At 35.4% G+C, this 72,089-nt stretch overlaps 2 long non-coding RNA genes across 9 annotated transcripts; one reads left to right on the top strand and one right to left on the bottom strand.

Moving 5' to 3' along the window:
• Window positions 1–20,354: 20,354 nt before the first annotated feature.
• On the top strand, window positions 20,355–33,501 carry LOC127963795 (uncharacterized). 3 transcript variants are annotated; one of them, XR_008154903.1, is made up of 4 exons: window positions 20,355–20,501; window positions 31,812–32,021; window positions 32,147–32,230; window positions 32,835–33,501. It is a non-coding gene; the product is annotated as an uncharacterized LOC127963795 (long non-coding RNA). The 3 variants fall into 3 exon arrangements; XR_008154901.1 differs by lacking the exon at window positions 32,835–33,501 and having other exon boundaries at window positions 32,147–32,768; XR_008154902.1 differs by lacking the exon at window positions 32,835–33,501 and having other exon boundaries at window positions 20,357–20,511; window positions 32,147–32,768.
• Window positions 33,502–35,659: 2,158 nt separating this feature from the next.
• On the bottom strand, window positions 35,660–39,925 carry LOC127963790 (uncharacterized). Of its 6 annotated transcripts, none has more exons than XR_008154891.1 (8): window positions 39,686–39,925; window positions 37,986–38,187; window positions 37,777–37,860; window positions 37,004–37,108; window positions 36,821–36,917; window positions 36,623–36,687; window positions 36,308–36,520; window positions 35,660–36,219 (listed from the first exon to the last, which is right to left on the bottom strand). It is a non-coding gene; the product is annotated as an uncharacterized LOC127963790 (long non-coding RNA). The 6 variants fall into 6 exon arrangements; XR_008154892.1 differs by having other exon boundaries at window positions 37,986–38,082; XR_008154890.1 differs by having other exon boundaries at window positions 39,696–39,925.
• Window positions 39,926–72,089: the final 32,164 nt, after the last annotated feature.

The following is a 72,089-nucleotide window of genomic DNA, read 5'->3' as shown; positions in this document are numbered from 1 at the left end:
ATAAGAAGAAGAATGCAAGAAAGAAGTGGCGTTCATGGTCTCAGTGCACAGTGTGCCAATCATGGTCACACACAGCACGTGGCTTTAAAAAGAACAAGTGCGTTCACTGCAAATGTGAAGACACCATGCTAACACCCTGAAGATGTATCTTGTTCCTTGTTTGGGTTGTTTTTACTGTGTTGACGGCCCCCAACCCATCCATACAAACACACACACACAATACATACATATGCTGCAAATTTATTGTAATGACCACACTTCACACGTAAGAAGAAAATTGTGATCTTTTTGTTATTTTCATTCACCCCATTTTTATTTATTATTGTTGTTTGTTGGCACCATCAATGTGTTCTCCTTTATACAGAACTTATGTGGGGACCAATAAAGTTATATTGTACTGAATTGAGTCTACATGTTTATATATATATATATATATATATATACACCTGTTACATCATTGGTTCAGTAGGGCTGGGTTTTAGCAAGGACCTCACCATAATATTCACAACAGTGGGTCAGAGTATGATTTCATGTTATGATTAGATGCTTCACATAACTTTATATTTTTCACAGTTTTGCTGTCAGTAGGAGATGCTTGGCAAAAAAATATATTGAAAAGATGGTTAGTGGTACTTGTAGAAACTTTGATATACAGCTGAACACTACAATTTATTTATTTTAAATTTAAATGGTTTATATGGCATTGCTTACTTCCACTCTGAAGTATTTTCTTCACAATTACTGTTACGCTTTTATTTTAATGATAAACATTTAAGAGAAAATGTGAAGGGTATCATTTTATCTGTGTTAAGGATATCAATTGTTTCTCCTTGGATTCAGATAAATAAAGTTTATTGTCAGTTTATGTGAGGGAGGACCGGTGTGTTCCACTTTTGTTTTCAGTTGTCTGCCGTGGGTAGACTACATTTCAATTAAAAGTGCTGTCGGTCAATTATATTTATATATATATATATATATATATATATATATATATATATATATATATATATATATATATATATATATATATATATATATATATATAATTAATTATACATTTTAAATCTGATTAGTTTATCTGGTTTGCAAATTAGGGTTGTAAAATTATATATTTACTGAACATATAAAATATCTAGTATAGCCAAACTATTAATTACATTGCATCTAGATGAATGCAAAGAAATTAATTGACAAGCTTTCAAACATGCTTTTTAAATGACACATGAGTTTTGGTAACATGGACAGAGAAAACATTTAATGATCTTCTGCTCAGAAACCTTGTAAAAACTTTAACTTTTACCAGCCATTACCAGCAATCTTCAAATTATCTTTTTTTATGTTCAACATAAGAAAGCAACTCATACAGGTTTGGAATGACATGAGGGTGAGTAAATGATGACAGAATTTTCATTTTTGGGGGAACCATCCCATAATTAGATTTGCCACATGTGAACCAAACAGAAATGCAAAATGAGTCTCTCTGTGTCTGTGTGTGTGTGTGTGTGTGTGTGCGGACAGGGTATTTGTCATGTTGTGGGTTCATAAATCTGTTTACAAAGTCAGAAACAAACAAACAAGCAAATAGCTTCTTTTTATATAGGCTATGGCTATTGAGCCTTCAAATAGCTCTCTGAAACTACACCCGAGATGGCTTGTGCATGTGAAATGAGAAAATTAAAACTTTGTCGTAGAGCTAAACCACATACATTGTTAGAAAGGTCTTGACCTGGAGAGTAACATATGTAAGTATGAAGATTCTACATGGCTCCTGTTTTGAAATACTGACCTTTGAAACATCACCTTGGTGCATATTTGAAGGCTTATAATAAAGCAATAAAAAGGGCTACACACATGGGACTAACTGTTATAGAGAGCTCTTGTCCTCATTTATGATGTGAATATAGTCAACAGATTGGGATATTGTCAAATCTGGTTAAAAGTAATTTGAACCCATTTAAAATGTAGACATTTAAAATCTGATTACATAGATATGTTTACAATCCGCCCAAACTCCACACTGTACTCTCAACTCACTATTTGCAATATCCAATTCTAAGAAATACACGAATTTTTTTAAAACTACAATTCCCTATAGCTACTCAGTGCAGCTTGATACAAATCAAGCACTGCAGTTGTAGTATCTGGTTTGCAAATTAGGGTTGGAAATAGGGTTGTAAAAAGATCTACTGAATATATCAAATATTTAGTACAACCAATCTATTAATTACACTGCATCTAGATGATTTACGTTAAGAAAATCTAAATATATTTGTTTATTTAAGACTTTTTAGCCGAAATGTAGAACGCGCAAACCCCGCCCACAACACAATGCACTTCCGTAACCTTCTGCTACCAAAAATGTATTTCTCTGAATCGAAGGAGAAATGTGCAAAAGTTATATTAACATATCTTATTGTTGAGTTATCTGTTTGTTGTTGTTTTTCGTGGACAAATGTTGAATTCATCATTTTTAAAAAAGTGTCTTGTGAATAAAATACTTTTGGGCGGAAGTACGTTATACAAGCCACGTGGTTTCAGCGATAGCAGCGTAACCACCATGGCAACGAACAAACTAAATGTAATATACATTCAATGAAAGAAGAAAGTGAATATAAAACGAAAACAGCCAATGGGAAAAAGAGAAAAAATGTGTTAAATTACATAGGCTTGGATCTGGAGAATTTCAAGCCAATAACAGTTATGTAGGAACCTACTGAATGTGGCACACTGTCACATACGGATTATGACTGTAAATTCATTGTATGTCATTTATTAAGTAAATTACTTTTCATTGACTTTAAATGTGCTGTGAATAAGTGCATAGCACCATGGCTGAAAACATGGCTGTAACTCGTAGATTCAATACACCTCTATGTTCCCTTTTATTTTATGTTTTTACAACTTAAAGTTGCTTCAGAGGATTCAAGATCCAATAATTTATTTTCATTTCAACTCAGTCGAAGGGGATTTTGATGGTGAGCTCACAAAAAAACAAAACACCTCCCACACATTGACCACATTTGTACATCACAGTAAATAACACATTACATTATGGTAAACACATTTTTTTTTTAGATTAGATTAGATTCAACTTTATTGTCATTATGCAGAGTACAGGACAGAGCTAATGAAATGCAGTTAGCATCTAACCAGAAGTGCAAGAATACAGTGTTTTATATACATAAAAGTGCAGATTAAGTAAAGCTATGATATACAGAATGTACAGTGGAGTTGCTATATACAATATTGATCAGAGTATATACAGAATATAAATATGAATGCAATGTAGGGATTGTATGTACATTATGAACAGAGCAATGAAGGATTATATATATATATTATGAACAGCAGGAACGTGAGAACAGTGGTAATAAATACAGTTGGATGAGTGTGCAAAAATATTGTTGAACAATGTATTCTATGCAAAATAACAGTAGTTCAATATTTTTTATATAAATATTTTACTCTGCTTGTACAGTTACACTTATAGAGAGTTTATTTTTTAATTTTGTACTCATACAGACAGACTAGTGGGGATATGTGTGCTTAAATACAGGGCCTAAGCTTTAAAATAGATCAGACCTAGTAAAACAACATGTCTGCACAAGTAATGCAGTAAAGTAATTATATTATATTATATTATAATACCTTGAATGAGAGAAGCTTACTGCAGTCCTAAAGATTTAAGGAAAACATAGATTTATGAGAGGAATAGGGATCTTTTTTCACAAGTTTAATTAATATTTCATGGACTCGAATGAAATTCTGCAACAATGATTAACCTCTTGAGGCTTTGAGCTGTCAAGATGTGATAGCAGGTATTCCTCTAAACACGTGGGTTCTGTGTAATGGATCAACCACACTTGTACCAGAGCTTTACTTCCTCACAAGGCCAAAGTTTGCATTCAATGTGACAATCATATCTCCATCCGCCTGGAAAACAAACACTTACAGTAACACTGGTTTTGTACCCACACCAGGTTTATACATTTATACTATTACTATTCTATTACAATACTACAAATTAACTTTTAAGTTTGATATTAATTCAGATTTTATTTCTATGCCATTAATTTAATCAAACAAGAACCACGCTGGAATTATAACCAACCTTTGGACATGCTGGGCATATTGTTCCATCATTTAATTGTGCAAATATCAACCAAACTTCTTTGTCGGAAGTGGTGATGCCTAAAATGGGATATGGGGTGTTGCTAAAAACCCTCAACAGAAACCTGACACTCCAGTGACAGAGAAACAACAAGCTCTAGCAGAGGGATGGAGAAGGCTGTCTGTCTGGGGCTTGTGGCTGTTGCTGGCCAGAGCCCATATCTCAGCAGAGTACAGGTTTCTGGTTAACACGCACACATGTTGACTGTAACGGTTGGTCCTGCCAAATATAAAGAGGAAAATAACATAAAAACATAACCTAGTACTACTATAGACTACCATATCAGTATAAATTAAATTAAATGTATGAATTTAGCAGACGCTTTTATCCAAAGCGACTTACGGTGGATTCAGGCTATACATTTTTACCCATCATGATAGTATATAAACTATAACTATCATGACTTTTTTTTTTTTATTGCATCACAAATTTGATTAATTCCTTAAAGGAAATCATTACTCCACATGTAATAGGATTGAATTCCTTAACCTGTCAATACAATTAAATACATTAAGATTTTGTATCAGGTAAAATGACAAACCTGTGCTGACAATGATCTTCATGTCCTTTGTGTACACAGCATGGGTGCCATGGGCTTCAGGTAAATATAGGAATAACCCCAGGGAGGATGGCTCATAGTAAACATTCTGTAAGAAAGATGGATAGCTCTAATGTTTTTAAAACAACAAACTTGTGACACTAACAGTTGATACTGCATAGTGCCAAAACAATTTGAAGTATCTAATGAATCTGTTGACATTACTGTGAGTTTGCTGTCTGTATGCAAGTATAGCAATAGCAATGTAAGACTGTATGCTATTGTTCTTACATTCCACTTTTTAGGAAGATGCAGTGAATTTCTGTGAATCCTCTTCAGGCAAACCTCACAGAACACTGCAGTGGAGCTGCACTCAATGCACCTATAATCAGCATGTTCTCGGCAGACAGCACACTGGGTAGTGATCGGTGCTGAACATTCAAACGACACCTTATGCATCTCATCCTTGACTGCATCCCAGGCATGAAGCTCTCTCTTCTTTGCCTTACTGTATGCACTCTCAGAACAGCTTGGTGTCACATCATCAGGTTCAGCAGGTTGAGATGTAATAGAAGCGTCTGAAGGGTGGGTCTGATTGTAGCTGGGCTGGGGAAGACCTTATCTGAGGTAAGAAAACTTTGCAGGGCCAGCGATAGACCTCCTCACCAACTTAATTTTAATGTTCCTGAAACGTGGGGTCATCTTAAGTGCTTTTCCCATATCTGAAATCAAATATTTGACAATTATTACATAAAGCAAAGTGCAACCCGTACCGTACTTCTTATCACAGCCTAAAAGACAGAAACACATGAGTAAAAAAATTGGATGCAGTCAGATGAGGGATATTTGGTGCGATAGTTAGATACAGCTAGCTAGATAACTAGATATATAGATTGCTAGATAGATAGATAGATAGATAAATACACATCGAGCTAGATAGATTATATAAATAGATACACAGCTAGCTAGCTATATATATAAACTGCTCAAAAAAAATAAAGGGAACACTTGTGGGTTATATTGTGTTGTTAAGTATTCCCTTTATTTTTTTGAGTAGGTATATAGATAGAAAGACAGATCCAAAGCTTCCTGATATAGGATCAAATCCAGCCAAGCTTGGTTCAAACCCACAGAACTTTATTTTACACTCTAGTCAAGATCCCAAGGTTTCCAAACAGCCGTAAAATACGTCTTGTGTTTAATATTTCTCTCAAGTCAATATGGGTTACATTAGTCCAATGATCTGTCTTCAGTGAGGCGTTATCGAGCATACACAATATGCAATAAGCCGGTATGAGTGTAAAAAGTAATTTTGACAGTTTAACTAGAAACTTAATTCCCCCATTAGCTTCAGGCGTAAACACACTCATATTAGCAACGTTAATTGTAGCGCCTGCCGCGGCGCAAGTGCAACCCTCCCTCTCAATTAGTAAATAACGGAAATGAGCGGAGAAGGAGTACACCGTTTCTAAATTTGGACCAGCGACCAGAAGATCAGATTCGCTCAAGAGACTGTGTCAGCAACAAGGGTAGAAGGAAATGACAACAACACTGGCTGCATTAGAAACAGGTAAAGTGTATTAAAGGGAATGCAATAATAAAAGGGAAAATATATATAATAATAATAAAAGTCAGAGTTTCAATACATCATCAAAATCAACAAACAAAATGATTAAATAAATAAAAACAGAATATTGTAACCCAAAAAAAAGGGGTAATAGAGAATGAAATAAATTAAAAGAATGAAATAGTAAATGTATCCTTCTTATAACCCTTATATATTTAAATGTCTATTTTTCTATTTATTTATTCTTCTATTTTATTGTTTGTCTATTTATTTTTTGACTATTTAAACTCAACGTAATAAAGTTAAATGACCCTTATTTTGCTAATATGGAATATAGATACATAAAATAGTATAAAAATGTATATTTCACCTATTTATTTGTGTTCTAATTGGCTTATTTAATATAGATAATAACTTTGAATTTGACTGTAAATACAATTCTTCCAAATTACCCTTTTCACTCTTGTTCTTCAGAAAAACAAAACAACAAAATTAAAAATAAAAACAAACAAATCATTTCACAGTGGAATGAGTAAAAATAGAAAGGAGGAAAAAAAACAATGGATCAACCTTGCTTACAATAACAGTCCCAATGTGGATTAGGGTTTTCACCAAACTTTAGCTCTAGTTCAGTGCTGCTTACACGAGATCCGTCTTCCGCAATTGAGTTCTGAGCAACACAGTTCAGTCAGAAAAAAAAACGAAGGAAAGCGTGTGCACAATCCTACCAATCTCTCAATTCACGTAGTTCGATCCTTATTTGGGCATGGCTCGCCAGTTCCTGCTCACAGGCTCTTTTTAGTGCAATGCAGGAACAGTTCAAGTTCAAAGTCTTCTTCGACGATCGTCTGGTTCCAGAAAATGTGCTGCACCCGACTCAAAAGATGATTGAAGATAGAAGATAGCAGGAAGACAGATAGAAGGACAGGAAAAAAAAACCCAACCAAGAGAAATCTTATTTTCTAAATATGAAGGTTTCAGATAGGCGACACTCCAACCTCTGCGAGTTTCTCTCTCCTGGTAACAGTTTGCACCAGCATCAATAGTGATAAACGGCTGATGGTGTTCAATTCACATCTCTTCCCTCAAAATCTGTTATTTTTCTTAACACGAATGCACAATTATATATTCTAATTTTTGTTTTCTTCTTTTTTTTTTCAGGACCGTGTCGCAGCTGCTGTTTCTCACTCTCGCATCGCGCGTTCTCTCTCGCACTCCCGCGCACAGCTCCTATCATAGGGCGGGGCTCACTCTTCGCTCTCCTCATTGGACCAATTTTAACTTGGTTTTATTTGAATAATAATAAAAAAAAAAATATGTTTCTAAAATGGTTTTCTCTTTTTTTTTTATGCATTTCCTATTTTAAAATGTTATGAAAATAAAGTGCTGATTTACATATTTACGAGAGTTATGGTATTTTTTTCCTTTAATATTTTACATTAACAGGGCTCTTAGTAACCTGGGTTACATCCTCCCCTCCTGAATTCATGCACGTCCCGCTGCATCCGCAAATTTTTGGGGTTGAGTTAAAACTACAGGCGCAGTATCAGCAGAAGCCACATTCGCCTCTAAAGAAGTGCTGAATGCGGCACTTAGACCTTGCAACAGAGATTGAATCACCACGGTAAGTGGATTTCCCAATTGGGGATACTCAAGTCTTTTTGCAGGCTGTCTTTCTCTTTGTGAACGCCTGGGAATCACTCCGTGCTCAAACTCAGTGTCATTCACTTGTTCACTCTGGTCACCTTCAGCATCCATAATTTCACTCGGAACTGGACTCTCTCTACTCCTGTTCTCACCTTCACAATCTGCTTCCATTACTGTCTCCTGGGCAGGCAACTCATCCACCGACTTGGAACAGAGATCCAACCCTGTATCGATGGGACCTAACTCTAGCTCATCAGAAGACATTCCTACTTTTCCTGATTCAGGTAAACTTCCCTCTACAGGTTCCTCTAAGATCTCCCTTGATAACCTACAGGTAGGTACATTCTCTCCAACAGGTTCACCAACAGGTAAGTCAATTTGGACGTTCTGGGGTCTTGGGCAAGGTAATGACTCAGGATTCACTAAAACTCGAGTTTCAAAATTCAGCCTATCACTAAACAGAGGACTAAGAAACTGATCATCCTCCGACCCAGAGTTCTCACACACAGACTCTGACTCTGGTAACTCATTATTTGCACAAGCTCTAGTCCTAGGCCTGCAAACTCTTTGCTTAGGCTGCCGCTCATGTTGATCAGGCTGCAAAAATCCACAGGGCAATAACAAATCACGATGTAACGTCCTGAGAGGACCACTCTGCCCCACCGGCCGGACAGTGTACACCGGTAATTCTCCTGCTCTTTTGACTACTACCTGGACACCTTGCTCCCACTTGTCAGCGAGCTTATGCTTCCCTCGCAACCTAACGTTGCGCACAAGAACTCTGTCACCCTCCTCTAAAGTAGAAGCAACTACGCGTTCATCAAACCTTCTTTTGTTACGCTCTGCTAATTTAGCAGCATTTTTTCTAGCTATCTCGTAGCTCTCTCGTAACCGGTCTTTCAGGTCTTTCACGTACTGAGAGTGGGACTTCGCAGGAGATTCTATTGGCAAGCCGAAAGCCAAATCCACTGGCAAGCGAGGCAGCCGCCCAAACATGAGCTCATAAGGAGCATACCCAGTTGTATCATTGCGTGTACAATTGTATGCATGCACTAAGGGCTTTACAAACTCCTTCCACTTATACTTTTTCTCGTTCTCCAAAGTTCCCAGCATTTGGAGAAGCGTCCGGTTAAAACGTTCTACCGGGTTACCTCTAGGATGATAGGGCGTGGTACGAATCTTATGTATACCCGCAACATGACACAATTCCTTAATTGTGTGGGATTCGAAATCGGGACCTTGGTCACTATGTAGCTTCTCAGGAAACCCATAGTGTACCAAGAAATTTTCCCACAGACACTTTGCGACCGTGCGAGCTGTTTGGTTCTGAGTCGGTATCGCCACAGCGTACTTCGTGAAATGGTCAGTGATAACCAATATGTTTTTGGTATTGCTATGGTCTGGCTCTAATGACAAAAAGTCCATACAGACCAACTCCAAAGGCCTACTGGTTTGAATATTGACCAGTGGAGCAGCTCTGTCTGGAGGCGTTTTTCTGCGCACGCAGCGTTCACAGGTTTTGATCTTTTTTTCAACCGCTTGGGACATTTTGGGCCAGAAGAACCTGGACCTCACTAAGTCCAGGGTCCTCTCAATACCCAAGTGCCCCATGTCATCGTGGAGGCTGCGCAACACTATCTCCCTAAGCCTGGCTGGTAGCACTAACTGATAACGAAGAGCCCCTTGTTCTTGCTTCCTCCTATACAGCACCCCATTCCTAAGTTTAAGACGACTCCACTCCCTCAACCACAATACCATATCAGGTGGTTGATCCCTCAGGGTACCTGGCCTAGACCCATTCTTCATCCATTCCATTACAACCTCAAGCTCTGGATCTTTCCCTTGCCATTCTGCTAACGTGGCCTCTGAGATGTTAGAGAGATCAGGAAGACCATGCTCAACCTCGTGTTGAAATTCATTCGGCAAAGCATCAACGCTATGAGTGAGGGACTCGACCAACGTAACTGGAGAGTGTGCCAAGTCAGGGCTTTTGGGCAAACCAATCACCTGATGCCTCTCACAAATGGCATTCACCACATCCGCCATGAGAACCTCAGACCCAGTTTCAGGCTCCGCCAGGTGGTGGAGTGTAAACTGCTTGATCCTCTCTCTTTCCTTCTGAGAGACGAGATCATCCAAAGGCTCACCATGCGGACGCCGGGAAAGCCCGTCCGCGTCTTGGTTTTGACTCCCTGCCCTGTATTGGAGCTTAAAAGTGTACGTTGACAAACTAGACAACCAGCGGTAACTGGTAGCATCAAGCTTTGCAGAAGTCAAAACATACGTCAGAGGGTTACTGTCGGTTACAACAGTGAAATCTACACCATACAAATAGTCGCTGAATTTGGCTGTGACTGCCCACTTTAATGCCAAAAATTCAAGCTTATGTGCGGGGTATCTCGCTTCACTCTTTGTCAGTCCCCTACTGGCGAATGCTATTACCCGCATCTGCCCGTCCTGCTCCTGGTACAATGCTGCACCGAGCCCCGTAGTACTGGCATCGGTGTGAAGCATATACGGAAGCTTGGGGTCAGCAAAACCAAGGACAGGAGCGGATGTCAACTTAGAAATGATGTCATCAAAAGCATTCTGACATGCAATGGTCCACCTGTCACCGAACTGCTCTTTGGTATTGAAGTACTCACCCCCTTCTCGTTTCCCACTGCGGCCCCTACGAAGTGGAGGGTACCCCTCAGTGAGTCCCGTGAGAGGTTTGACTATCTTCGAGTAGTCACACACAAACCTTCTGTAGTACCCTGCAAATCCTAAGAACGCTCTCAGTTCTTTCAAATTTGTGGGCCTCGGCCAAGTCTTAAGAGCTTCAATCTTAGCCGGGTCAGTCTTTACCCCATCTCTCGAGACAACATGCCCTAAATACTTGACTGATGTCTGAAAGAAACGACATTTTTCAGGCGACAACTTCAACCCGAATTCTTTAAGCCGATTTAGGACTTGTACTAACCGCGACTCGTGTTCTTCCAAGGTCTCTGAAAACACTATCAGGTCGTCAATAAAGACCAGTACCTGTTTCCGGTGAAGATCACCCATGCACCGCTCCATTAATCTTTGGAACGTACTTGGCGCATTCGTGATTCCTTGGGGCATTCTATTGAATTCCCAGAATCCAAGAGGGCATACGAAAGCAGTCTTGCACTTATCAGCCTCATCCATCTCAATCTGGTAAAATCCAGACTTTAAATCAAGCACAGAGAACCACTTTGAGCCTGTAAGTACAGAAAAGACTTCTTCCAGATTGGGCAGAGCGTATGCGTCTTTGATCGTCTGGGAATTCAACCTCCGAAAGTCGATACAGAGCCGTACCGAGCCATCTTTCTTTCGGACTACCACTATGGGCGAAGAAAAGGGGGACTCAGACTCACGAATAACTCCAGCAGTCATTAGTTCCTGAAGATGCTTTCGAACAGCATCAATGTCCTGTGGGTGAATCGGACGTGCCCTATGCTTGAAGGGTGTCTCATCAGTTAGTCTGATTTGATGTTTCACTTGACTTGTACGGCCATAATCAAGATCATGTAAAGAAAAGACTGCAGGCATGGAATTTAACAGGTTTGTTATCCGTTCCCTCCAGTTTGAAGACAAGGGAGAGTCTCCAAAATCAAAGGTAAGATTGGCATGGGTAGGTGCTGGTGACTCAATCTTGCTTGAATTCTGAGCTGGTTTCTCTACGACCCTCTGTATAGCATGGATCTCAGCCAAGACGGCTTTAGGGGGGATAGTTAAGTCTGTCTGAGTACTATTCTTAAGCAGAACTGACAGCTGAGAGGAGCGTTTAGAAGGCAATGTGTGCACACAGCTCGCGACCATGAGGCCACTTGGAAATGGAGCTGATGGTGGCTCAAGAATTACCCACTTCTCCATACAGGGTTCCCGAAGCTGGACATATCCATTCAGAACTATTGTGCTCCCGGCAGGCACAACTTCATGGAGATTGCCTACCAGCTTCACTTGTCCTAATGCTCCACTGCTAGTTTGCTTCCACCTTGCCTCAAGGACTTTAAGCACGGCCTGATATCCGTGGAGACTCGAACAAGGGTTACTCTCACTTTCCTTAATGCAATGGCTGTAAAGCACATCCAGGGAGTTGGTCCCAACAAGAACTTGCGACAGACTCTTTAGATCTGGAACTATTAAAGCTAACGTGGGGACCTCGACTTCAACACCAATGAACTCTCTAGGAAACTTTAAAGTCAGTTCAGTGTACCCCAAGTATGGGACAACTTGCCCATTGGCTCCCTCCACTTCCAACAAATTTTCTAATGACTTCAGCGGGTAATCAGACAAATGTGCCTCATAGAATGACTGGGGAACTGTAGTGACCTGAGACCCTGTGTCTAGGAGACAATCTACTTCCTTTCCATCAATAATGATCTGCGCAGTGCACTTAACCCCTACTAACCCCTTCGGCAGGCTTTTTGGCGGTGGCTTATGATGACTGTTCATAACAGGCTCTTGCCTGTAACATTTAGGGCGGATACTTTTACAACTCGCCTCTGTATGCCCTGCTACAGAGACTTCTCTTAGTTTAAAGGCGAAGGGGAATGATCATGCAGCGAGTCCCAATGAGCCTGCTGCTCCCTCAACTTACGCCTCTTTTCCTCAACCCTTGCAGGGTTCGCAGCTTTATCACAAGCAACGGCTAAATGCCCATCTTCGCCGCATCTGAAACAATATCCAGGGCGAGGCCGATTGGTCATTGGTTGGAACCTTCTGGCACTTCTACCAATGTCTGTCTCAAACGAATTATGAGTCGGGAAAGCTCGAGGACTAGCATTCTCACGGGAGTAGTCTCTATAACTCTTTTGAGTAATATTCTGAGCCTGCAGTTCAGCAACTTGTTGTCGCAGCTTAACGATTTCAGAGTCATCTGAATTTTCGCGCCTTACTTCTTGGGCCATGGATGCTTTAAGAGTGGTTACCTGAGTGCGCAAATCTTCCACTACCCTCCTCAAAGTGCTCAGCTCCATCTTCTCAGAAGACCCACTCGGCTGCTTATGGCCGGTTGTTTGACCTAAATTAGCAACTTGAGCCTGGACCTCTGCAAGCTGTTTCTTTATGAGGTCCGTTTCAGAAGCACCAGAATTTGGTGTTTCATGGGAATAAGCTGATACTTGCTGAGTGGCAGCTCGTGGTCTCGGGTAGGTATTAGGAGCTTTTGACAGCCCAAGATAATTTCTCATCCGCTCTTCTTTGGAGGCATGCTTACCCTCCTCTGTTCGGATTAATACAACCAACTCAGCAAAGGTGGGTGGGTGAACTTCCCTCCTTCCTAACTGAAGGCTGGCTATGAGACCATTGTCCCAGCACCCTCTCATGAACTGTTTCAAGAGGCAACGATCGTGATCTCTCTCCGCAATGCCTCCCCTCCTAATCGTTGTACTCAAAATAACTTGTAACCGATGCAAAAAATCTGATGACTTTTCTCCCTGATTCTGTAAGGTGCCCATGAACTTGGCTAACAGTTCATCACCATCCTCCACAGAACCATAGACTGACTCCAGCAGCTCAAGATATACTGCTGGCAAAGCTGGAGGTCACACGTGCTTCACCACGTCTGCGGCTGGAGGCAACAAGCTATCTAAGATCCTCCGCGCTCTATGTAAGTCTGAAACCGACGGGTCACTTAACAGGAGATCTACACTTGCTCGCCAAGTATCAAAATCGGGCTCGTTCGGAGGGCGCGGGCTCCTCCCTGAGAAAACCCTAAGTCGAACTGAGGCCTGTTGTGCCATTGCGGCATCAGCAGTCTTCACTATGTGCTCTACTACCATTCTTTGAATAGCCGGTGGGTCAGCAATGCTCGCAGGAAAAGTAGGGTTAGTAGTCACGGTAACACAATCAACATTTTCTGGATTTGGGAAGGCCATAGGGGCCTCCCGTCTCTTGGTTGGGTCTTTTGATTCTGGGGTTCGCATTTCTAATGTTTCAGCAGAGGTAGACAAGGGCATCGGAGAACAACACACAGGTTCTGGAACGATTGCTTCCACACTCTGAGAATCAAAGCTTGCATTCTGTGCTCTTACTGGAGTACGGTTAGCGGAGTGGGCTTCCTGAAGCTTTTCCAACTCCCCCTGAAGCACATCTAAGAAAGGTTTCCCACTTCCCCTAGCAAGGGCCTTCAACGTTTCAAGATACTCTTCAGTGACCGTACCACTAGCTGTCTGCTTACAGACGCTAGCCAGAGCTCGTACTTGGAATGTAACACTCGGGTTTGAGAGACTTCCCAGGGTTAAGGGTAACAATGGTGTTAAGTTAAACATGGAAGTGCTGTGAGCATATTCCACAATACCATGGTGATGGAACTCAGAAGTTTGGTCATCGATTATCAAATTACGTCTAATTGACCCATACTTTTGCAAGAACGTCTCTAGCTCGCTATCTGTCTCAGTTAACGTGAGGCCTTTGACTATGACTGCACTTTCCACGTTCACGTTTTCTCTCTCTATGATTTCCATTATAAAGTCAGCACTTTTTTCGTAATAAATGTTCTCGTTTTCTGCCTTTCCTACTATTGTCCTTGTTGCTAAACAACAGTCTCCTGGCTGGCTCGCCAACTTTCTGTAGCGCCTGCCGCGGCGCAAGTGCAACCCTCCCTCTCAATTAGTAAATAACGGAAATGAGCGGAGAAGGAGTACACCGTTTCTAAATTTGGACCAGCGACCAGAAGATCAGATTCGCTCAAGAGACTGTGTCAGCAACAAGGGTAGAAGGAAATGACAACAACACTGGCTGCATTAGAAACAGGTAAAGTGTATTAAAGGGAATGCAATAATAAAAGGGAAAATATATATAATAATAATAAAAGTCAGAGTTTCAATACATCATCAAAATCAACAAACAAAATGATTAAATAAATAAAAACAGAATATTGTAACCCAAAAAAAAGGGGTAATAGAGAATGAAATAAATTAAAAGAATGAAATAGTAAATGTATCCTTCTTATAACCCTTATATATTTAAATGTCTATTTTTCTATTTATTTATTCTTCTATTTTATTGTTTGTCTATTTATTTTTTGACTATTTAAACTCAACGTAATAAAGTTAAATGACCCTTATTTTGCTAATATGGAATATAGATACATAAAATAGTATAAAAATGTATATTTCACCTATTTATTTGTGTTCTAATTGGCTTATTTAATATAGATAATAACTTTGAATTTGACTGTAAATACAATTCTTCCAAATTACCCTTTTCACTCTTGTTCTTCAGAAAAACAAAACAACAAAATTAAAAATAAAAACAAACAAATCATTTCACAGTGGAATGAGTAAAAATAGAAAGGAGGAAAAAAAACAATGGATCAACCTTGCTTACAATAACAGTCCCAATGTGGATTAGGGTTTTCACCAAACTTTAGCTCTAGTTCAGTGCTGCTTACACGAGATCCGTCTTCCGCAATTGAGTTCTGAGCAACACAGTTCAGTCAGAAAAAAAAACGAAGGAAAGCGTGTGCACAATCCTACCAATCTCTCAATTCACGTAGTTCGATCCTTATTTGGGCATGGCTCGCCAGTTCCTGCTCACAGGCTCTTTTTAGTGCAATGCAGGAACAGTTCAAGTTCAAAGTCTTCTTCGACGATCGTCTGGTTCCAGAAAATGTGCTGCACCCGACTCAAAAGATGATTGAAGATAGAAGATAGCAGGAAGACAGATAGAAGGACAGGAAAAAAAAACCCAACCAAGAGAAATCTTATTTTCTAAATATGAAGGTTTCAGATAGGCGACACTCCAACCTCTGCGAGTTTCTCTCTCCTGGTAACAGTTTGCACCAGCATCAATAGTGATAAACGGCTGATGGTGTTCAATTCACATCTCTTCCCTCAAAATCTGTTATTTTTCTTAACACGAATGCACAATTATATATTCTAATTTTTGTTTTCTTCTTTTTTTTTTCAGGACCGTGTCGCAGCTGCTGTTTCTCACTCTCGCATCGCGCGTTCTCTCTCGCACTCCCGCGCACAGCTCCTATCATAGGGCGGGGCTCACTCTTCGCTCTCCTCATTGGACCAATTTTAACTTGGTTTTATTTGAATAATAATAAAAAAAAAAATATGTTTCTAAAATGGTTTTCTCTTTTTTTTTTTATGCATTTCCTATTTTAAAATGTTATGAAAATAAAGTGCTGATTTACATATTTACGAGAGTTATGGTATTTTTTTCCTTTAATATTTTACATTAACAGGGCTCTTAGTAACCTGGGTTACATAATGCTCACATAATAAAGCATGCAACGTTAACGTAACGACACGCTAATAACGTAATATTGTCTAGCGATAACGTTTGCAGATGCATCGCAATACGGTTATCTCATGTCAACAATCATGACACGCAATACGAGTGTATGTATTGTTTTCCATTACAGTTTAAATGCTCATTTTTATAATTTGAATAGTCTTACCTGAAAATATTAAGCAGGAAATATCGCAACGTTGCCGCTTTCGTCCAGTAGACTTCCGATTACCGGTGAGCAGGAATTCTGGGATTGGATCTGGAGTCTTCTCTTGTATATTTGTGGGTGATCAACCATTTGGATGGATGATCACGGCCTTCTGAGCCTACTAGTAGGCGCAGGAGGCCCCTCCTGGCCCATAGCTATGGGCTGATAACCGCTGATAACGCCCCATTCAATCGAGTGATAACGTTCGAATCGGGTGCGGCGGAGCATCAGACGCGAGTGAGGACCAAACACAGCAGAACGGTAGGAAACTTCACTCCTCTTATTATTTCTCTTTTATGATAGCGATTTATTTTTAGATACGTGATCTGAGTCTTTCATAGAGTTGTAGAGATATTAGAGAAATAGAGTTATTTTTTACATTCTTTGGTCGAAGTTTTCAGATCGGGACTTCGGAGCCTGTTCGTTACTCTGTTGTTTCAGATCGGCACTTCGGAGCATGTTCGCGACTCGGTTGATTCAGATCGGCACTTCGGAGCATGTTCGCGACTCGGTTGATTCAGATCGGCACTTCGGAGCCTGTTCGCGACTCGGTTGTTTCAGATCGTTACTTCGGAGCATGTTCGCGACTCGGTTGATTCAGATCGGCACTTCGGAGCATGTTCGCGACTCGGTTGATTCAGATCGGCACTTCGGAGCCTGTTCGCGACTCGGTTGATTTAGATCGGCACTTCGGAGCATGTTCGCGACTCGGTTGAATCAGATCTGGACTTTGGAGCATGTTTGAGATTTTTTTTTATGTTTTATTCAGTATGTACATGGACCTACACACAAAGGTGGACACACTCTAGACTTGATCATCAGTAGGGCTCTAAACTTTTCATCCATTGGTATTAAGGACGTAGTGTCACAGATCGCAAGAGGCGAAGACTCAAGTGCAGGCAGATGGGAAGACTTTATTTATACATCACCAAAATAAACAAAAACACAACTGAAACCAGAGGAGCGTTCAAAGTTACGAGACATAGACTGAAGTCAGATTCCCAGTGAAATGCTTTCAGACAGCAAATGCAATGAGTTTGCATCCTTCTTTTCTGAGAAGATCATCCATATCAGGAAGGCGATTAGCACATCCTCAAGTAATGCAGTTAGAAGTACCAAGGGTTCACACAAAACAAGGGGAATCTGCTTTTAGTTTCTATGCCGCTCGCAGTTGGAATCAGCTTCCAGAGAGGTCAGATGTGCTAAAACACTAGTCACATTTAAATCTAGACATAAAACTCATCTGTTTAGCTGTGCATTTATTGAATGAGCACTGTGCAATGTCCGAACTCAATGCACTATATTTTCACTGTTTTTTATTTTATGTAAAATAATTTTGTAGCTGTTTTTAAATTCATTTTAATTAAGTACATTTTTTAATCATTATAAAAGTTTTAAAACTGCTTGTTTTATTTTTGTTATAATTTTTCTTTATGATTATTTTACTTTCTTTTATGTAAAGCACTTTGAATTACCATTGTGTATGAAATGTGCTATATAAATAAACTTGCCTTGCCTAGTGTGTTAGTGGGTTATATATATATATATATATATATATATATATATATATATATATATATATATATATATATATATATATATATATATATATATATATATAACACACACACACACACACACATACACACACTACCGGTCAGAGTTTGGGATCAGAATGATTTTTAATGTTTTAAAATACTGTAAAACATGTAATATTGTGAAATATTATTAACATTTTTCTATTTTAATATACATGAAGGTGTAATTTATTCATTTGATGTGCAGCTGTATTTTCAGCATCATTTCTCCAGTCTTCAGTGTCACATGATCTTCAGAAATCAGAACAATATGATGATTTATTATTAGAATTATCAACAGCTTTGCTAATAAATATTATTTTGGAATCTGTGATACTTCTTTCAGGATTCTTTGATGAATGAAAAGTTAAAAAGAAGAGCATTTATTTAAAATAGAAGACTTTTCTAACAATATTCACTACAGTTTAATAGTTTGGGGTCAGTAAATTTTTATCCTTTATTTAATAAGAAATTTTATTCTTTATTACATTTTAGAATCTTTTATTCAGGATGTGTTAAATTGATAAGAAGTGATATCAAAGATTAATATTGTTAGAAGAGATTTATATTTTGAATAAACGTTGTTCTTTAAAAAAAGATTATACATCGAAGAATCCTTAAAAAAGTATCGCAGATTCCAAAATAATATTTGGTAGCACACCTATTAATAGTTCTAATAATAAATCATCATATTTTCATGATTTCTAAAGATCATGTGACACTGAAGACTGGAGGAATGATGCTAAAAATACAGCTGCACATCACAGAAATAAATTATATTTGAAAGGATATTAAAATATAAACCATAATTTTATATATTTTATTTTGATAATTTTGAATTATTACTGAGATACAACCTTTTTTTTTAAACAGTTCATTGAACAATAATAAATGAAGTACCTGAAGCTGACAATGACGTAAATGTATAATAATTAGCAAAGATGGTTAATTTAGCGCTGTAAATGCGCGTATGAGGGGCGGAGACGCCTGCGGAGCGTCAGACGCGAGTGAGGACCAAACACAGCAGAACGGTAGGAAACTTCACTCCTCTTATTATTTCTCTTTTATGATAGCGATTTATTTTTAGATACGTGATCTGAGTCTTTCATAGAGTTGTAGAGTTATTAGAGAAATAGAGTTATTTTTTACATTCTTTGGTCGAAGTTTTCAGATCGGGACTTCGGAGCCTGTTCGCGACTCGGTTGATTCAGATCGGCACTTCGGAGCATGTTCGCGACTCGGTTGATTCAGATCGGCACTTCGGAGCCTGTTCGCGACTCGGTTGATTTAGATCGGCACTTCGGAGCATGTTCGCGACTCGGTTGATTCAGATCGGCACTTCGGAGCCTGTTCGCGACTCGGTTGTTTCAGATCGTTACTTCGGAGCATGTTCGCGACTCGGTTGATTCAGATCGGCACTTCGGAGACTGTTCGCGACTCGGTTGATTCAGATCGGCACTTCGGAGCCTGTTCGCGACTCGGTTGATTTAGATCGGCACTTCGGAGCATGTTCGCGACTCGGTTGAATCAGATCTGGACTTTGGAGCATGTTTGAGATTTTTTTTTATGTTTTATTCAGTATGTACATGGACCTACACACAAAGGTGGACACACTCTAGACTTGATCATCAGTAGGGCTCTAAACTTTTCATCCATTGGTATTAAGGACGTAGTGTCACAGATCGCAAGAGGCGAAGACTCAAGTGCAGGCAGATGGGAAGACTTTATTTATACATCACCAAAATAAACAAAAACACAACTGAAACCAGAGGAGCGTTCAAAGTTACGAGACATAGACTGAAGTCAGATTCCCAGTGAAATGCTTTCAGACAGCAAATGCAATGAGTTTGCATCCTTCTTTTCTGAGAAGATCATCCATATCAGGAAGGCGATTAGCACATCCTCAAGTAATGCAGTTAGAAGTACCAAGGGTTCACACAAAACAAGGGGAATCTGCTTTTAGTTTCTATGCCGCTCGCAGTTGGAATCAGCTTCCAGAGAGGTCAGATGTGCTAAAACACTAGTCACATTTAAATCTAGACATAAAACTCATCTGTTTAGCTGTGCATTTATTGAATGAGCACTGTGCAATGTCCGAACTCAATGCACTATATTTTCACTGTTTTTTATTTTATGTAAAATAATTTTGTAGCTGTTTTTAAATTCATTTTAATTAAGTACATTTTTTTAATCATTATAAAAGTTTTAAAACTGCTTGTTTTATTTTTGTTATAATTTTTCTTTATGATTATTTTACTTTCTTTTATGTAAAGCACTTTGAATTACCATTGTGTATGAAATGTGCTATATAAATAAACCCGTTCTCATCAGTCTGCGTATAAATAACACGACTTTACACTTTCTATTTGCGTGTAATGCATACGCCAAATGCCATTTTTGCGTGCATATGACACGCCAATCCTTCCCATTAATTTCGGTGGAGAGCAGATGCGTCCAAATAACACGCATCATCTTCAGCGGCAGTGACGTCACCAGCGAGGCTCGTTCAGTTCACCTGATGCGCGTACACCTTCAAACAGGTAAGCAAGGGTAAATATATTTTTTTCCTTCTTCTTTTTGTAATGATATCACGTGGTTAAGCGTATTGTTTTAATTATTTCAGTATTTCTGCATCACGTTAGACAGGGTCGTGTTTTTAAAGGGCAGTTTATGCTCAAATTATGGGTCAGTGGGCTGCTCAGCTAGCCTACCATTGTCATTAGCCTAAGCTAACCTGTACTGTTTATAGACCTGTTGCAGTTTTACATAAATAATGATGTGACATATGGGTCTTCAGCTTTTAGACATGACTAATACAAGCACAACAAAGCACCCAACCCAATATCGCGTGATAATCGTGATCGTGTAAAAAGTCCACACATTTAGCATATTTTTACAATACTAGCCTAACTTTTGCTTGACCACGTCATGTGTAGCCAATACACACACAGTAACTACAGCATATTTACCATGCTTCTCCTACTGTAACCGTAGTTTTACTCTGGACTTTGTAACGCACATAACCACGACATTTACTATGGGTTTACCATAGTAACCATAGTTTTACTCTGGTATTTGTATTTACTAACACACATAACCACGACACTTACTATGGGTTTACCATAGTAACCATAGTTTTACTCTGGTATTTGTATTTACTAACACACATAACCACGACACTTACTATGGGTTTACCATAGTAACCATAGTTTTACTCTGGTATTTGTAGTTACTAACACACAATAACCACGACATTTACTATGGGTTTACCATAGTAACCATAGTTTTACTCTGGTATTTGTATTTACTAACACACATAACCACGACACTTACTATGGGTTTACCATAGTAACCATAGTTTTACTCTGGTATTTGTATTTACTAACACACAATAACCACGACACTTACTATGGGTTTACCATAGTAACCATAGTTTTACTCTGGTATTTGTATTTACTAACACACATAACCACGACATTTACTATGGGTTTACCATAGTAACCATAGTTTTACTCTGGTATTTGTATTTACTAACACACATAACCACGACACTTACTATGGGTTTACCATAGTAACCATAGTTTTACTCTGGTATTTGTATTTACTAACACACATAACCACGACACTTACTATGGGTTTACCATAGTAACCATAGTTTTACTCTGGTATTTGTATTTACTAACACACATAACCACGACACTTACTATGGGTTTACCATAGTAACCATAGTTTTACTCTGGTATTTGTATTTACTAACACACATAACCACGACACTTACTATGGGTTTACCATAGTAACCATAGTTTTACTCTGGTATTTGTATTTACTAACACACAATAACCACGACATTTACTATGGGTTTACCATAGTAACCATAGTTTTACTCTGGTATTTGTATTTACTAACACACATAACCACGACATTTACTATGGGTTTACCATAGTAACCATAGTTTTACTCTGGTATTTGTATTTACTAACACACAATAACCACGACATTTACTATGGGTTTACCATAGTAACCATAGTTTTACTCTGGTATTTGTATTTACTAACACACATAACCACGACATTTACTATGGGTTTACCATAGTAACCATAGTTTTACTCTGGTATTTGTATTTACTAACACACATAACCACGACACTTACTATGGGTTTACCATAGTAACCATAGTTTTACTCTGGTATTTGTATTTACTAACACACATAACCACGACACTTACTATGGGTTTACCATAGTAACCATAGTTTTACTCTGGTATTTGTATTTACTAACACACATAACCACGACACTTACTATGGGTTTACCATAGTAACCATAGTTTTACTCTGGTATTTGTATTTACTAACACACATAACCACGACACTTACTATGGGTTTACCATAGTAACCATAGTTTTACTCTGGTATTTGTATTTACTAACACACATAACCACGACACTTACTATGGGTTTACCATAGTAACCATAGTTTTACTCTGGTATTTGTATTTACTAACACACATAACCACGACATTTACTATGGGTTTACCATAGTAACCATAGTTTTACTCTGGTATTTGTATTTACTAACACACATAACCACGACATTTACTATGGGTTTACCATAGTAACCATAGTTTTACTCTGGTATTTGTATTTACTAACACACAATAACCACGACATTTACTATGGGTTTACCATAGTAACCATAGTTTTACTCTGGTATTTGTATTTACTAACACACATAACCACGACACTTACTATGGGTTTACCATAGTAACCATAGTTTTACTCTGGTATTTGTATTTACTAACACACATAACCACGACACTTACTATGGGTTTACCATAGTAACCATAGTTTTACTCTGGTATTTGTATTTACTAACACACATAACCACGACATTTACTATGGGTTTACCATAGTAACCATAGTTTTACTCTGGTATTTGTAGTTACTAACACACAATAACCACGACATTTACTATGGGTTTACCATAGTAACCATAGTTTTACTCTGGTATTTGTATTTACTAACACACATAACCACGACATTTACTATGGGTTTACCATAGTAACCATAGTTTTACTCTGGTATTTGTATTTACTAACACACAATAACCACGACATTTACTATGGGTTTACCATAGTAACCATAGTTTTACTCTGGTATTTGTATTTACTAACACACAATAACCACGACACTTACTATGGGTTTACCATAGTAACCATAGTTTTACTCTGGTATTTGTATTTACTAACACACATAACCACGACATTTACTATGGGTTTACCATAGTAACCATAGTTTTACTCTGGTATTTGTATTTACTAACACACATAACCACGACATTTACTATGGGTTTACCATAGTAACCATAGTTTTACTCTGGTATTTGTATTTACTAACACACATAACCACGACATTTACTATGGGTTTACCATAGTAACCATAGTTTTACTCTGGTATTTGTATTTACTAACACACATAACCACGACATTTACTATGGGTTTACCATAGTAACCATAGTTTTACTCTGGTATTTGTATTTACTAACACACATAACCACGACATTTACTATGGGTTTACCATAGTAACCATAGTTTTACTCTGGTATTTGTATTTACTAACACACATAACCACGACATTTACTATGGGTTTACCATAGTAACCATAGTTTTACTCTGGTATTTGTATTTACTAACACACATAACCACGACATTTACTATGGGTTTACCATAGTAACCATAGTTTTACTCTGGTATTTGTATTTACTAACACACATAACCACGACATTTACTATGGGTTTACCATAGTAACCATAGTTTTACTCTGGTATTTGTATTTACTAACACACAATAACCACGACATTTACTATGGGTTTACCATAGTAACCATAGTTTTACTCTGGTATTTGTATTTACTAACACACATAACCACGACATTTACTATGGGTTTACCATAGTAACCATAGTTTTACTCTGGTATTTGTATTTACTAACACACATAACCACGACATTTACTATGGGTTTACCATAGTAACCATAGTTTTACTCTGGTATTTGTATTTACTAACACACAATAACCACGACACTTACTATGGGTTTACCATAGTAACCATAGTTTTACTCTGGTATTTGTATTTACTAACACACATAACCACGACATTTACTATGGGTTTACCATAGTAACCATAGTTTTACTCTGGTATTTGTATTTACTAACACACATAACCACGACATTTACTATGGGTTTACCATAGTAACCATAGTTTTACTCTGGTATTTGTATTTACTAACACACAATAACCACGACACTTACTATGGGTTTACCATAGTAACCATAGTTTTACTCTGGTATTTGTATTTACTAACACACATAACCACGACACTTACTATGGGTTTACCATAGTAACCATAGTTTTACTCTGGTATTTGTATTTACTAACACACAATAACCACGACATTTACTATGGGTTTACCATAGTAACCATAGTTTTACTCTGGTATTTGTATTTACTAACACACAATAACCACGACATTTACTATGGGTTTACCATAGTAACCATAGTTTTACTCTGGTATTTGTATTTACTAACACACAATAACCACGACATTTACTATGGGTTTACCATAGTAACCATAGTTTTACTCTGGTATTTGTATTTACTAACACACAATAACCACGACATTTACTATGGGTTTACCATAGTAACCATAGTTTTACTCTGGTATTTGTATTTACTAACACACATAACCACGACATTTACTATGGGTTTACCATAGTAACCATAGTTTTACTCTGGTATTTGTATTTACTAACACACATAACCACGACATTTACTATGGGTTTACCATAGTAACCATAGTTTTACTCTGGTATTTGTAGTTACTAACACACAATAACCACGACATTTACTATGGGTTTACCATAGTAACCATAGTTTTACTCTGGTATTTGTATTTACTAACACACAATAACCACGACATTTACTATGGGTTTACCATAGTAACCATAGTTTTACTCTGGTATTTGTATTTACTAACACACAATAACCACGACATTTACTATGGGTTTACCATAGTAACCATAGTTTTACTCTGGTATTTGTATTTACTAACACACATAACCACGACATTTACTATGGGTTTACCATAGTAACCATAGTTTTACTCTGGTATTTGTATTTACTAACACACATAACCACGACATTTACTATGGGTTTACCATAGTAACCATAGTTTTACTCTGGTATTTGTATTTACTAACACACAATAAACACGACACTTACTATGGGTTTACCATAGTAACCATAGTTTTACTCTGGTATTTGTATTTACTAACACACAATAACCACGACATTTACTATGGGTTTACCATAGTAACCATAGTTTTACTCTGGTATTTGTATTTACTAACACACATAACCACGACATTTACTATGGGTTTACCATAGTAACCATAGTTTTACTCTGGTATTTGTATTTACTAACACACATAACCACGACATTTACTATGGGTTTACCATAGTAACCATAGTTTTACTCTGGTATTTGTATTTACTAACACACATAACCACGACACTTACTATGGGTTTACCATAGTAACCATAGTTTTACTCTGGTATTTGTATTTACTAACACACAATAACCACGACATTTACTATGGGTTTACCATAGTAACCATAGTTTTACTCTGGTATTTGTATTTACTAACAATAACCATGACATTTACTATGGGTTTACCATAGTAACCATAGTTTTACTCTGGTATTTGTATTTACTAACACACATAACCACGACATTTACTATGGGTTTACCATAGTAACCATAGTTTTACTCTGGTATTTGTATTTACTAACACACATAACCACGACACTTACTATGGGTTTACCATAGTAACCATAGTTTTACTCTGGTATTTGTATTTACTAACACACATAACCACGACATTTACTATGGGTTTACCATAGTAACCATAGTTTTACTCTGGTATTTGTATTTACTAACACACAATAACCACGACATTTACTATGGGTTTACCATAGTAACCATAGTTTTACTCTGGTATTTGTATTTACTAACACACATAACCACGACACTTACTATGGGTTTACCATAGTAACCATAGTTTTACTCTGGTATTTGTATTTACTAACACACAATAACCACGACATTTACTATGGGTTTACCATAGTAACCATAGTTTTACTCTGGTATTTGTATTTACTAACACACATAACCACGACACTTACTATGGGTTTACCATAGTAACCATAGTTTTACTCTGGTATTTGTATTTACTAACACACATAACCACGACACTTACTATGGGTTTACCATAGTAACCATAGTTTTACTCTGGTATTTGTATTTACTAACACACAATAACCACGACATTTACTATGGGTTTACCATAGTAACCATAGTTTTACTCTGGTATTTGTATTTACTAACACACATAACCACGACACTTACTATGGGTTTACCATAGTAACCATAGTTTTACTCTGGTATTTGTATTTACTAACACACATAACCACGACATTTACTATGGGTTTACCATAGTAACCATAGTTTTACTCTGGTATTTGTATTTACTAACACACAATAACCACGACATTTACTATGGGTTTACCATAGTAACCATAGTTTTACTCTGGTATTTGTATTTACTAACACACAATAACCACGACATTTACTATGGGTTTACCATAGTAACCATAGTTTTACTCTGGTATTTGTATTTACTAACACACATAACCACGACACTTACTATGGGTTTACCATAGTAACCCTAGTTTTACTCTGGTATTTGTAGTTAATAACACACAATAACCACGACACTTACTATGGGTTTACCATAGTAACCATAGTTTTACTCTGGTATTTGTATTTACTAACAATAACCATGACATTTACTATGGGTTTACCATAGTAACCCTAGTTTTACTCTGGTATTTGTATTTACTAACACACAATAACCACGACACTTACTATGGGTTTACCATAGTAACCATAGTTTTACTCTGGTATTTGTATTTACTAACACACATAACCACGACATTTACTATGGGTTTACCATAGTAACCATAGTTTTACTCTGGTATTTGTATTTACTAACACACAATAACCACGACATTTACTATGGGTTTACCATAGTAACCATAGTTTTACTCTGGTATTTGTATTTACTAACAATAACCATGACATTTACTATGGGTTTACCATAGTAACCATAGTTTTACTCTGGTATTTGTATTTACTAACACACATAACCACGACATTTACTATGGGTTTACCATAGTAACCATAGTTTTACTCTGGTATTTGTATTTACTAACACACAATAACCACGACATTTACTATGGGTTTACCATAGTAACCATAGTTTTACTCTGGTATTTGTATTTACTAACACACATAACCACGACACTTACTATGGGTTTACCATAGTAACCATAGTTTTACTCTGGTATTTGTATTTACTAACACACATAACCACGACATTTACTATGGGTTTACCATAGTAACCATAGTTTTACTCTGGTATTTGTATTTACTAACACACAATAACCACGACATTTACTATGGGTTTACCATAGTAACCATAGTTTTACTCTGGTATTTGTATTTACTAACACACAATAACCACGACATTTACTATGGGTTTACCATAGTAACCATAGTTTTACTCTGGTATTTGTATTTACTAACACACATAACCACGACATTTACTATGGGTTTACCATAGTAACCATAGTTTTACTCTGGTATTTGTATTTACTAACACACAATAACCACGACATTTACTATGGGTTTACCATAGTAACCATAGTTTTACTCTGGTATTTGTATTTACTAACACACAATAACCACGACATTTACTATGGGTTTACCATAGTAACCATAGTTTTACTCTGGTATTTGTATTTACTAACACACATAACCACGACATTTACTATGGGTTTACCATAGTAACCATAGTTTTACTCTGGTATTTGTATTTACTAACACACATAACCACGACATTTACTATGGGTTTACCATAGTAACCATAGTTTTACTCTGGTATTTGTATTTACTAACACACATAACCACGACATTTACTATGGGTTTACCATAGTAACCATAGTTTTACTCTGGTATTTGTATTTACTAACACACATAACCACGACATTTACTATGGGTTTACCATAGTAACCATAGTTTTACTCTGGTATTTGTATTTACTAACACACATAACCACGACATTTACTATGGGTTTACCATAGTAACCATAGTTTTACTCTGGTATTTGTATTTACTAACACACATAACCACGACATTTACTATGGGTTTACCATAGTAACCATAGTTTTACTCTGGTATTTGTATTTACTAACACACAATAACCACGACATTTACTATGGGTTTACCATAGTAACCATAGTTTTACTCTGGTATTTGTATTTACTAACACACAATAACCACGACATTTACTATGGGTTTACCATAGTAACCATAGTTTTACTCTGGTATTTGTATTTACTAACACACAATAACCACGACATTTACTATGGGTTTACCATAGTAACCATAGTTTTACTCTGGTATTTGTATTTACTAACACACATAACCACGACACTTACTATGGGTTTACCATAGTAACCATAGTTTTACTCTGGTATTTGTATTTACTAACACACATAACCACGACATTTACTATGGGTTTACCATAGTAACCATAGTTTTACTCTGGTATTTGTATTTACTAACACACAATAACCACGACATTTACTATGGGTTTACCATAGTAACCATAGTTTTACTCTGGTATTTGTATTTACTAACACACATAACCACGACACTTACTATGGGTTTACCATAGTAACCATAGTTTTACTCTGGTATTTGTATTTACTAACACACATAACCACGACATTTACTATGGGTTTACCATAGTAACCATAGTTTTACTCTGGTATTTGTATTTACTAACACACAATAACCACGACATTTACTATGGGTTTACCATAGTAACCATAGTTTTACTCTGGTATTTGTATTTACTAACACACATAACCACGACACTTACTATGGGTTTACCATAGTAACCATAGTTTTACTCTGGTATTTGTATTTACTAACACACATAACCACGACATTTACTATGGGTTTACCATAGTAACCATAGTTTTACTCTGGTATTTGTATTTACTAACACACATAACCACGACACTTACTATGGGTTTACCATAGTAACCATAGTTTTACTCTGGTATTTGTATTTACTAACACACAATAACCACGACATTTACTATGGGTTTACCATAGTAACCATAGTTTTACTCTGGTATTTGTATTTACTAACACACATAACCACGACATTTACTATGGGTTTACCATAGTAACCCTAGTTTTACTCTGGTATTTGTAGTTAATAACACACAATAACCACGACACTTACTATGGGTTTACCATAGTAACCATAGTTTTACTCTGGTATTTGTATTTACTAACACACAATAACCACGACATTTACTATGGGTTTACCATAGTAACCATAGTTTTACTCTGGTATTTGTATTTACTAACACACATAACCACGACATTTACTATGGGTTTACCATAGTAACCATAGTTTTACTCTGGTATTTGTATTTACTAACACACATAACCACGACACTTACTATGGGTTTACCATAGTAACCATAGTTTTACTCTGGTATTTGTATTTACTAACACACATAACCACGACATTTACTATGGGTTTACCATAGTAACCATAGTTTTACTCTGGTATTTGTATTTACTAACAATAACCATGACATTTACTATGGGTTTACCATAGTAACCATAGTTTTACTCTGGTATTTGTAGTTAATAACACACAATAACCACGACATTTACCATGGGTTTACCATAGTAACCATAGTTTTACTCTGGTATTTGTATTTACTAACAATAACCATGACATTTACTATGGGTTTACCATAGTAACCATAGTTTTACTCTGGTATTTGTAGTTAATAACACACATAACCACGACATTTACTATGGGTTTACCATAGTAACCATAGTTTTACTCTGGTATTTGTATTTACTAACACACATAACCACGACATTTACTATGGGTTTACCATAGTAACCATAGTTTTACTCTGGTATTTGTATTTACTAACACACATAACCACGACACTTACTATGGGTTTACCATAGTAACCATAGTTTTACTCTGGTATTTGTATTTACTAACACACATAACCACGACATTTACTATGGGTTTACCATAGTAACCATAGTTTTACTCTGGTATTTGTATTTACTAACACACATAACCACGACACTTACTATGGGTTTACCATAGTAACCATAGTTTTACTCTGGTATTTGTATTTACTAACACACATAACCACGACACTTACTATGGGTTTACCATAGTAACCATAGTTTTACTCTGGTATTTGTATTTACTAACACACATAACCACGACATTTACTATGGGTTTACCATAGTAACCATAGTTTTACTCTGGTATTTGTATTTACTAACACACAATAACCACGACATTTACTATGGGTTTACCATAGTAACCATAGTTTTACTCTGGTATTTGTATTTACTAACACACATAACCACGACACTTACTATGGGTTTACCATAGTAACCATAGTTTTACTCTGGTATTTGTATTTACTAACACACATAACCACGACATTTACTATGGGTTTACCATAGTAACCATAGTTTTACTCTGGTATTTGTATTTACTAACACACATAACCACGACACTTACTATGGGTTTACCATAGTAACCATAGTTTTACTCTGGTATTTGTATTTACTAACACACAATAACCACGACATTTACTATGGGTTTACCATAGTAACCATAGTTTTACTCTGGTATTTGTATTTACTAACACACATAACCACGACATTTACTATGGGTTTACCATAGTAACCCTAGTTTTACTCTGGTATTTGTAGTTAATAACACACAATAACCACGACACTTACTATGGGTTTACCATAGTAACCATAGTTTTACTCTGGTATTTGTATTTACTAACACACAATAACCACGACATTTACTATGGGTTTACCATAGTAACCATAGTTTTACTCTGGTATTTGTATTTACTAACACACATAACCACGACATTTACTATGGGTTTACCATAGTAACCATAGTTTTACTCTGGTATTTGTATTTACTAACACACATAACCACGACACTTACTATGGGTTTACCATAGTAACCATAGTTTTACTCTGGTATTTGTATTTACTAACACACATAACCACGACATTTACTATGGGTTTACCATAGTAACCATAGTTTTACTCTGGTATTTGTATTTACTAACAATAACCATGACATTTACTATGGGTTTACCATAGTAACCATAGTTTTACTCTGGTATTTGTAGTTAATAACACACAATAACCACGACATTTACCATGGGTTTACCATAGTAACCATAGTTTTACTCTGGTATTTGTATTTACTAACAATAACCATGACATTTACTATGGGTTTACCATAGTAACCATAGTTTTACTCTGGTATTTGTAGTTAATAACACACATAACCACGACATTTACTATGGGTTTACCATAGTAACCATAGTTTTACTCTGGTATTTGTATTTACTAACACACATAACCACGACATTTACTATGGGTTTACCATAGTAACCATAGTTTTACTCTGGTATTTGTATTTACTAACACACAATAACCACAACACTTACCAGGATTTTACCACAGTAACTGTGTTTTTACTCTACACTATTTGTAAAGCACAGTAACCACTAAGTTTGCCATGCCTTTAATATCTTTTTGTGATGTAATTGTAATTCAGTGTTTTTTTCTGTCTTGCAGTTACGTCGGATTACATACTCCACAACAACCTGTAATCCAGCAGATCTTTAAAGAAGCCATCTCTTGTAAAATCTCTCTCTCTCTCTCTCTCTCTCTCTCTCTCGCTCTGCTAGAATTAACAGGGAACTTCAGCTCCACGCTCCCAATGCTGATATTGAAGAAGCTGTCAAGGGGGCTGAACAAGTCCTTCAAAGGATCAACCCTTCACAGGTAATGTTGAAGACTCTTAGTTATAACTGATTTGCTTTAATGAACGCATCCTTATATTATGTGTTAATCAAATATTTTGGTCACAGATCATTTTAACACACTGTCTCAACATGTTTATATTTCAGGAAGGCCTGTCATGAGATTTGAATTTGACCATCTTGTGCATTTATGAAGAAGACCAAAAGCTGCAAAGGCAAACACTTCCAATGGTACGTCAGATACATTTTTCTCAGCATTTGATGTTTCTTAAATTTTGGTTCACTTAGCCCATCAGGAAGAACACTCAACAAAGAGCATGTTGTAGTAGTAATAATTCATCCAATAATCATATTATATTGCACAAGCGTACTTGTACAAAATTCTACAACTTTTACTCCTACTGCTGTTATTGGCCATTACCACAGCTCCCATCAGATTGTGCCCATTGTAAGAGTGTTTATATCATGAAGTTTAAATGAAGTCCATTGTATTCTTTATTAATCTTTACAAATTGGTGCCGCCTCTTCCTGTTTCAACAGTACATGATATCTGTCCACACCTCATAGTCTGCCTTTCTTTCTATGGTGATGTTACTGAACACATCTGTCTTAGAAGCAAGAGAATGGAAATCCTAGTTTAACTTTTCAAGTGCTACAAATCAGATCTTCAATGAATTTGGGCAATCAGATCACTTAAAGTTGTTCACACAAAGACCAATAACTATAATGAGAAGTATTTTAGCATCCACACCAACAGACAGTACTGTACAATTTTGTTGTTGTCAGTGTTTTTGTTGTTCATAATGTGATAAATTATCTTTGTTTCTTCTTGCAGGATTTCTCACAGATTACTTAACCATTCTTCATCAGCTCTTCACAATATCAGCCCATTCAAAAGCTTCCAGATCTTCCTCTCTTGTGTGACACATCTGCTCTCAGTCCTTTACTGCCAACCTCCAGTCTTAGCATTTCTGCTTGTATTCATTTTTGCTCTACATTCATCACTCCAATCTCTACTATAAGCTCTCCTGTATATATATATATATATACACATAATAATAATTATTATTATTAACCATTTATTTGTTTTGCATTTATTCACAATAGAAGCAAACAATGATTACAGGATATATGTTTTTAAAGGTGATAATTGTAAAATATTGGAGCATTGTTCTTAATCAGTTTTGCCTATTTGGTTGATAAAGGGAAGAAAACAATATATTTTCAACTGTAGCCTTGATTATTCTTTGGCATCTTTTGTCAGGATTTCTGTAAACAAATTCCCTTTTTATTTTTGAATATTAAACTTATGTTTTTTGAAGGGAGTTTCTGTTGCAATTTTGTTTGTTTGTTTTCACTTAGTTACCTCTATGCATTTTTTTTTATCAACTTTTCTTTTTTTTTCATAGTGGAATAAACTGGAGAGAGACTGTTCTGGGCACTATGTTTATCTGCGAAAAGTTTGACATATCAATAAACACTGTAAAATGACTAGACAATGAGTGATTGATGTCATGATGTTTGTTTGTTTGTTTTCTATTCCTATAGTTCAACTGGTGGATCTAAGAATGGCAAGTTTTTAGGGTCCATTTCCATGAAACGTAGATGTGATAAATTATTTACCTTTAATACACTATAAATACATTGTAAATATTACAGAAGGAAAATTGAGTAGTAGAAAAATATTGTGTTTAAATAATCTTCAGAGGTGTTTTTTTTAAGCAAATGAAACATTTTGACATTTATTTTTCACACAGTATATGCAAACTTTTGAGTTTAAGTACTGTACACTAATATTAGTGTAAACAATGTAGCCTATTCAATACAATGGGAATCATTATACCTTCGTTAAAACACAAAACAAAAAAACACCTTTAATCAACGTATTTCTTGCTGCATCAGGGTAACTGCAGCTTCTGTCCATTCACTACAGGAACCCGGAAGCTCCCGGCATAAATGACCATATATGTACAAGTTAGTGTGACGCCTCTGCTCAACTGGGTTGCCATTGGCTTTGACGTTCCCTTGGCTCTCGCAGAACTCGCTGTGATTGGACTATCTTTTAACCCAAATTATAAACGGCTTAATGTTGCAAAGTCCGTTTGACTGTAATTATTACGTCAGTAACACCTTCAGTTAACAATGCAGTGTTGCTATGTCGTGAGAAATTACCTCTTTACCGAAATCGTAACCCTAACCCTAAGCACAACTCCAATAAACTCCAAATACCAGCGCTAATATTACTCGCGTTCAAACGATAGAATGGCAGAGGCTTATGGGTAATGTAGTTTAAAATGTTTAATAATTAAAAAAATGGGAAAATGCAATCTTTTTTAACAAAGGGTAATCTAAACATTTTCATTGTGTAAACATTAATGACATATTTAAGAGGCAGGCTGAAATTCGATATTTTACTAAGTGCACTTTTTTAAACACCTTTATACCACCTTTCCATATATGTTTGAAAACTCTGTCCAACATTATTTAATTAGCATAGCATAAGTAGTTGTCCTGCCAATTTTTTCTTTGACACTATAATCAGACTTTGATTTACAGCCATTTGAAATTTAAATTTTTTTGCTCTTCTAGGGGACTCTACTGGGCCCTTGAAGATGGAAGGGCAGTAAAACATACACATGCCTTTCTCATCATGGACAACAGACTGTGCTGAGTCATAATTTTTAAGTTTTTCTTTTCAACAAATTGCCAATATGTAAGTTGTAAGTCATGTTTATCTTAGAATAAGAATAGAACCATAAAAATATACATCAGTGCCTATTTGGAATAGGCACCAAATATTGAATTACATCAGGTGCAAGGATACAGTATTGAAAGTAAACAAAGACACCAAATTTAAACAACCAATACATACTGTGACACTTCATTGTACTTTCACAGTGTCAATGTGTCATTCAGTAAGACAAGGTACAGAGAGTGTGTCGTTTATAGTGCAAAGCCATACAATTCATGCAATGCAAAGAATCATAATATTAAGAGCTAATTTGTGTCTCTGTGTAAAATACTCCTCATATTTGTCCTCCTCGGGTACTAAACATCAGTAATGTGCATGCTCATCTTGCTTATTATACAGTACTGGATTCATGTTGATCTTTCCCTTGTCCATCACCTTCAGTTGTGCATGAAATTCCTGCAGCATTATAGTCCATGCAGTATCTTCTAATGCAGCTTTCAGCCTGCCCTTCATCTAACTGAATGTCATTAATGTAACCAAATGTTCATTTTTTAATTAAAACACATTTATCTATTGTTTACAAAATTAAATGGTGTATTTACCAAACACCATTCTTAATATAGAATATTCACCCTACTTTATTATCCAACACCATGTGCAGTACTTTACTGGAGGATACAACATAAAGACAACTAAAGTAGTGTATTAAGACAAATGATATACAATTTTTAACAATATTAAAAATGTTAAAACCATGTTTTTCTAATCAGATGAAGCCATGCAAATGCATGCATGGTGAAATGTCTTGAGCCCCAAAGAATCACATCAAGTTTTTAGAGCTCTCCTGCTTTTCTTCCTCTTCTTGCTTGTCCATGTCCTGGACATATCATAATCTTCCATGTCATACATTTTTTTTGCAGTTGTTATGCAGCACCCTACAGCACAACTGATGAACAAAAGACATGTAACTAATTTAAATCAAATATCTTTATTGTCACAATACAATGAACACAAGTATACAGGTGATGAAAGTCTTGGGTGCAGACTGCAGCGTGACAGTATGGATGACAAATGAATTAAAATCATGAATATATGTAATACAAATTCTGAATATATATATGCAACACACATATATAAGGGACTCAATTCAGGTAGAGAACAATATATGTTAAAAATTATGCTATACAGAGAGCATGAATTGAAAACAATAATAATCACAGTACACATACATCTCTGCAGTAAAGCACGGTATGAATTAGTGCAAACAGAATGTCAGGGTGCATAATAATATTGAGTCCAGTCAGCATAACTGATAAGAGTGCAGGGCATATGAGGTTGGTGGGGTGTGTATGGTTTTACTGGTATGAGTTCAGTTCAGTCTGATTGCCTGTGAAAGGAACTTGTCTCACTGTCTGCTGGTGTAGGTTCTGTGATAACGCATGCCTGATGGTAACAGTGAGAGCAATCCATGGCTCGGCTGGCTGGAGTCTCTGACGGTCCTCCTCACACTCCACCTGGTCTAGATGTCCTGGAGGGCCAAAACATGTATTTAGGTTATGGTAAATCAATAAACAATATATAGTATTTTTATTTATAATTGTTGCACTGGACTTAACATTGATTCTTGTTGGGGATATTGGCCAAAAGAATCCCACCACAACTAGCTCTCGTTGTTTAGCTGTGATGTTTACTTTTACAGGCCGTAACATCTGAGCTGTCGCAGTAGAGCGGTTTGTGAATGCAGTCTTCACAGCAGATAACTGATGGGTTCAGGTAGCAGTGATGCACTCGGTGGCCATTCAATTGATATCTTCATCAACTGGCTTCATCTTAATTCAAACAAACAGACAAAACAATAAGTCAGCAATAACAGCAATAACCATTCTAGAGTAATAGTGTTGGTGAATACAGTTGCAGGTGTCAGTACTCACCATATTCAGTCATTTCCTTTCCAAATCACAGAGATGATGCACAGCTTATTTGCTCATTTTAGGAGCTATAAAAAAGATGTATATGTGAAAAACTATAACTGCGGACTTGAAAAGTCTTTTGAGAGATCAACATCAATGTTGTACCACACATAACTGCATTGAATTCAGACATACAAATGGAAATGTGAAACTTTTCACCTTTCTGTCTTTTCTTTTGGGGCACAAGAAGTCCATGTTCATTCCTCATTTCTTTAGGACTGGTTTGACTGATTTTCTTTGCGTTTCTGGTCTTCAGCTGTAAAACAAGAAAATATTTATTGACCCCATGTTTAATCATTATTGTTGTTTAAAAATATAAATAAAGCAGATATAATTATATACTTCAAGCACAAGTTCCTTGGCAACTCTAGTAGGCTCCTGAGTTCATCTGTACACATCAGATTCAGCGTCTGAGAAAATGCCATCATGCAAACTCTCAGTTTCTGCCTTACAACAGAGCATAAAAGAATGTGTGAGTGAGGGAGTACAGCATGAAGATGAAGTGAAAAAGGCAGAGAAAGGCAGAATTTTGTGTATAAATTTAACAGAATGAGGGGAACATTTAAGAGATTTGAGAGAACAGTACTGTCTGTTGGTGTGGATGCTAAAATACTTCTCATTATAGTTATTGGTCTTTGTGTGAACAACTTTAAGTGATCTGATTGCCCAAATTCACTGAAGATCTGATTTGTAGCACTTGAAAAGTTAAACTAGGATTTCCATTCTCTTGCTTCTAAGACAGATGTGTTCAGTAACATCACCATAGAAAGAAAGGCAGACTATGAGGTGTGGACAGATATCATGTACTGTTGAAACAGGAAGAGGCGGCACCAATTTGTAAAGATTAATAAAGAATACAATGGACTTCATTTAAACTTCATGATATAAACACTCTTACAATGGGCACAATCTGATGGGAGCTGTGGTAATGGCCAATAACAGCAGTAGGAGTAAAAGTTGTAGAATTTTGTACAAGTACGCTTGTGCAATATAATATGATTATTGGATGAATTATTACTACTACAACATGCTCTTTGTTGAGTGTTCTTCCTGATGGGCTAAGTGAACCAAAATTTAAGAAACATCAAATGCTGAGAAAAATGTATCTGACGTACCATTGGAAGTGTTTGCCTTTGCAGCTTTTGGTCTTCTTCATAAATGCACAAGATGGTCAAATTCAAATCTCATGACAGGCCTTCCTGAAATATAAACATGTTGAGACAGTGTGTTAAAATGATCTGTGACCAAAATATTTGATTAACACATAATATAAGGATGCGTTCATTAAAGCAAATCAGTTATAACTAAGAGTCTTCAACATTACCTGTGAAGGGTTGATCCTTTGAAGGACTTGTTCAGCCCCCTTGACAGCTTCTTCAGTATCAGCATTGGGAGCGTGGAGTTGAAGTTCCCTGTTAATTCTAGCAGAGCGAGAGAGAGAGAGAGAGAGAGAGATTTTACAAGAGATGGCTTCTTTAAAGATCTGCTGGATTACAGGTTGTTGTGGAGTATGTAATCCGACGTAACTGCAAGACAGAAAAAACACTGAATTACAATTACATCACAAAAAGATATTAAAGGCATGGCAAACTTAGTGGTTACTGTGCTTTACAAATAGTGTAGAGTAAAAACACAGTTACTGTGGTAAAATCCTAGTAAATGTCGTGGTTATGTGTGTTAGTAAATACAAATACCAGAGTAAAACTATGGTTACTATGGTAAACCCATAGTAAATGTCGTGGTTACGTGTGTTAGTAAATACAAATACCAGAGTAAAACTATGGTTACTATGGTAAACCCATAGTAAGTGTCGTGGTTATTGTGTGTTATTAACTACAAATACCAGAGTAAAACTATGGTTACTATGGTAAACCCATAGTAAATGTCGTGGTTACGTGTGTTAGTAAATACAAATACCAGAGTAAAACTATGGTTACTATGGTAAACCCATAGTAAATGTCATGGTTACGTGTGTTAGTAAATACAAATACCAGAGTAAAACTATGGTTACTATGGTAAACCCATAGTAAATGTCGTGGTTACGTGTGTTAGTAAATACAAATACCAGAGTAAAACTATGGTTACTATGGTAAACCCATAGTAAGTGTCGTGGTTATGTGTGTTAGTAAATACAAATACCAGAGTAAAACTATGGTTACTATGGTAAACCCATAGTAAATGTCATGGTTATTGTTATTAACTACAAATACCAGAGTAAAACTATGGTTACTATGGTAAACCCATAGTAAATGTCGTGGTTATGTGTGTTAGTAAATACAAATACCAGAGTAAAACTATGGTTACTATGGTAAACCCATAGTAAATGTCATGGTTATTGTTAGTAACTACAAATACCAGAGTAAAACTATGGTTACTATGGTAAACCCATAGTAAATGTCGTGGTTATGTGTGTTAGTAAATACAAATACCAGAGTAAAACTATGGTTACTATGGTAAACCCATAGTAAATGTCGTGGTTATGTGTGTTAGTAAATACAAATACCAGAGTAAAACTATGGTTACTATGGTAAACCCATAGTAAATGTCGTGGTTATGTGCGTTACAAAGTCCAGAGTAAAACTACGGTTACAGTAGGAGAAGCATGGTAAATATGCTGTAGTTACTGTGTGTGTATTGGCTACACATGACGTGGTCAAGCAAACGTTAGGCTAGTATTGTAAAAATATGCTAAATGTGTGGACTTTTTACACGATCACGATTATCACGCGATATTGGGTTGGGTGCTTTGTTGTGCTTGTATTAGTCATGTCTAAAAGCTGAAGACCCATATGTCACATCATTATTTATGTAAAACTGCAACAGGTCTATAAACAGTACAGGTTAGCTTAGGCTAATGACAATGGTAGGCTAGCTGAGCAGCCCACTGACCCATAATTTGAGCATAAACTGCCCTTTAAAAACACGACCCTGTCTAACGTGATGCAGAAATACTGAAATAATTAAAACAATACGCTTAACCACGTGATATCATTACAAAAAGAAGAAGAAAAAAAATATATTTACCCTTGCTTACCTGTTTGAAGGTGTACGCGCATCAGGTGAACTGAACGAGCCTCGCTGGTGACGTCACTGCCGCTGAAGATGATGCGTGTTATTTGGACGCATCTGCTCTCCACCGAAATTAATGGGAAGGATTGGCGTATCATATGCACGCAAAAATGGCATTTGGCGTATGCATTACACGCAAATAGAAAGTGTAAAGTCGTGTTATTTATACGCAGACTGATGAGAACGGGTTGATAAATAAACTTGCCTTGCCTAGTGTGTTAGTGGGTTATATATATATATATATATATATATATATATATATATATATATATATATATATATATATATATATATATATATATATATATATATAACACACACACACACACACATACACACACTACCGGTCAGAGTTTGGGATCAGAATGATTTTTAATGTTTTAAAATACTGTAAAACATGTAATATTGTGAAATATTATTAACATTTTTCTATTTTAATATACATGAAGGTGTAATTTATTCATTTGATGTGCAGCTGTATTTTCAGCATCATTTCTCCAGTCTTCAGTGTCACATGATCTTCAGAAATCAGAACAATATGATGATTTATTATTAGAATTATCAACAGCTTTGCTAATAAATATTATTTTGGAATCTGTGATACTTCTTTCAGGATTCTTTGATGAATGAAAAGTTAAAAAGAAGAGCATTTATTTAAAATAGAAGACTTTTCTAACAATATTCACTACAGTTTAATAGTTTGGGGTCAGTAAATTTTTATCCTTTATTTAATAAGAAATTTTATTCTTTATTACATTTTAGAATCTTTTATTCAGGATGTGTTAAATTGATAAGAAGTGATATCAAAGATTAATATTGTTAGAAGAGATTTATATTTTGAATAAACGTTGTTCTTTAAAAAAAGATTATACATCGAAGAATCCTTAAAAAAGTATCGCAGATTCCAAAATAATATTTGGTAGCACACCTATTAATAGTTCTAATAATAAATCATCATATTTTCATGATTTCTAAAGATCATGTGACACTGAAGACTGGAGGAATGATGCTAAAAATACAGCTGCACATCACAGAAATAAATTATATTTGAAAGGATATTAAAATATAAACCATAATTTTATATATTTTATTTTGATAATTTTGAATTATTACTGAGATACAACCTTTTTTTTTAAACAGTTCATTGAACAATAATAAATGAAGTACCTGAAGCTGACAATGACGTAAATGTATAATAATTAGCAAAGATGGTTAATTTAGCGCTGTAAATGCGCGTATGAGGGGCGGAGACGCCTGCGGAGCGTCAGACGCGAGTGAGGACCAAACACAGCAGAACGGTAGGAAACTTCACTCCTCTTATTATTTCTCTTTTATGATAGCGATTTATTTTTAGATACGTGATCTGAGTCTTTCATAGAGTTGTAGAGTTATTAGAGAAATAGAGTTATTTTTTACATCCTTTGGTCGAAGTTTTCAGATCGGGACTTCGGAGCCTGTTCGTTACTCTGTTGTTTCAGATCGGGACTTCGGAGCATGTTCGCGACTCGGTTGATTCAGATCGGCACTTCGGAGCATGTTCGCGACTCGGTTGATTCAGATCGGCACTTCGGAGCCTGTTCGCGACTCGGTTGTTTCAGATCGTTACTTCGGAGCATGTTCGCGACTCGGTTGATTCAGATCGGCACTTCGGAGCATGTTCGCGACTCGGTTGATTCAGATCGGCACTTCGTAGCCTGTTCGCGACTCGGTTGATTTAGATCGGCACTTCGGAGCATGTTCGCGACTCGGTTGAATCAGATCTGGACTTTGGAGCATGTTTGAGATTTTTTTTTATGTTTTATTCAGTATGTACATGGACCTACACACAAAGGTGGACACACTCTAGACTTGATCATCAGTAGGGCTCTAAACTTTTCATCCATTGGTATTAAGGACGTAGTGTCACAGATCGCAAGAGGCGAAGACTCAAGTGCAGGCAGATGGGAAGACTTTATTTATACATCACCAAAATAAACAAAAACACAACTGAAACCAGAGGAGCGTTCAAAGTTACGAGACATAGACTGAAGTCAGATTCCCAGTGAAATGCTTTCAGACAGCAAATGCAATGAGTTTGCATCCTTCTTTTCTGAGAAGATCATCCATATCAGGAAGGCGATTAGCACATCCTCAAGTAATGCAGTTAGAAGTACCAAGGGTTCACACAAAACAAGGGGAATCTGCTTTTAGTTTCTATGCCGCTCGCAGTTGGAATCAGCTTCCAGAGAGGTCAGATGTGCTAAAACACTAGTCACATTTAAATCTAGACATAAAACTCATCTGTTTAGCTGTGCATTTATTGAATGAGCACTGTGCAATGTCCGAACTCAATGCACTATATTTTCACTGTTTTTTATTTTATGTAAAATAATTTTGTAGCTGTTTTTAAATTCATTTTAATTAAGTACATTTTTTAATCATTATAAAAGTTTTAAAACTGCTTGTTTTATTTTTGTTATAATTTTTCTTTATGATTATTTTACTTTCTTTTATGTAAAGCACTTTGAATTACCATTGTGTATGAAATGTGCTATACAAATAAACTTGCCTTGCCTAGTGTGTTAGTGGGTTATATATATATATATATATATATATATATATATATATATATATATATATATATATATATATATATATATATATATATATATATATATATATATATATATATATATATATATATATATATATAACACACACACACACACATACACACACTACCGGTCAGAGTTTGGGATCAGAATGATTTGTAATGTTTTAAAATACTGTAAAACATGTAATATTGTGAAATATTATTAACATTTTTCTATTTTAATATACATGAAGGTGTAATTTATTCATTTGATGTGCAGCTGTATTTTCAGCATCATTTCTCCAGTCTTCAGTGTCACATGATCTTCAGAAATCAGAACAATATGATGATTTATTATTAGAATTATCAACAGCTTTGCTAATAAATATTATTTTGGAATCTGTGATACTTCTTTCAGGATTCTTTGATGAATGAAAAGTTAAAAAGAAGAGCATTTATTTAAAATAGAAGACTTTTCTAACAATATTCACTACAGTTTAATAGTTTGGGGTCAGTAAAGTGGGGAAGTCGTGGCCTAATGGTTAGAGGGTTGGACTCCCGATCAAAGGGTTGTGGGTTCTAGTCTCGGGCCGGACGGAATTGTGGGTGGGGGGAGTGCATGTACAGTTCTCTCTCCACCTTCAATACCACGACTTAGGTGCCCTTGAGCAAGGCATCGAACCCCCAACTGCTCCCCGGGCGCCGCAGCATAAATGGCTGCCCACTGCTCCGGGTGTGTGCTCACAGTGTGTGTGTGTGTTCACTGCTCTGTGTGTGTGCATTTCGGATGGGTTAAATGCAGAGCACAAATTCTGAGTATGGGTCACCATACTTGGCTGAATGTCACTTCACTTTTAAATTTTTATCCTTTATTTAATAAGAAATTTTATTCTTTATTACATTTTAGAATCTTTTATTCAGGATGTGTTAAATTGATAAGAAGTGATATCAAAGATTAATATTGTTAGAAGAGATTTATATTTTGAATAAACGTTGTTCTTTAAAAAAAGATTATACATCGAAGAATCCTTAAAAAAGTATCGCAGATTCCAAAATAATATTTGGTAGCACACCTATTATTAGTTCTAATAATAAATCATCATATTTTCATGATTTCTAAAGATCATGTGACACTGAAGACTGGAGGAATGATGCTAAAAATACAGCTGCACATCACAGAAATAAATTATATTTGAAAGGATATTAAAATATAAACCATAATTTTATATATTTTATTTTGATAATTTTGAATTATTACTGAGATACAACCTTTTTTTTTAAACAGTTCATTGAACAATAATAAATGAAGTACCTGAAGCTGACAATGACGTAAATGTATAATAATTAGCAAAGATGGTTAATTTAGCGCTGTAAATGCGCGTATGAGGGGCGGAGACGCCTGCGGAGCGTCAGACGCGAGTGAGGACCAAACACAGCAGAACGGTAGGAAACTTCACTCCTCTTATTATTTCTCTTTTATGATAGCGATTTATTTTTAGATACGTGATCTGAGTCTTTCATAGAGTTGTAGAGATATTAGAGAAATAGAGTTATTTTTTACATTCTTTGGTCGAAGTTTTCAGATCGGGACTTCGGAGCCTGTTCGTTACTCTGTTGTTTCAGATCGGCACTTCGGAGCATGTTCGCGACTCGGTTGATTCAGATCGGCACTTCGGAGCATGTTCGCGACTCGGTTGATTCAGATCGGCACTTCGGAGCCTGTTCGCGACTCGGTTGTTTCAGATCGTTACTTCGGAGCATGTTCGCGACTCGGTTGATTCAGATCGGCACTTCGGAGACTGTTCGCGACTCGGTTGATTCAGATCGGCACTTCGGAGCCTGTTCGCGACTCGGTTGATTTAGATCGGCACTTCGGAGCATGTTCGCGACTCGGTTGAATCAGATCTGGACTTTGGAGCATGTTTGAGATTTTTTTTTATGTTTTATTCAGTATGTACATGGACCTACACACAAAGGTGGACACACTCTAGACTTGATCATCAGTAGGGCTCTAAACTTTTCATCCATTGGTATTAAGGACGTAGTGTCACAGATCGCAAGAGGCGAAGACTCAAGTGCAGGCAGATGGGAAGACTTTATTTATACATCACCAAAATAAACAAAAACACAACTGAAACCAGAGGAGCGTTCAAAGTTACGAGACATAGACTGAAGTCAGATTCCCAGTGAAATGCTTTCAGACAGCAAATGCAATGAGTTTGCATCCTTCTTTTCTGAGAAGATCATCCATATCAGGAAGGCGATTAGCACATCCTCAAGTAATGCAGTTAGAAGTACCAAGGGTTCACACAAAACAAGGGGAATCTGCTTTTAGTTTCTATGCCGCTCGCAGTTGGAATCAGCTTCCAGAGAGGTCAGATGTGCTAAAACACTAGTCACATTTAAATCTAGACATAAAACTCATCTGTTTAGCTGTGCATTTATTGAATGAGCACTGTGCAATGTCCGAACTCAATGCACTATATTTTCACTGTTTTTTATTTTATGTAAAATAATTTTGTAGCTGTTTTTAAATTCATTTTAATTAAGTACATTTTTTAATCATTATAAAAGTTTTAAAACTGCTTGTTTTATTTTTGTTATAATTTTTCTTTATGATTATTTTACTTTCTTTTATGTAAAGCACTTTGAATTACCATTGTGTATGAAATGTGCTATATAAATAAACTTGCCTTGCCTAGTGTGTTAGTGGGTTATATATATATATATATATATATATATATATATATATATATCCTTTATTTAGATCGTTACTTCGGAGCATGTTCGCGACTCGGTTGATTCAGATCGGCACTTCGGAGCCTGTTCGCGACTCGGTTGATTTAGATCGGCACTTCGGAGCATGTTCGCGACTCGGTTGAATCAGATCTGGACTTTGGAGCATGTTTGAGATTTTTTTTTATGTTTTATTCAGTATGTACATGGACCTACACACAAAGGTGGACACACTCTAGACTTGATCATCAGTAGGGCTCTAAACTTTTCATCCATTGGTATTAAGGACGTAGTGTCACAGATCGCAAGAGGCGAAGACTCAAGTGCAGGCAGATGGGAAGACTTTATTTATACATCACCAAAATAAACAAAAACACAACTGAAACCAGAGGAGCGTTCAAAGTTACGAGACATAGACTGAAGTCAGATTCCCAGTGAAATGCTTTCAGACAGCAAATGCAATGAGTTTGCATCCTTCTTTTCTGAGAAGATCATCCATATCAGGAAGGCGATTAGCACATCCTCAAGTAATGCAGTTAGAAGTACCAAGGGTTCACACAAAACAAGGGGAATCTGCTTTTAGTTTCTATGCCGCTCGCAGTTGGAATCAGCTTCCAGAGAGGTCAGATGTGCTAAAACACTAGTCACATTTAAATCTAGACATAAAACTCATCTGTTTAGCTGTGCATTTATTGAATGAGCACTGTGCAATGTCCGAACTCAATGCACTATATTTTCACTGTTTTTTATTTTATGTAAAATAATTTTGTAGCTGTTTTTAAATTCATTTAAATTAAGTAAATTTTTTAATCATTATAAAAGTTTTAAAACTGCTTGTTTTATTTTTGTTATAATTTTTCTTTATGATTATTTTACTTTCTTTTATGTAAAGCACTTTGAATTACCATTGTGTATGAAATGTGCTATATAAATAAACTTGCCTTGCCTAGTGTGTTAGTGGGTTATATATATATATATATATATATATATATATATATATATATATATATATATATATATATATATATATATATATATATATATATATATATATATAACACACACACACACACATACACACACTACCGGTCAGAGTTTGGGATCAGAATGATTTTTAATGTTTTAAAATACTGTAAAACATGTAATATTGTGAAATATTATTAACATTTTTCTATTTTAATATACATGAAGGTGTAATTTATTCATTTGATGTGCAGCTGTATTTTCAGCATCATTTCTCCAGTCTTCAGTGTCACATGATCTTCAGAAATCAGAACAATATGATGATTTATTATTAGAATTATCAACAGCTTTGCTCATAAATATTATTTTGGAATCTGTGATACTTCTTTCAGGATTCTTTGATGAATGAAAAGTTAAAAAGAAGAGCATTTATTTAAAATAGAAGACTTTTCTAACAATATTCACTACAGTTTAATAGTTTGGGGTCAGTAAATTTTTATCCTTTATTTAATAAGAAATTTTATTCTTTATTACATTTTAGAATCTTTTATTCAGGATGTGTTAAATTGATAAGAAGTGATATCAAAGATTAATATTGTTAGAAGAGATTTATATTTTGAATAAACGTTGTTCTTTAAAAAAAGATTATACATCGAAGAATCCTTAAAAAAGTATCGCAGATTCCAAAATAATATTTGGTAGCACACCTATTAATAGTTCTAATAATAAATCATCATATTTTCATGATTTCTAAAGATCATGTGACACTGAAGACTGGAGGAATGATGCTAAAAATACAGCTGCACATCACAGAAATAAATTATATTTGAAAGGATATTAAAATATAAACCATAATTTTATATATTTTATTTTGATAATTTTGAATTATTACTGAGATACAACCTTTTTTTTTAAACAGTTCATTGAACAATAATAAATGAAGTACCTGAAGCTGACAATGACGTAAATGTATAATAATTAGCAAAGATGGTTAATTTAGCGCTGTAAATGCGCGTATGAGGGGCGGAGACACCTGCGGAGCGTCAGACGCGAGTGAGGACCAAACACAGCAGAACGGTAGGAAACTTCACTCCTCTTATTATTTCTCTTTTATGATAGCGATTTATTTTTAGATACGTGATCTGAGTCTTTCATAGAGTTGTAGAGTTATTAGAGAAATAGAGTTATTTTTTACATTCTTTGGTCGAAGTTTTCAGATCGGGACTTCGGAGCCTGTTCGTTACTCTGTTGTTTCAGATCGGGACTTCGGAGCCTGTTCGCGACTCGGTTGTTTCAGATCGTTACTTCGGAGCATGTTCGCGACTCGGTTGATTCAGATCGGGACTTCGGAGCCTGTTCGTTACTCTGTTGTTTCAGATCGGCACTTCGGAGCATGTTCGCGACTCGGTTGATTCAGATCGGCACTTCGGAGCATGTTCGCGACTCGGTTGATTCAGATCGGAACTTCGGAGCCTGTTCGCGACTCGGTTGTTTCAGATCGTTACTTCGGAGCATGTTCGCGACTCGGTTGATTCAGATCGGCACTTCGGAGACTGTTCGCGACTCGGTTGATTCAGATCGGCACTTCGGAGCCTGTTCGCGACTCGGTTGATTTAGATCGGCACTTCGGAGCATGTTCGCGACTCGGTTGAATCAGATCTGGACTTTGGAGCATGTTTGAGATTTTGTTTTATGTTTTATTCAGTATGTACATGGACCTACACACAAAGGTGGACACACTCTAGACTTGATCATCAGTAGGGCTCTAAACTTTTCATCCATTGGTATTAAGGACGTAGTGTCACAGATCGCAAGAGGCGAAGACTCAAGTGCAGGCAGATGGGAAGACTTTATTTATACATCACCAAAATAAACAAAAACACAACTGAAACCAGAGGAGCGTTCAAAGTTACGAGACATAGACTGAAGTCAGATTCCCAGTGAAATGCTTTCAGACAGCAAATGCAATGAGTTTGCATCCTTCTTTTCTGAGAAGATCATCCATATCAGGAAGGCGATTAGCACATCCTCAAGTAATGCAGTTAGAAGTACCAAGGGTTCACACAAAACAAGGGGAATCTGCTTTTAGTTTCTATGCCGCTCGCAGTTGGAATCAGCTTCCAGAGAGGTCAGATGTGCTAAAACACTAGTCACATTTAAATCTAGACATAAAACTCATCTGTTTAGCTGTGCATTTATTGAATGAGCACTGTGCAATGTCCGAACTCAATGCACTATATTTTCACTGTTTTTTATTTTATGTAAAATAATTTTGTAGCTGTTTTTAAATTCATTTTAATTAAGTACATTTTTTAATCATTATAAAAGTTTTAAAACTGCTTGTTTTATTTTTGTTATAATTTTTCTTTATGATTATTTTACTTTCTTTTATGTAAAGCACTTTGAATTACCATTGTGTATGAAATGTGCTATATAAATAAACTTGCCTTGCCTAGTGTGTTAGTGGGTTATATATATATATATATATATATATATATATATATATATATATATATATATATATATATATATATATATATATATATATATATAACACACACACACACACACACACACATACACACACTACCGGTCAGAGTTTGGGATCAGAATGATTTTTAATGTTTTAAAATACTGTAAAACATGTAATATTGTGAAATATTATTAACATTTTTCTATTTTAATATACATGAAGGTGTAATTTATTCATTTGATGTGCAGCTGTATTTTCAGCATCATTTCTCCAGTCTTCAGTGTCACATGATCTTCAGAAATCAGAACAATATGATGATTTATTATTAGAATTATCAACAGCTTTGCTAATAAATATTATTTTGGAATCTGTGATACTTCTTTCAGGATTCTTTGATGAATGAAAAGTTAAAAAGAAGAGCATTTATTTAAAATAGAAGACTTTTCTAACAATATTCACTACAGTTTAATAGTTTGGGGTCAGTAAATTTTTATCCTTTAGTTAATAAGAAATTTTATTCTTTATTACATTTTAGAATCTTTTATTCAGGATGTGTTAAATTGATAAGAAGTGATATCAAAGATTAATATTGTTAGAAGAGATTTATATTTTGAATAAACGTTGTTCTTTAAAAAAAGATTATACATCGAAGAATCCTTAAAAATGTATCGCAGATTCCAAAATAATATTTGGTAGCACACCTATTAATAGTTCTAATAATAAATCATCATATTTTCATGATTTCTAAAGATCATGTGACACTGAAGACTGGAGGAATGATGCTAAAAATACAGCTGCACATCACAGAAATAAATTATATTTGAAAGGATATTAAAATATAAACCATAATTTTATATATTTTATTTTGATAATTTTGAATTATTACTGAGATACAACCTTTTTTTTTAAACAGTTCATTGAACAATAATAAATGAAGTACCTGAAGCTGACAATGACGTAAATGTATAATAATTAGCAAAGATGGTTAATTTAGCGCTGTAAATGCGCGTATGAGGGGCGGAGACGCCTGCGGAGCGTCAGACGCGAGTGAGGACCAAACACAGCAGAACGGTAGGAAACTTCACTCCTCTTATTATTTCTCTTTTATGATAGCGATTTATTTTAGATACGTGATCTGAGTCTTTCATAGAGTTGTAGAGTTATTAGAGAAATAGAGTTATTTTTTACATTCTTTGGTCGAAGTTTTCAGATCGGGACTTCGGAGCCTGTTCGTTACTCTGTTGTTTCAGATCTGCACTTCGGAGCATGTTCGCGACTCGGTTGATTCAGATCGGCACTTCGGAGCCTGCTCGCGACTCGGTTGTTTCAGATCGTTACTTCGGAGCATGTTCGCGACTCGGTTGATTCAGATCGGCACTTCGGAGACTGTTCGCGACTCGGTTGATTCAGATCGGCACTTCGGAGCCTGTTCGCGACTCGGTTGATTTAGATCGGCACTTCGGAGCATGTTCGCGACTCGGTTGAATCAGATCTGGACTTTGGAGCATGTTTGAGATTTTTTTTATGTTTTATTCAGTATGTACATGGACCTACACACAAAGGTGGACACACTCTAGACTTGATCATCAGTAGGGCTCTAAACTTTTCATCCATTGGTATTAAGGACGTAGTGTCACAGATCGCAAGAGGCGAAGACTCAAGTGCAGGCAGATGGGAAGACTTTATTTATACATCACCAAAATAAACAAAAACACAACTGAAACCAGAGGAGCGTTCAAAGTTACGAGACATAGACTGAAGTCAGATTCCCAGTGAAATGCTTTCAGACAGCAAATGCAATGAGTTTGCATCCTTCTTTTCTGAGAAGATCATCCATATCAGGAAGGCGATTAGCACATCCTCAAGTAATGCAGTTAGAAGTACCAAGGGTTCACACAAAACAAGGGGAATCTGCTTTTAGTTTCTATGCCGCTCGCAGTTGGAATCAGCTTCCAGAGAGGTCAGATGTGCTAAAACACTAGTCACATTTAAATCTAGACATAAAACTCATCTGTTTAGCTGTGCATTTATTGAATGAGCACTGTGCAATGTCCGAACTCAATGCACTATATTTTCACTGTTTTTTATTTTATGTAAAATAATTTTGTAGCTGTTTTTAAATTCATTTTAATTAAGTACATTTTTTAATCATTATAAAAGTTTTAAAACTGCTTGTTTTATTTTTGTTATAATTTTTCTTTATGATTATTTTACTTTCTTTTATGTAAAGCACTTTGAATTACCATTGTGTATGAAATGTGCTATATAAATAAACTTGCCTTGCCTAGTGTGTTAGTGGGTTATATATATATATATATATATATATATATATATATATATATATATATATATATATATATATATATATATATATATATATATATATATATATATATAACACACACACACACACACACACACACATACACACACTACCGGTCAGAGTTTGGGATCAGAATGATTTTTAATGTTTTAAAATACTGTAAAACATGTAATATTGTGAAATATTATTAACATTTTTCTATTTTAATATACATGAAGGTGTAATTTATTCATTTGATGTGCAGCTGTATTTTCAGCATCATTTCTCCAGTCTTCAGTGTCACATGATCTTCAGAAATCAGAACAATATGATGATTTATTATTAGAATTATCAACAGCTTTGCTAATAAATATTATTTTGGAATCTGTGATACTTCTTTCAGGATTCTTTGATGAATGAAAAGTTAAAAAGAAGAGCATTTATTTAAAATAGAAGACTTTTCTAACAATATTCACTACAGTTTAATAGTTTGGGGTCAGTAAATTTTTATCCTTTATTTAATAAGAAATTTTATTCTTTATTACATTTTAGAATCTTTTATTCAGGATGTGTTAAATTGATAAGAAGTGATATCAAAGATTAATATTGTTAGAAGAGATTTATATTTTGAATAAACGTTGTTCTTTAAAAAAAGATTATACATCGAAGAATCCTTAAAAATGTATCGCAGATTCCAAAATAATATTTGGTAGCACACCTATTAATAGTTCTAATAATAAATCATCATATTTTCATGATTTCTAAAGATCATGTGACACTGAAGACTGGAGGAATGATGCTAAAAATACAGCTGCACATCACAGAAATAAATTATATTTGAAAGGATATTAAAATATAAACCATAATTTTATATATTTTATTTTGATAATTTTGAATTATTACTGAGATACAACCTTTTTTTTTAAACAGTTCATTGAACAATAATAAATGAAGTACCTGAAGCTGACAATGACGTAAATGTATAATAATTAGCAAAGATGGTTAATTTAGCGCTGTAAATGCGCGTATGAGGGGCGGAGACGCCTGCGGAGCGTCAGACGCGAGTGAGGACCAAACACAGCAGAACGGTAGGAAACTTCACTCCTCTTATTATTTCTCTTTTATGATAGCGATTTATTTTTAGATACGTGATCTGAGTCTTTCATAGAGTTGTAGAGTTATTAGAGAAATAGAGTTATTTTTTACATTCTTTGGTCGAAGTTTTCAGATCGGGACTTCGGAGCCTGTTCGTTACTCTGTTGTTTCAGATCTGCACTTCGGAGCATGTTCGCGACTCGGTTGATTCAGATCGGCACTTCGGAGCATGTTCGCGACTCGGTTGATTCAGATCGGCACTTCGGAGCCTGCTCGCGACTCGGTTGTTTCAGATCGTTACTTCGGAGCATGTTCGTGACTCGGTTGATTCAGATCGGCACTTCGGAGACTGTTCGCGACTCGGTTGATTCAGATCGGCACTTCGGAGCCTGTTCGCGACTCGGTTGATTTAGATCGGCACTTCGGAGCATGTTCGCGACTCGGTTGAATCAGATCTGGACTTTGGAGCATGTTTGAGATTTTGTTTTATGTTTTATTCAGTATGTACATGGACCTACACACAAAGGTGGACACACTCTAGACTTGATCATCAGTAGGGCTCTAAACTTTTCATCCATTGGTATTAAGGACGTAGTGTCACAGATCGCAAGAGGCGAAGACTCAAGTGCAGGCAGATGGGAAGACTTTATTTATACATCACCAAAATAAACAAAAACACAACTGAAACCAGAGGAGCGTTCAAAGTTACGAGACATAGACTGAAGTCAGATTCCCAGTGAAATGCTTTCAGACAGCAAATGCAATGAGTTTGCATCCTTCTTTTCTGAGAAGATCATCCATATCAGGAAGGCGATTAGCACATCCTCAAGTAATGCAGTTAGAAGTACCAAGGGTTCACACAAAACAAGGGGAATCTGCTTTTAGTTTCTATGCCGCTCGCAGTTGGAATCAGCTTCCAGAGAGGTCAGATGTGCTAAAACACTAGTCACATTTAAATCTAGACATAAAACTCATCTGTTTAGCTGTGCATTTATTGAATGAGCACTGTGCAATGTCCGAACTCAATGCACTATATTTTCACTGTTTTTTATTTTATGTAAAATAATTTTGTAGCTGTTTTTAAATTCATTTTAATTAAGTACATTTTTTAATCATTATAAAAGTTTTAAAACTGCTTGTTTTATTTTTGTTATAATTTTTCTTTATGATTATTTTACTTTCTTTTATGTAAAGCACTTTGAATTACCATTGTGTATGAAATGTGCTATATAAATAAACTTGCCTTGCCTAGTGTGTTAGTGGGTTATATATATATATATATATATATATATATATATATATATATATATATATATATATATATATATATATATATATATATATATATATATATATATATATAACACACACACACACACACACACACATACACACACTACCGGTCAGAGTTTGGGATCAGAATGATTTTTAATGTTTTAAAATACTGTAAAACATGTAATATTGTGAAATATTATTAACATTTTTCTATTTTAATATACATGAAGGTGTAATTTATTCATTTGATGTGCAGCTGTATTTTCAGCATCATTTCTCCAGTCTTCAGTGTCACATGATCTTCAGAAATCAGAACAATATGATGATTTATTATTAGAATTATCAACAGCTTTGCTAATAAATATTATTTTGGAATCTGTGATACTTCTTTCAGGATTCTTTGATGAATGAAAAGTTAAAAAGAAGAGCATTTATTTAAAATAGAAGACTTTTCTAACAATATTCACTACAGTTTAATAGTTTGGGGTCAGTAAATTTTTATCCTTTATTTAATAAGAAATTTTATTCTTTATTACATTTTAGAATCTTTTATTCAGGATGTGTTAAATTGATAAGAAGTGATATCAAAGATTAATATTGTTAGAAGAGATTTATATTTTGAATAAACGTTGTTCTTTAAAAAAAGATTATACATCGAAGAATCCTTAAAAATGTATCGCAGATTCCAAAATAATATTTGGTAGCACACCTATTAATAGTTCTAATAATAAATCATCATATTTTCATGATTTCTAAAGATCATGTGACACTGAAGACTGGAGGAATGATGCTAAAAATACAGCTGCACATCACAGAAATAAATTATATTTGAAAGGATATTAAAATATAAACCATAATTTTATATATTTTATTTTGATAATTTTGAATTATTACTGAGATACAACCTTTTTTTTTAAACAGTTCATTGAACAATAATAAATGAAGTACCTGAATCTGACAATGACGTAAATGTATAATAATTAGCAAAGATGGTTAATTTAGCGCTGTAAATGCGCGTATGAGGGGCGGAGACGCCTGCGGAGCGTCAGACGCGAGTGAGGACCAAACACAGCAGAACGGTAGGAAACTTCACTCCTCTTATTATTTCTCTTTTATGATAGCGATTTATTTTTAGATACGTGATCTGAGTCTTTCATAGAGTTGTAGAGTTATTAGAGAAATAGAGTTATTTTTTACATTCTTTGGTCGAAGTTTTCAGATCGGGACTTCGGAGCCTGTTCGTTACTCTGTTGTTTCAGATCTGCACTTCGGAGCATGTTCGCGACTCGGTTGATTCAGATCGGCACTTCGGAGCATGTTCGCGACTCGGTTGATTCAGATCGGCACTTCGGAGCCTGTTCGCGACTCGGTTGATTTAGATCGGCACTTCGGAGCATGTTCGCGACTCGGTTGAATCAGATCTGGACTTTGGAGCATGTTTGAGATTTTGTTTTATGTTTTATTCAGTATGTACATGGACCTACACACAAAGGTGGACACACTCTAGACTTGATCATCAGTAGGGCTCTAAACTTTTCATCCATTGGTATTAAGGACGTAGTGTCACAGATCGCAAGAGGCGAAGACTCAAGTGCAGGCAGATGGGAAGACTTTATTTATACATCACCAAAATAAACAAAAACACAACTGAAACCAGAGGAGCGTTCAAAGTTACGAGACATAGACTGAAGTCAGATTCCCAGTGAAATGCTTTCAGACAGCAAATGCAATGAGTTTGCATCCTTCTTTTCTGAGAAGATCATCCATATCAGGAAGGCGATTAGCACATCCTCAAGTAATGCAGTTAGAAGTACCAAGGGTTCACACAAAACAAGGGGAATCTGCTTTTAGTTTCTATGCCGCTCGCAGTTGGAATCAGCTTCCAGAGAGGTCAGATGTGCTAAAACACTAGTCACATTTAAATCTAGACATAAAACTCATCTGTTTAGCTGTGCATTTATTGAATGAGCACTGTGCAATGTCCGAACTCAATGCACTATATTTTCACTGTTTTTTATTTTATGTAAAATAATTTTGTAGCTGTTTTTAAATTCATTTTAATTAAGTACATTTTTTAATCATTATAAAAGTTTTAAAACTGCTTGTTTTATTTTTGTTATAATTTTTCTTTATGATTATTTTACTTTCTTTTATGTAAAGCACAATAAACTTGCCTTGCCTAGTGTGTTAGTGGGTTATATATATATATATATATATATATATATATATATATATATATATATATATATATATATATATATATATATATATATATATATATATATATATAACACACACACACACACATACACACACTACCGGTCAGAGTTTGGGATCAGAATGATTTTTAATGTTTTAAAATACTGTAAAACATGTAATATTGTGAAATATTATTAACATTTTTCTATTTTAATATACATGAAGGTGTAATTTATTCATTTGATGTGCAGCTGTATTTTCAGCATCATTTCTCCAGTCTTCAGTGTCACATGATCTTCAGAAATCAGAACAATATGATGATTTATTATTAGAATTATCAACAGCTTTGCTAATAAATATTATTTTGGAATCTGTGATACTTCTTTCAGGATTCTTTGATGAATGAAAAGTTAAAAAGAAGAGCATTTATTTAAAATAGAAGACTTTTCTAACAATATTCACTACAGTTTAATAGTTTGGGGTCAGTAAATTTTTATCCTTTATTTAATAAGAAATTTTATTCTTTATTACATTTTAGAATCTTTTATTCAGGATGTGTTAAATTGATAAGAAGTGATATCAAAGATTAATATTGTTAGAAGAGATTTATATTTTGAATAAACGTTGTTCTTTAAAAAAAGATTATACATCGAAGAATCCTTAAAAAAGTATCGCAGATTCCAAAATAATATTTGGTAGCACACCTATTAATAGTTCTAATAATAAATCATCATATTTTCATGATTTCTAAAGATCATGTGACACTGAAGACTGGAGGAATGATGCTAAAAATACAGCTGCACATCACAGAAATAAATTATATTTGAAAGGATATTAAAATATAAACCATAATTTTATATATTTTATTTTGATAATTTTGAATTATTACTGAGATACAACCTTTTTTTTTAAACAGTTCATTGAACAATAATAAATGAAGTACCTGAAGCTGACAAGACGTAAATGTATAATAATTAGCAAAGATGGTTAATTTAGCGCTGTAAATGCGCGTATGAGGGGCGGAGACGCCTGCGGAGCGTCAGACGCGAGTGAGGACCAAACACAGCAGAACGGTAGGAAACTTCACTCCTCTTATTATTTCTCTTTTATGATAGCGATTTATTTTTAGATACGTGATCTGAGTCTTTCATAGAGTTGTAGAGTTATTAGAGAAATAGAGTTATTTTTTACATTCTTTGGTCGAAGTTTTCAGATCGGGACTTCGGAGACTGTTCGTTACTCTGTTGTTTCAGATCGGGACTTCGGAGCATGTTCGCGACTCGGTTGATTCAGATCGGCACTTCGGAGCATGTTCGCGACTCGGTTGATTCAGATCGGCACTTCGGAGCCTGTTCGCGACTCGGTTGTTTCAGATCGTTACTTCGGAGCATGTTCGCGACTCGGTTGATTCAGATCGGGACTTCGGAGCCTGTTCGTTACTCTGTTGTTTCAGATCGGCACTTCGGAGCATGTTCGCGACTCGGTTGATTCAGATCGGCACTTCGGAGCATGTTCGCGACTCGGTTGATTCAGATCGGCACTTCGGAGCCTGTTCGCGACTCGGTTGTTTCAGATCGTTACTTCGGAGCATGTTCGCGACTCGGTTGATTCAGATCGGCACTTCGGAGACTGTTCGCGACTCGGTTGATTCAGATCGGCACTTCGGAGCCTGTTCGCGACTCGGTTGATTTAGATCGGCACTTCGGAGCATGTTCGCGACTCGGTTGAATCAGATCTGGACTTTGGAGCATGTTTGAGATTTTTTTTTATGTTTTATTCAGTATGTACATGGACCTACACACAAAGGTGGACACACTCTAGACTTGATCATCAGTAGGGCTCTAAACTTTTCATCCATTGGTATTAAGGACGTAGTGTCACAGATCGCAAGAGGCGAAGACTCAAGTGCAGGCAGATGGGAAGACTTTATTTATACATCACCAAAATAAACAAAAACACAACTGAAACCAGAGGAGCGTTCAAAGTTACGAGACATAGACTGAAGTCAGATTCCCAGTGAAATGCTTTCAGACAGCAAATGCAATGAGTTTGCATCCTTCTTTTCTGAGAAGATCATCCATATCAGGAAGGCGATTAGCACATCCTCAAGTAATGCAGTTAGAAGTACCAAGGGTTCACACAAAACAAGGGGAATCTGCTTTTAGTTTCTATGCCGCTCGCAGTTGGAATCAGCTTCCAGAGAGGTCAGATGTGCTAAAACACTAGTCACATTTAAATCTAGACATAAAACTCATCTGTTTAGCTGTGCATTTATTGAATGAGCACTGTGCAATGTCCGAACTCAATGCACTATATTTTCACTGTTTTTTATTTTATGTAAAATAATTTTGTAGCTGTTTTTAAATTCATTTTAATTAAGTACATTTTTTAATCATTATAAAAGTTTTAAAACTGCTTGTTTTATTTTTGTTATAATTTTTCTTTATGATTATTTTACTTTCTTTTATGTAAAGCACTTTGAATTACCATTGTGTATGAAATGTGCTATATAAATAAACTTGCCTTGCCTAGTGTGTTAGTGGGTTATATATATATATATATATATATATATATATATATATATATATATATATATATATATATATATATATATATATAACACACACACACACACATACACACACTACCGGTCAGAGTTTGGGATCAGAATGATTTTTAATGTTTTAAAATACTGTAAAACATGTAATATTGTGAAATATTATTAACATTTTTCTATTTTAATATACATGAAGGTGTAATTTATTCATTTGATGTGCAGCTGTATTTTCAGCATCATTTCTCCAGTCTTCAGTGTCACATGATCTTCAGAAATCAGAACAATATGATGATTTATTATTAGAATTATCAACAGCTTTGCTAATAAATATTATTTTGGAATCTGTGATACTTCTTTCAGGATTCTTTGATGAATGAAAAGTTAAAAAGAAGAGCATTTATTTAAAATAGAAGACTTTTCTAACAATATTCACTACAGTTTAATAGTTTGGGGTCAGTAAATTTTTATCCTTTATTTAATAAGAAATTTTATTCTTTATTACATTTTAGAATCTTTTATTCAGGATGTTAAATTGATAAGAAGTGATATCAAAGATTAATATTGTTAGAAGAGATTTATATTTTGAATAAACGTTGTTCTTTAAAAAAAGATTATACATCGAAGAATCCTTAAAAAAGTATCGCAGATTCCAAAATAATATTTGGTAGCACACCTATTAATAGTTCTAATAATAAATCATCATATTTTCATGATTTCTAAAGATCATGTGACACTGAAGACTGGAGGAATGATGCTAAAAATACAGCTGCACATCACAGAAATAAATTATATTTGAAAGGATATTAAAATATAAACCATAATTTTATATATTTTATTTTGATAATTTTGAATTATTACTGAGATACAACCTTTTTTTTTAAACAGTTCATTGAACAATAATAAATGAAGTACCTGAAGCTGACAATGACGTAAATGTATAATAATTAGCAAAGATGGTTAATTTAGCGCTGTAAATGCGCGTATGAGGGGCGGAGACGCCTGCGGAGCGTCAGACGCGAGTGAGGACCAAACACAGCAGAACGGTAGGAAACTTCACTCCTCTTATTATTTCTCTTTTATGATAGCGATTTATTTTTAGATACGTGATCTGAGTCTTTCATAGAGTTGTAGAGTTATTAGAGAAATAGAGTTATTTTTTACATTCTTTGGTCGAAGTTTTCAGATCGGGACTTCGGAGCCTGTTCGTTACTCTGTTGTTTCAGATCGGGACTTCGGAGCATGTTCGCGACTCGGTTGATTCAGATCGGCACTTCGGAGCATGTTCGCGACTCGGTTGATTCAGATCGGCACTTCGGAGCCTGTTCGCGACTCGGTTGTTTCAGATCGTTACTTCGGAGCATGTTCGCGACTCGGTTGATTCAGATCGGGACTTCGGAGCCTGTTCGTTACTCTGTTGTTTCAGATCGGCACTTCGGAGCATGTTCGCGACTCGGTTGATTCAGATCGGCACTTCGGAGCATGTTCGCGACTCGGTTGATTCAGATCGGCACTTCGGAGCCTGTTCGCGACTCGGTTGTTTCAGATCGTTACTTCGGAGCATGTTCGCGACTCGGTTGATTCAGATCGGCACTTCGGAGACTGTTCGCGACTCGGTTGATTCAGATCGGCACTTCGGAGCCTGTTCGCGACTCGGTTGATTTAGATCGGCACTTCGGAGCATGTTCGCGACTCGGTTGAATCAGATCTGGACTTTGGAGCATGTTTGAGATTTTTTTTTATGTTTTATTCAGTATGTACATGGACCTACACACAAAGGTGGACACACTCTAGACTTGATCATCAGTAGGGCTCTAAACTTTTCATCCATTGGTATTAAGGACGTAGTGTCACAGATCGCAAGAGGCGAAGACTCAAGTGCAGGCAGATGGGAAGACTTTATTTATACATCACCAAAATAAACAAAAACACAACTGAAACCAGAGGAGCGTTCAAAGTTACGAGACATAGACTGAAGTCAGATTCCCAGTGAAATGCTTTCAGACAGCAAATGCAATGAGTTTGCATCCTTCTTTTCTGAGAAGATCATCCATATCAGGAAGGCGATTAGCACATCCTCAAGTAATGCAGTTAGAAGTACCAAGGGTTCACACAAAAGAAGGGGAATCTGCTTTTAGTTTCTATGCCGCTCGCAGTTGGAATCAGCTTCCAGAGAGGTCAGATGTGCTAAAACACTAGTCACATTTAAATCTAGACATAAAACTCATCTGTTTAGCTGTGCATTTATTGAATGAGCACTGTGCAATGTCCGAACTCAATGCACTATATTTTCACTGTTTTTTATTTTATGTAAAATAATTTTGTAGCTGTTTTTAAATTCATTTTAATTAAGTACATTTTTTAATCATTATAAAAGTTTTAAAACTGCTTGTTTTATTTTTGTTATAATTTTTCTTTATGATTATTTTACTTTCTTTTATGTAAAGCACTTTGAATTACCATTGTGTATGAAATGTGCTATATAAATAAACTTGCCTTGCCTAGTGTGTTAGTGGGTTATATATATATATATATATATATATATATATATATATATATATATATAACACACACACACACACATACACACACTACCGGTCAGAGTTTGGGATCAGAATGATTTTTAATGTTTTAAAATACTGTAAAACATGTAATATTGTGAAATATTATTAACATTTTTCTATTTTAATATACATGAAGGTGTAATTTATTCATTTGATGTGCAGCTGTATTTTCAGCATCATTTCTCCAGTCTTCAGTGTCACATGATCTTCAGAAATCAGAACAATATGATGATTTATTATTAGAATTATCAACAGCTTTGCTAATAAATATTATTTTGGAATCTGTGATACTTCTTTCAGGATTCTTTGATGAATGAAAATTTAAAAAGAAGAGCATTTATTTAAAATAGAAGACTTTTCTAACAATATTCACTACAGTTTAATAGTTTGGGGTCAGTAAATTTTTATCCTTTATTTAATAAGAAATTTTATTCTTTATTACATTTTAGAATCTTTTATTCAGGATGTGTTAAATTGATAAGAAGTGATATCAAAGATTAATATTGTTAGAAGAGATTTATATTTTGAATAAACGTTGTTCTTTAAAAAAAGATTATACATCGAAGAATCCTTAAAAAAGTATCGCAGATTCCAAAATAATATTTGGTAGCACACCTATTAATAGTTCTAATAATAAATCATCATATTTTCATGATTTCTAAAGATCATGTGACACTGAAGACTGGAGGAATGATGCTAAAAATACAGCTGCACATCACAAAAATAAATTATATTTGAAAGGATATTAAAATATAAACCATAATTTTATATATTTTATTTTGATAATTTTGAATTATTACTGAGATACAACCTTTTTTTTTAAACAGTTCATTGAACAATAATAAATGAAGTACCTGAAGCTGACAATGACGTAAATGTATAATAATTAGCAAAGATGGTTAATTTAGCGCTGTAAATGCGCGTATGAGGGGCGGAGACGCCTGCGGAGCGTCAGACGCGAGTGAGGACCAAACACAGCAGAACGGTAGGAAACTTCACTCCTCTTATTATTTCTCTTTTATGATAGCCATTTATTTTTAGATACGTGATCTGAGTCTTTCATAGAGTTGTAGAGTTATTAGAGAAATAGAGTTATTTTTTACATTCTTTGGTCGAAGTTTTCAGATCGGGACTTCGGAGCCTGTTCGTTACTCTGTTGTTTCAGATCGGGACTTCGGAGCATGTTCGCGACTCGGTTGATTCAGATCGGCACTTCGGAGCATGTTCGCGACTCGGTTGATTCAGATCGGCACTTCGGAGCCTGTTCGCGACTCGGTTGTTTCAGATCGTTACTTCGGAGCATGTTCGCGACTCGGTTGATTCAGATCGGGACTTCGGAGCCTGTTCGTTACTCTGTTGTTTCAGATCGGCACTTCGGAGCATGTTCGCGACTCGGTTGATTCAGATCGGCACTTCGGAGCATGTTCGCGACTCGGTTGATTCAGATCGGCACTTCGGAGCCTGTTCGCGACTCGGTTGTTTCAGATCGTTACTTCGGAGCATGTTCGCGACTCGGTTGATTCAGATCGGCACTTCGGAGACTGTTCGCGACTCGGTTGATTCAGATCGGCACTTCGGAGCCTGTTCGCGACTCGGTTGTTTCAGATCGTTACTTCGGAGCATGTTCGCGACTCGGTTGATTCAGATCGGCACTTCGGAGACTGTTCGCGACTCGGTTGATTCAGATCGGCACTTCGGAGCCTGTTCGCGACTCGGTTGATTTAGATCGGCACTTCGGAGCATGTTCGCGACTCGGTTGAATCAGATCTGGACTTTGGAGCATGTTTGAGATTTTTTTTTATGTTTTATTCAGTATGTACATGGACCTACACACAAAGGTGGACACACTCTAGACTTGATCATCAGTAGGGCTCTAAACTTTTCATCCATTGGTATTAAGGACGTAGTGTCACAGATCGCAAGAGGCGAAGACTCAAGTGCAGGCAGATGGGAAGACTTTATTTATACATCACCAAAATAAACAAAAACACAACTGAAACCAGAGGAGCGTTCAAAGTTACGAGACATAGACTGAAGTCAGATTCCCAGTGAAATGCTTTCAGACAGCAAATGCAATGAGTTTGCATCCTTCTTTTCTGAGAAGATCATCCATATCAGGAAGGCGATTAGCACATCCTCAAGTAATGCAGTTAGAAGTACCAAGGGTTCACACAAAACAAGGGGAATCTGCTTTTAGTTTCTATGCCGCTCGCAGTTGGAATCAGCTTCCAGAGAGGTCAGATGTGCTAAAACACTAGTCACATTTAAATCTAGACATAAAACTCATCTGTTTAGCTGTGCATTTATTGAATGAGCACTGTGCAATGTCCGAACTCAATGCACTATATTTTCACTGTTTTTTATTTTATGTAAAATAATTTTGTAGCTGTTTTTAAATTCATTTTAATTAAGTAAATTTTTTAATCATTATAAAAGTTTTAAAACTGCTTGTTTTATTTTTGTTATAATTTTTCTTTATGATTATTTTACTTTCTTTTATGTAAAGCACTTTGAATTACCATTGTGTATGAAATGTGCTATATAAATAAACTTGCCTTGCCTAGTGTGTTAGTGGGTTATATATAAATATATATATATATATATATATATATATATATATATATATATATATATATATATATATATATATATATATATATATATATATATATAACACACACACACACACACATACACACACTACCGGTCAGAGTTTGGGATCAGAATGATTTTTAATGTTTTAAAATACTGTAAAACATGTAATATTGTGAAATATTATTAACATTTTTCTATTTTAATATACATGAAGGTGTAATTTATTCATTTGATGTGCAGCTGTATTTTCAGCATCATTTCTCCAGTCTTCAGTGTCACATGATCTTCAGAAATCAGAACAATATGATGATTTATTATTAGAATTATCAACAGCTTCGCTAATAAATATTATTTTGGAATCTGTGATACTTCTTTCAGGATTCTTTGATGAATGAAAAGTTAAAAAGAAGAGCATTTATTTAAAATAGAAGACTTTTCTAACAATATTCACTACAGTTTAATAGTTTGGGGTCAGTAAATTTTTATCCTTTATTTAATAAGAAATTTTATTCTTTATTACATTTTAGAATCTTTTATTCAGGATGTGTTAAATTGATAAGAAGTGATATCAAAGATTAATATTGTTAGAAGAGATTTATATTTTGAATAAACGTTGTTCTTTAAAAAAAGATTATACATCGAAGAATCCTTAAAAAAGTATCGCAGATTCCAAAATAATATTTGGTAGCACACCTATTAATAGTTCTAATAATAAATCATCATATTTTCATGATTTCTAAAGATCATGTTACAGTGAAGACTGGAGGAATGATGCTAAAAATACAGCTGCACATCACAGAAATAAATTATATTTGAAAGGATATTAAAATATAAACCATAATTTTATATATTTTATTTTGATAATTTTGAATTATTACTGAGATACAACCTTTTTTTTTAAACAGTTCATTGAACAATAATAAATGAAGTACCTGAAGCTGACAATGACGTAAATGTATAATAATTAGCAAAGATGGTTAATTTAGCGCTGTAAATGCGCGTATGAGGGGCGGAGACGCCTGCGGAGCGTCAGACGCGAGTGAGGACCAAACACAGCAGAACGGTAGGAAACTTCACTCCTCTTATTATTTCTCTTTTATGATAGCGATTTATTTTTAGATACGTGATCTGAGTCTTTCATAGAGTTGTAGAGTTATTAGAGAAATAGAGTTATTTTTTACATTCTTTGGTCGAAGTTTTCAGATCGGGACTTCGGAGCCTGTTCGTTACTCTGTTGTTTCAGATCGGCACTTCGGAGCATGTTCGCGACTCGGTTGATTCAGATCGGCACTTCGGAGCATGTTCGCGACTCGGTTGATTCAGATCGGCACTTCGGAGCCTGTTCGCGACTCGGTTGTTTCAGACCGTTACTTCGGAGCATGTTCGCGACTCGGTTGATTCAGATCGGCACTTCGGAGCCTGTTCGCGACTCGGTTGATTTAGATCGGCACTTCGGAGCATGTTCGCGACTCGGTTGAATCAGATCTGGACTTTGGAGCATGTTTGAGATTTTTTTTTGTTTTATTCAGTATGTACATGGACCTACACACAATGGTGGACACACTCTAGACTTGATCATCAGTAGGGCTCTAAACTTTTCATCCATTGGTATTAAGGACGTAGTGTCACGGATCGCAAGAGGCGAAGACTCAAGTGCAGGCAGATGGGAAGACTTCATTTATACATCACCAAAATAAACAAAAACACAACTGAAACCAGAGGAGCGTTCAAAGTTACGAGACATAGACTGAAGTCAGATTCCCAGTGAAATGCTTTCAGACAGCAAATGCAATGAGTTTGCATCCTTCTTTTCTGAGAAGATCATCCATATCAGGAAAGCGATTAGCACATCCTCAAGTAATGCAGTTAGAAGTACCAAGGGTTCACACAAAACAAGGGCAATCTGCTTTTAGTTTCTATGCCGCTCGCAGTTGGAATCAGCTTCCAGAGAGGTCAGATGTGCTAAAACACTAGTCACATTTAAATCTAGACATAAAACTCATCTGTTTAGCTGTGCATTTATTGAATGAGCACTGTGCAATGTCCGAACTCAATGCACTATATTTTCACTGTTTTTTATTTTATGTAAAATAATTTTGTAGCTGTTTTTAAATTCATTTTAATTAAGTAAATTTTTTAATCATTATAAAAGTTTTAAAATTGCTTGTTTTATTTTTGTTATAATTTTTCTTTATGATTATTTTACTTTCTTTTATGTAAAGCACTTTGAATTACCATTGTGTATGAAATGTGCTATATAAATAAACTTGCCTTGCCTAGTGTGTTAGTGGGTTATATATATATATATATATATATATATATATATATATATATATATATATATATATATATATATATATATATATATATAAAACACACACACACACATACACACACTACCGGTCAGAGTTTGGGATCAGAATGATTTTTAATGTTTTTTTTTTACAGGAATTTATTTTACTCATCAAGACAGCATTTATTTGATCAAAAATACTGTAAAACATGTAATATTGTGAAATATTATTAACATTTTTCTATTTTAATATACATGAAGGTGTAATTTATTCATTTGATGTGCAGCTGTATTTTCAGCATCATTCCTCCAGTCTTCAGTGTCACATGATCTTCAGAAATCAGAACAATATGATGATTTATTATTAGAATTATCAACAGTTTTGCTAATAAATATTATTTTGGAATCTGTGATACTTCTTTCAGGATTCTTTGATGAATGAAAAGTTAAAAAGAAGAGCATTTATTTAAAATAGAAGACTTTTCTAACAATATTCACTACAGTTTAATAGTTTGGGGTCAGTAAATTTTTATCCTTTATTTAATAAGAAATTTTATTCTTTATTACATTTTAGAATCTTTTATTCAGGATGTGTTAAATTGATAAGTGATATCAAAGATTAATATTGTTAGAAGAGATTTATATTTTGAATAAACGTTGTTCTTTAAAAAAAGATTATACATCGAAGAATCCTTAAAAAAGTATCGCAGATTCCAAAATAATATTTGGTAGCACACCTATTAATAGTTCTAATAATAAATCATCATATTTTCATGATTTCTAAAGATCATGTGACACTGAAGACTGGAGGAATGATGCTAAAAATACAGCTGCACATCACAGAAATAAATTATATTTGAAAGGATATTAAAATATAAACCATAATTTTATATATTTTATTTTGATAATTTTGAATTATTACTGAGATACAACCTTTTTTTTTTAAACAGTTCATTGAACAATAATAAATGAAGTACCTGAAGCTGACAATGACGTAAATGTATAATAATTAGCAAAGATGGTTAATTTAGCGCTGTAAATGCGCGTATGAGGGGCGGAGACGCCTGCGGAGCGTCAGACGCGAGTGAGGACCAAACACAGCAGAACGGTAGGAAACTCCACTCCTCTTATTTCTCTTTTACTATAGCGATTTATTTTTAGATGCGTGATCTGAGTCTTTCATAGAGTTGTAGAGTTATTAGAAAAATTGAGTTATTTTTTACATTCTTTGGTCGAAGTTTTCAGATCGGGACTTCGGAGCCTGTTCGCGACTCGGTTGATTCAGTTCGGCAATTCGGAGCCTGTTCGCGACTCGGTTGTTTCAGATCGTTACTTCGGAGCATGTTCGCGACTCGGTTGATTCAGATCGGCACTTCGGAGACTGTTCGCGACTCGGTTGATTCAGATCGGCACTTCGGAGCCTGTTCGCGACTCGGTTGATTTAGATCGGCACTTCGGAGCATGTTCGCGACTCGGTTGAATCAGATCTGGACTTTGGAGCATGTTTGAGATTTTTTTTTATGTTTTATTCAGTATGTACATGGACCTACACACAAAGGTGGACACACTCTAGACTTGATCATCAGTAGGGCTCTAAACTTTTCATCCATTGGTATTAAGGACGTAGTGTCACAGATCGCAAGAGGCGAAGACTCAAGTGCAGGCAGATGGGAAGACTTTATTTATACATCACCAAAATAAACAAAAACACAACTGAAACCAGAGGAGCGTTCAAAGTTACGAGACATAGACTGAAGTCAGATTCCCAGTGAAATGCTTTCAGACAGCAAATGCAATGAGTTTGCATCCTTCTTTTCTGAGAAGATCATCCATATCAGGAAGGCGATTAGCACATCCTCAAGTAATGCAGTTAGAAGTACCAAGGGTTCACACAAAACAAGGGGAATCTGCTTTTAGTTTCTATGCCGCTCGCAGTTGGAATCAGCTTCCAGAGAGGTCAGATGTGCTAAAACACTAGTCACATTTAAATCTAGACATAAAACTCATCTGTTTAGCTGTGCATTTATTGAATGAGCACTGTGCAATGTCCGAACTCAATGCACTATATTTTCACTGTTTTTTATTTTATGTAAAATAATTTTGTAGCTGTTTTTAAATTCATTTTAATTAAGTAAATTTTTTAATCATTATAAAAGTTTTAAAACTGCTTGTTTTATTTTTGTTATAATTTTTCTTTATGATTATTTTACTTTCTTTTATGTAAAGCACTTTGAATTACCATTGTGTATGAAATGTGCTATATAAATAAACTTGCCTTGCCTAGTGTGTTAGTGGGTTATATATATATATATATATATATATATATATATATATATATATATATATATATATATATATATATATATATATATATATATATATATATAACACACACACACACACATACACACACTACCGGTCAGAGTTTGGGATCAGAATGATTTTTAATGTTTTAAAATACTGTAAAACATGTAATATTGTGAAATATTATTAACATTTTTCTATTTTAATATACATGAAGCTGTAATTTATTCATTTGATGTGCAGCTGTATTTTCAGCATCATTTCTCCAGTCTTCAGTGTCACATGATCTTCAGAAATCAGAACAATATGATGATTTATTATTAGAATTATCAACAGCTTTGCTAATAAATATTATTTTGGAATCTGTGATACTTCTTTCAGGATTCTTTGATGAATGAAAAGTTAAAAAGAAGAGCATTTATTTAAAATAGAAGACTTTTCTAACAATATTCACTACAGTTTAATAGTTTGGGGTCAGTAAATTTTTATCCTTTATTTAATAAGAAATTTTATTCTTTATTACATTTTAGAATCTTTTATTCAAGATGTGTTAAATTGATAAGAAGTGATATCAAAGATTAATATTGTTAGAAGAGATTTATATTTTGAATAAACGTTGTTCTTTAAAAAAAGATTATACATCGAAGAATCCTTAAAAAAGTATCGCAGATTCCAAAATAATATTTGGTAGCACACCTATTAATAGTTCTAATAATAAATCATCATATTTTCATGATTTCTAAAGATCATGTGACACTGAAGACTGGAGGAATGATGCTAAAAATACAGCTGCACATCACAGAAATAAATTATATTTGAAAGGATATTAAAATATAAACCATAATTTTATATATTTTATTTTGATAATTTTGAATTATTACTGAGATACAACCTTTTTTTTTAAACAGTTCATTGAACAATAATAAATGAAGTACCTGAAGCTGACAATGACGTAAATGTATAATAATTAGCAAAGATGGTTAATTTAGCGCTGTAAATGCGCGTATGAGGGGCGGAGCCGCCTGCGGAGCGTCAGACGCGAGTGAGGACCAAACACAGCAGAACGGTAGGAAACTTCACTCCTCTTATTATTTCTCTTTTATGATAGCGATTTATTTTTAGATACGTGATCTGAGTCTTTCATAGAGTTGTAGAGTTATTAGAGAAATAGAGTTATTTTTTACATTCTTTGGTCGAAGTTTTCAGATCGGGACTTCGGAGCCTGTTCGTTACTCTGTTGTTTCAGATCGGCACTTCGGAGCATGTTCGCGACTCGGTTGATTCAGATCGGCACTTCGGAGCATGTTCGCGACTCGGTTGATTCAGATCGGCACTTCGGAGCCTGTTCGCGACTCGGTTGTTTCAGATCGTTACTTCGGAGCATGTTCGCGACTCGGTTGATTCAGATCGGCACTTCGGAGACTGTTCGCGACTCGGTTGATTCAGATCGGCACTTCGGAGCCTGTTCGCGACTCGGTTGATTTAGATCGGCACTTCGGAGCATGTTCGCGACTCGGTTGAATCAGATCTGGACTTTGGAGCATGTTTGAGATTTTTTTTTATGTTTTATTCAGTATGTACATGGACCTACACACAAAGGTGGACACACTCTAGACTTGATCATCAGTAGGGCTCTAAACTTTTCATCCATTGGTATTAAGGACGTAGTGTCACAGATCGCAAGAGGCGAAGACTCAAGTGCAGGCAGATGGGAAGACTTTATTTATACATCACCAAAATAAACAAAAACACAACTGAAACCAGAGGAGCGTTCAAAGTTACGAGACATAGACTGAAGTCAGATTCCCAGTGAAATGCTTTCAGACAGCAAATGCAATGAGTTTGCATCCTTCTTTTCTGAGAAGATCATCCATATCAGGAAGGCGATTAGCACATCCTCAAGTAATGCAGTTAGAAGTACCAAGGGTTCACACAAAACAAGGGGAATCTGCTTTTAGTTTCTATGCCGCTCGCAGTTGGAATCAGCTTCCAGAGAGGTCAGATGTGCTAAAACACTAGTCACATTTAAATCTAGACATAAAACTCATCTGTTTAGCTGTGCATTTATTGAATGAGCACTGTGCAATGTCCGAACTGAATGCACTATATTTTCACTGTTTTTTATTTTATGTAAAATAATTTTGTAGCTGTTTTTAAATTCATTTTAATTAAGTAAATTTTTTAATCATTATAAAAGTTTTAAAACTGCTTGTTTTATTTTTGTTATAATTTTTCTTTATGATTATTTTACTTTCTTTTATGTAAAGCACTTTGAATTACCATTGTGTATGAAATGTGCTATATAAATAAACTTGCCTTGCCTAGTGTGTTAGTGGGTTATATATAAATATATATATATATATATATATATATATATATATATATATATATATATATATATATAACACACACACATACACACACTACCGGTCAGAGTTTGGGATCAGAATGATTTTTAATGTTTTAAAATACTGTAAAACATGTAATATTGTGAAATATTATTAACATTTTTCTATTTTAATATACATGAAGGTGTAATTTATTCATTTGATGTGCAGCTGTATTTTCAGCATCATTTCTCCAGTCTTCAGTGTCACATGATCTTCAGAAATCAGAACAATATGATGATTTATTATTAGAATTATCAACAGCTTTGCTAATAAATATTATTTTGGAATCTGTGATACTTCTTTCAGGATTCTTTGATGAATGAAAAGTTAAAAAGAAGAGCATTTATTTAAAATAGAAGACTTTTCTAACAATATTCACTACAGTTTAATAGTTTGGGGTCAGTAAATTTTTATCCTTTATTTAATAAGAAATTTTATTCTTTATTACATTTTAGAATCTTTTATTCAGGATGTGTTAAATTGATAAGAAGTGATATCAAAGATTAATATTGTTAGAAGAGATTTATATTTTGAATAAACGTTGTTCTTTAAAAAAAGATTATACATCGAAGAATCCTTAAAAAAGTATCGCAGATTCCAAAATAATATTTGGTAGCACACCTATTAATAGTTCTAATAATAAATCATCATATTTTCATGATTTCTAAAGATCATGTGACACTGAAGACTGGAGGAATGATGCTAAAAATACAGCTGCACATCACAGAAATAAATTATATTTGAAAGGATATTAAAATATAAACCATAATTTTATATATTTTATTTTGATAATTTTGAATTATTACTGAGATACAACCTTTTTTTTTAAACAGTTCATTGAACAATAATAAATGAAGTACCTGAAGCTGACAATGACGTAAATGTATAATAATTAGCAAAGATGGTTAATTTAGCGCTGTAAATGCGCGTATGAGGGGCGGAGCCGCCTGCGGAGCGTCAGACGCGAGTGAGGACCAAACACAGCAGAACGGTAGGAAACTTCACTCCTCTTATTATTTCTCTTTTATGATAGCGATTTATTTTTAGATACGTGATCTGAGTCTTTCATAGAGTTGTAGAGTTATTAGAGAAATAGAGTTATTTTTTACATTCTTTGGTCGAAGTTTTCAGATCGGGACTTCGGAGCCTGTTCGTTACTCTGTTGTTTCAGATCGGGACTTCGGAGCATGTTCGCGACTCGGTTGATTCAGATCGGCACTTCGGAGCATGTTCGCGACTCGGTTGATTCAGATCGGCACTTCGGAGCCTGTTCGCGACTCGGTTGTTTCAGATCGTTACTTCGGAGCATGTTCGCGACTCGGTTGTTTCAGATCGACACTTCGGAGACTGTTCGCGACTCGGTTGATTCAGATCGGCACTTCGGAGCATGTTCGCGACTCAGTTGATTCAGATCGGCACTTCGGAGCATGTTCGCGACTCGGTTGATTCAGATCGGCACTTCGGAGACTGTTCGCGACTCGGTTGATTCAGATCGGCACTTCGGAGCCTGTTCGCGACTCGGTTGATTTAGATCGGCACTTCGGAGCATGTTCGCGACTCGGTTGAATCAGATCTGGACTTTGGAGCATGTTTGAGATTTTTTTTTATGTTTTATTCAGTATGTACATGGACCTACACACAAAGGTGGACACACTCTAGACTTGATCATCAGTAGGGCTCTAAACTTTTCATCCATTGGTATTAAGGACGTAGTGTCACGGATCGCAAGAGGCGAAGACTCAAGTGCAGGCAGATGGGAAGACTTCATTTATACATCACCAAAATAAACAAAAACACAACTGAAACCAGAGGAGCGTTCAAAGTTACGAGACATAGACTGAAGTCAGATTCCCAGTGAAATGCTTTCAGACAGCAAATGCAATGAGTTTGCATCCTTCTTTTCTGAGAAGATCATCCATATCAGGAAGGCGATTAGCACATCCTCAAGTAATGCAGTTAGAAGTACCAAGGGTTCACACAAAACAAGGGGAATCTGCTTTTAGTTTCTATGCCGCTCGCAGTTGGAATCAGCTTCCAGAGAGGT

The sequence above is a fragment of the Carassius gibelio genome, chromosome B8, assembly GCF_023724105.1.
Source record: "Carassius gibelio isolate Cgi1373 ecotype wild population from Czech Republic chromosome B8, carGib1.2-hapl.c, whole genome shotgun sequence".
Taxonomy (NCBI): Eukaryota; Metazoa; Chordata; class Actinopteri; order Cypriniformes; family Cyprinidae; genus Carassius; species Carassius gibelio.
Note: the sequence above shows the minus strand (reverse complement) of the source record. Positions and strands in the feature narration are given on the sequence as shown.